We start from the raw sequence: 72,089 nt of genomic DNA, 5'->3' as shown, positions 1-72,089 counted from the left end.
TTGCAAATGAAAGAAAGCCTCTATCTTCTCTACTCTTAAATGTCCTAACCCTTTCATTTCTGTCATTCTTGAGGTTGATGTACTGAAATAGAAGCTGCGATGAATCAACACTATTTTCTCTAGGTTTACTTCCATTATTACTTTCTGCCCTGGTTCTAGAAATTTGAAAGCAGATGCTCCTTCCAGGCGAGCTGACCCTCATATGAGCAATAATTATAAATGTAAGGAAATAATTATGGCTGTTGTGGATAACTTTGCCTTGTCTAAAATCCAGTCTGTGCAGAATATCCTACCAACTCCTTTGAACTCCCCATATCACAAATTATCTATACTGCAACACTTCCAAAAAGAAATGGGGACATCCCTTAATTGTGGCCAGACATTCAAGAGTTCTTTGTATAATGATCTAATGCCTTGCATGGGCCTGTGACATATTACCACAAACCAGTGACGCAGAGTATGATCATTCACCTGCCTGTCTCACCACCAGGGGGTTTTGTGGATGCTGGGTTTCCTGTTTCCCTATGTCCCCGTAGGGGACTTCCCCTTGTTATCCTTTAGAACCAAGGTTGCTCCCAGGCCCCCTTGCAGGAGCATTGTACTTCCTGGTATCCTGGTTGTTAGTAGTGTTTAAAACAATAATTTAAGGCAGCAGGCTGTCTTCCTTTAGGACGAGTAATTTGTTTGCTGTGGTATAGAGAAAAAATGTGTTCACCGGTGAGTTTTGTGTCTGTTGAGGATGGGAGACTACTCAATTCAACAAGAAAATTTGAAACCGTAAGAGGTGGGTCCTTGTGCAGTTAAAAGAGCACGAGGAAGGGGTTGGTGGAATATTGTATCCTCCCCAGAGTTTCTCCATCAGTAGCAACAGAAGAAACTATTACTACCCAGGGCTGACATGCCTGTGCAGAAGCTGTGGAGGCTAAGGACACACTCAGACAATTTGCACAGTCAACCCCAGGCCCCTCTGCCGGAACTGTGGAGAAAGGGGCCACATCACTGCTAACTGTGAGAAGTTCAAGCTGTGCTAAGATTGTGGCAAGTCGGGAGAGCCCCAGCAGCGTCAACGGTCAAGGGCAGATATGGCTGCTGAGCGGCCCAGGAAGATCCAGAATTAAGCAAACCCTTCACAAGAGCTGACTGGAAAGAGCTGGAGATGATGATGCAGCCACTGGATGATCCTGCTGTGCTGGATACAGTGGGATCAGCATTTCTACTAAATGGAAAAAATATACATACTGTTTCCGGCCCAATTGATCCCTCCCCGGAGGTGGAATCCTCTTGTGAAGGAGAAATCTAAAGTAGAGTTTTTCAGGAGCCTTGGAGATGGCACAATAGAATTGTCTATGTGGAATTCACAGCAAGGAGACCTTCCAAAGTTGCTCAAAGCATACAGAACTATACAGGTGTTTCTAAAGTGGGATAATCCTTTTAACACCATGGATTATAACAGCATCTCAGAAGTTTATTTTTCTGAACTTCTGGATGAGGGATGATTACAAAAGATACTGGGCCCCTCAAGCTGGATCTCTCTGTTGTGAGGAATTTCAGGAGCCCAGTAAGAAGGGATTGCAAATTTGCTCATATTAAATGTAGACTGCTTTATGGACATTCAAAGAAGGACTGTACCGCAGGGTCCTCTTATGGGTGCGGCTCAAATGAGAATAAATCCGCTGGGGTTAAGAATGGGATAAGAATGAAAGGTAGATAGCTCCTCCCACCAGCTTAAAACATTTTATTGTATAATGAAATATTTATATTGCTCTGAAAGGGTCCATGGAGAGTCCTAAGAGCTTCTGATCCTTGATACATTGTATAATGGCCACGTCCGTTCTTGTATCGATTTTTTTATCTTGCGTGGGATACAGAAAAGAAAAAAATCTTGAACTATATAGTGAAAGACATTAACAGAAATAATAAAAAAAACACATAAACTACGAAAATAGATTCCGCAACAAGTGACAAGGCAAGTGTCTTGAGTAGATGCAAAGCATATTGTTTGAGACAGTAAAAATTGACCTTCCCATGCATGTAAAATTACTACCCAACAAAAAAGAAAGAAATTTAGTCTCTTTTATTTTTTCCTTCTCTTTACTCTTCCACTTACTCATTTGTTAAATCCCCCCCTTTTCCCCTTTCTTTTTTCCTCAACACCATAATTGGTATACCATAAACCATGTTTTTACGTTATGCGGCTGGTCATGTTTTTAAGAAATATATAGTTTACTCATTGTCTCTAAACTTTCCTGTAATTTTAAATAAAGTAGTATGTCATTTTAGAGAAAACAATTCAGCTATATCACCTCCAAGATTTTAGCCCGAAGCACTTTTAAAATAGATCTGCGGTCTTTAAACCACGCAGTTGTTTTAAATGGCTGTTTTGGTTGTCCCACAGTTGACTAGTCAGGTATTTTATGGCTATTGTTAAATTGTTATATTAAAGACGCAGTTTGGAAGACGAAAAATTAATATATAGACCTATCTAATTGTCTTAAATTGTCTTTAATCAATATCTATAAACACTTATCTAATTTTCTTTGCTCTGTGTATTTCACAGAAATCAATAAGTTTCTATCTTTAATGAATGATTTTTTTCCTTTCTTTTTTTGGGGCCAGAAGAGTAGTCCACACAGGGCGCCATAAGACTTAAGGCCGGCTCTGCTCTTACATACTAATTAAGTTTTGTTAGGTCATGGGAGAATAGGGAATGCCAGATGTAAATCCAACCCTGTAGGTCTAAGAATAATTGGGCATTAAGCATCTCTATCATTACTGTTTATATTTCTTAATCTTAATTATTCCACTGTGCACAAGCCCTGCATTCAACTACTTGGCTTTATTTGGCTCTGCATATTGTTCACTTGAGTTGACCCTTAATGATAAATATTGAAAATTAATCTTCAAACCAATTGCAAAATAGATTTTTGGACAAAAGTCTAATTATATTGTGTTTCTCCAATCAATAAATGTGTTGTTCCACCACAATAAATAATAACTGCACACTATGTCAACAAGTGCGCATTCCTTTTGAATGCCATTATTTCCTTTTATTTGAAGTGTTTTGAGCTCAGAAAAAATACATAATGAAATACATTTTCACGGAAAATATATCTATGTCTAGAAATACAATCAATAGAAAAACGTTATCAAATTGAAAAAGAGCAATGAAAAGCCAAAAACTCATTCATATCACAACTGTTACAAAGAAAAACATACCTATATATCACTTTAAAACTGTGCACAACATTTTGTTTTAGTTTCAAGATTTATATCATAACATTATTTTTATTCAGCCACATTAATAAGGAGCAAAAAAGAAATCAATATTTTCATTCATCATAAGATATATATCAGGTTTCTTTTAAATAGTAAGCAATCTGAAAGCTATGCCAACAATAATATACTTAAAATCTACTTAAAAACCTTAACTTGTCAAATATTAACAGTTCCAGACGCAGCTAAAAGAACATAAGAAAAGAAAACATAATTTTGCATGATTATATTATAAATTATGTTCAGCAAGGATGGTATATTTTTTGTGATCCATACTGCAGCAAGGACTAACAATAAAATTATCTAAAGAGTGATGATCATACCTGGGAACTTCTCGGCTCTGGCTGGAGCCTTCCCTTGCGGGACGTGACCAGGACTGCACACTGATGTCAGCGGGCAGTCCTGCTGACGTTGGTGGGCGGTCCTGCCAACGATGGTCGGCCCCGCTGACGTCGGGGGAGTTTCCGCTGACGGCAGCGGGAAAACCCCCATTTAATGAGAAAAATGGGCGGGGACCCTGGTCTTGTGACCTGGAAAATTCCCGGCTTGGTGCTTAATTAAAGGGGCGTGTGTTAATGCAGAATTTGGGATGTGCACATAATAACTGCACTAATCAAATGACTGTACAAGACGGCTCTGACTCCATTTTGTTTTTATGCTAAAATATACTACACTTGCTTTTCAGCCTAAAATATCAATTTCGCGAGTCATAGCATATAGCCCATTGTCATGGATGGCAACATCTTAACACAAAACTGCTAAACTTTCTTGTTCTTTGTAATGCAACTTTTATATTCACTATATAGGATTTACATGCAAGTACAGGTAAGTACATTTTACTTGAACCCTTTGATTTCATGGCATATTTTTCCCTGTGGAAAACCAAGACGATTTTTTTATTTTTGCTATAATGTTTAGGTGATAACATTACATGTTTTAACACACAATTAAACCTATACATATATTTTCAGGACAAGTTAAGCTGTTATAGATAACAGCATTACATAATATAAATACATAAAAATCACCCTTTAGATCTGTATAAATTTCAAACCAAATTGTAAAAGTAACTAAAACAAAAAAAAAAGCTTTCACCCCCATCCACAGTACAGGTAATTGGTTGTACATGCCATGTAGATTGCGCATACATCCCATGAAGGTCACAGGGTAGGCATTTCTAAGAAGGTTAAATCACAAATTAATGCTATATTTGTTTTTTTGGTTTAATGTTTGTTTTATTGGAGAGTGGGGCATTTTTTTGGTGGGATGCACTTGTCTCACATCTAAACCCCTGATCTCTGGATTCCAGCAAATCTTTGCTTTTCTGATATCATAAACTTGAAATTAACTTTTGCAGGAAGCTGTACATAACTATACATAGTCATAGATTGCCATCTAGGGGACTTAATGTAACACTGCAGTATCATGTAAATACATGTACTGCTATGCTGAGATTACACCAGTAAGTCAATGTATCTCTGCTACAATGTAAAGTAGTGAGTGTACAGCCTGTAAAAGATGAAAATAACTCAACAAAGCCATTAATGTCTAAACCTTGGCAACAAAAGTTTCCCCTGCCTGGGGTGCCATTTGACTCTTTAGTGTTACAAGGTCTCAAGTGTGAATGGGGAGCAGGTGTGTTAAATTTGGTGTTATCACTCTCACTCTCTCATACTGGTCACTGGAAGTTCAACATGGCACCTCATGGCAAATAACTCTCTGGGGATCTAAAAAAGTATTGTACATAAAGATGGCCTAGCAATCAAGATTGCCAAGACCCTGAAACTGAGCTGCAGCAGTGGGCAAGACCATACAGCGGTTTCACAGGACAGGTTCCACTCAGAACAGGTCAACCAAAGAAGTTGATTGCACATGCTCAGCGTCATATCCAGAGGTTGTCTTTAGGAAATAGACGTATGAGTGCTGCCAGCATTCCTTGCAGAGGTTAAAAGGGTGGTGGGTCAGCCTGTCAGTGCTCAGACCATACGCTGCACACTGTATCAAATTGGTCTGCATGGCTGTTATCCCAGAAGGAAGCCTTTTCCAATCATATTAGGGGGGCCTGGGGGGCAGGGACATAGGTAGATGGACAATTTTAAAACAGACACACCCACACACACACACACACACACACATGTTCGGCTGCCTCTCTCTGTGTCTGCGTGTTGCTACGCAGATACGGAGGAGTTTCGCCCCCCCGTGTGTGTCCTCCTGCGGCGCGAAGCCTGCTTTCTTGTTTTACATTGTTTTACACTGTTTTTTTTCATTTTTTTTTATTGTCTGGCTCCCACTTATGTTGGTTTTCCCCCTTTTTTTTCACTGGCCGTGTCGTCTAAACATGTTTTTTTCATTAAATAAATATATATATATATATATATATATATATATATACCGTATTTGCTCGATTATAAGACGAGGTTTTTTCCAGAGCAAATGCTCTGAAAAATACCCCTCGTCTTATAATCGGGGTCGTCTTCTAATCAGACCCCAAAAAAATGGCTGGGGCCATGCTGCTTACCGGTCGCGAGCAGCGTCTCTTCCGTTAGAAGCAGGAGGACAGGAAGCTTGTAGCTTCCTCACAGAACTCTATCTCCCCCTCCCTCCTCTGGGGGCGGGGCCAGAGAAGTTGCTGGTACAGCCGGTCCCCTGCAGAAGTCTTCGAGTGAGAGATCTGCAGTTCAGGTAAGGGGGTGGGGGAGGCTTTTTGGGTAAGTATGTGTGATTAATGTATGAAGTATGTGTGATTAATGGAATGAATGAGTATTTAAATGTTTGTGAATGTGTGTTTGTGTGTGATAGCATGGATGTGTAAGGGGGTGGGGGTTGTAGCATGGCATAGGGAGGCTGTAATCCCAATACTATCATCCCCAGGTTCCAGCATGTACTGGCTGCCTTGGCTTGATAGGAGTGTGATTGCTGTTAGCAGCAATCACACTCCTATCAAGCCAAGGCAGCCAGTACATGCTGGGTTAAAAGGCATATCATGGGGCTGAGTGGCATATAGGGGGTTAAAATGCATTTCTGGACCTCCAGAAATGCATTTTAACCCCCTATATGCCACTCAGCCCCATGATATGCATATATACCTCCAGAAATGCATTTTAACCCCCTATATGCCACTCAGCCCCATGATATGCCTTTTAACCCCCTATATGCCAGAGTGGCATATAGGGGTATAAGGCATATCATGGGGCAGAGTGGCAAATAGGGGGGGTATAAAGCATTTCTGGGGGCAGAGTGGCATAACTGGGGGGGCAGGTTGGCAAATAAAAGGAAATTTAAAAAATATATTTACATGAATTAATATTTACTGGTAAAACTTTTTTTCCTATAGGGTCGTCTTATATTCAGGCTTTTTGTTTTTTTCCTAAATTAATATTTTGATTTTGGGGGGTCGTCTTATAATCGGGGTCGTCTTATAATCGAGCAAATACGGTATATACTGCAGTACTGTACAAACCGATTAAGCCTTTGTGGCTGCTTACTTCTTGTGACTTCGTCACTTCTGTGATTGGCGAGAGTTCCTCTCTGCCTGGCGTCTGGATACAGCGCCCCTAGGGTGACCCCCTAGACAGTTGGGTTTGGCCTCTGGCCTATAAACCAGCCCTCTGGGTGACCCCCTCTGGTGCTTACGGGTGACCCCCGTTTTTTTACCGGATTCTGACTCTGTCCTTTTTTCTTCTGTACCCACAGATCGTTTCTCAATACGGAGTCTGCTATTTCAGCAATGTCTGAATCTGATCAGCCTTTACCCGCAGCCTTGCAGGCATGGCTCAAGACAGCCCTAATGGAGTCTCTCCCGGCTGCACTTGCCTCCATAGACCACCCGTCCACCGCCCGGGCGGCTCCACGCTCTGGCTCTCCAGGGCCTGACATCTCCGACTCCGATGAGTCACAACACTCTCCTCCTGAGGAACGTCCTCGTAAGCGCCAATGGGCCGAAGGAGAAGTGTCCCTTAAGGGCAAGGCTCCCCTGAAAAGAGCCAGGGCTCCCGCTTTACTAGTGGCCGAACCACCTTCTTCTCGCTTGGAGAGGGAAGATGGCGTTGAGGGATACGAGACGCTGGACGAGTACCCCTCAGCCGCTTCTAGACCTGCATCCCCTGTTACACAGCTGACCTTGGTGAGGGAAACGATTGTGGAGGATCCTTCCTCTTCCGCTGCGCCAGGGACATCTACACAGATTCTGGACTCAGCGGGCCTCCCTATGTTCGACCATCGGAACCTACGACATCCTAGGTCTTCGGAGTGGGCCTTCGTTTTTGGCTACGCCGGCCTCTTGAAAAAGATGCCCGTCAAAAGCTACGTGCCGAATGTCCTCGTCCTACGCTTCCAGATAAAGTGGGTAATACCCCTGAATTCGACCCGTCCTTCGTTACCTTCATGACACAGTCTGGCAAGGACCCTCGCAAAGGTCTGGAGCAGGGTTTACGCTCTGCCCAAGATAAGTTGCTGGATGTGGCGGGCCCTCTCACTCAGCTCCTGTCGGTGGCAGACGAGGCCTTGACGGATGGCACCCTAGCAGTTCCCTTCGTCATTCGGGAATGGGCGCAACGGGCAGTTTGCCTTCTGGGCAATGCCAACTCGGCAATCTCTACTGAACGCAGGAAGGCAGCCCTGTTTAAATTGGACAGCAAGTTAGCTGAACTGGTGTCCAAGGAGTTAGGGCCTGAAGCCCAAGGCCTGCTTTTCGGGGAGAAATTCCTCAAAGAGCTCAACGTCCATGTGAATGTGTTTACCTCCCTGAACAAGGCACAGACCTCGATGCGGAAGGTTTTCAGGTCCGGGGACCATTTTTTGGGGAGAGCTGGTCGGCAGAGGGGCCGTGCCACCAGCAGAGTGGCCTTCCAAGGCAACAGGCCCAGGTTTCAGGAGGGCTCGGCGGGACAACGCTCCCAATTCCGCTCTCCATTCTTCAGAGGCGCCACCAGGGGTAGAGGAGTCTCCTCCAGATCAAGAGGTTCTTCAGGTAAGACCCTCTTTAATGTTACCTCACATTCCCATTGCCGGTCGTTTGATGTATTTTTTCCGTGCTTGGTCGAATCTCACTGTGTGTCCAGAGTTTTTCGCCTAGAATTCCATTCTCGACCTCGTCAACACCACATGGAGGCATGGAACGGCCGGGCTATCTTTGGGCACGCCCCAGATTTTTATCTGGAATCCGACGCCAGCCTCCTGGGTTGGGGTGCGGTTTGCGAAGACTCCGCCACCGGCGGTTTGTGGACGGACGAGGAACGGGGCTTCCACATCAATTGCCTGGAATTGATAGCGGGAACCTTTGCCATCCGCAGTTTCACCAAGGACGTCTCTCACTGTTCCCTGGTGCTTCGGATGGACAACATGTCTGCCGTCCGTTATATCAATCGTCTGGGCGGTTCCAGGTCAAAGCTGCTGTCGGATCTCACCACGGAGCTCTACCAATATTGCCTGGATCGTCATCTCTCCATCAGGGCGGAGTACATCCCCGGTCAAGACAATCTGGTCGCGGATTGGTTTTCCAGACACTGGCGGGATGTGAGCGATTGGCGTCTTCGACACGACGTTTTCCGTGCTCTGGATCTGATTTGGGGTCCGTTGGTATTGGACCTGTTCGCTTCTCGCCTCAATTGCCAAGTGAAGGATTTCTCCAGTTGGTTACTGGATCCAGCGTCCCTAGCGGTCCTCAGGGACGTATGCGTTCCTCAGGGGCGTATGCGTTCCCTCCGTTTTCTATGATCCGCAACCATCGGATCTCTGTGCTCTTGATTGCCCACCTTTGGCGGACTCAGCCATGGTTTCCCCTATTGTTAGAGATGTCCTGTGCCGATCCGTTATTACTCCCTCAAGTCCCGGATCTCCTATTAGATCCAGAAGGCAATCCACACCAGTTGGTTCTCCTAGGTCAGCTGTCGCTGGTGGCCTGGACAGTTTCCAGGGATCCTGGGATACGTCGGATTTATCAGCGGAAGCTCGTGACCTCCTCTGGGACTCATGGGCCCCAGGTACTAGACGATCTTATCTCCAGGCGTGGAAATCCTGGTGTAGCTGGTGTCTGGAACGACATCTTGATCCCTCTGCTGCACCTCTGGTGATGGTCTTGAACTACCTGGCCCATCTTTTCTCCATGGGTAAGTCTTATCGGTCTATCAATGTGGTTCACTCGGCCATTTCGGCGGCTCATGTTCCTGTCGCCGGTGTGCCCATAGGTAAGGATCCCATGCTCTGCCGTCTTATGCGCGTCCTCCATCTACGAGGTATTCTGTTTTCTGGGACGTGTCTACGGTTATTCGTTTTGTCGAATCCTGGCCCGATTAATGATTCTCTGTCCCTTCGTCAGCTTTCGGCTAAGCTGGCTCTCTTACTTTGTCTGATCTCTTTTCGGAGAGTTTCAGATGTTACTGCTTTTAACACAGAGCCTTTCTCCTTTTCACCCGAGGGCATGGTGGCCTCTTTTTCTCGTAGAACCAAATCCAAATCTTCATCTGTGTCCTACCCCTTTTTTCCCGAACGTCCTCGCCTATGCGTCGTCCGTTGTTGCCGTGCTTATCTTGCCGCCACGGCTGGTTTACGTTCTTCGGTCCGGGGTCCTTTGTTCATATCTTATGTCAGTCCTTTCCGACCGGTTTCAGTTCCTACGGTGGCCCGTTGGATTCGGTGGGTTCTTCAGGCTGCTGGAGTGGTAATTTTGGTGCCCATTCGGTTTGGGGGCGCTGCAGCTTCTGCGGCTTTAGACTGTGGTGGTTCCCTTGCAGATATCCTTTCTGCGGCGGACTGGTCCAGGGAATCGACTTTTCGTACGTTTTATTATCGGCCTCAGTCTCACGTCGCTTCCGTTCTATTGCGTTAGCTTTAAAACTGCAAATATGAAGCCTCCTGTCTTGCCATAAAATTAGGGATTATTCTAGCTTTAGTGTAGAGATAATCTAAATTTTATTAAAGACAGGAGGCGAATATTTCCCTCCCTGTTTCTTTTTCCCGTCCCTTATGTTTGAGGGCATGGTCTTTTATAATGTGTTATTTTACATTGTATTTATTGACCTTTTTCTATTTGGTGTAATTTATGGCTCTGGATTATTATTCCATGTACAGTTTACTTTCACGATGTCTTTTCTTTCTTTTACTTTGATCCTACTGGAATGTCTTCGGGATCCAGAATGCCTTGGTCCTTTCCTGGGTTCTTTATTTTTCCGGTTCTTCTACACTGTTCATCGGTGTGCTACTGTTCGGTTCATCAAAGAAGAGGAAGTGGTCTACTTTGTGGGCTTTCTTATGACCTCTGACTGTTTTTGATTGGTGCTTTGTTTCAATATTATTAACCATTTCTTTGCTGCTGGAGGTTTTGAGTAAAGAAGTTGATGCAAATATTCGCTTCCTGTCTTTAATAAAATTTAGATTATCTCTACACTAAAGCTAAAATAATCCCTAATTGCTTGTTACCACAGATAGCTAGTCAGCCAATCACATGGCGGCAACTCAATGCATTTAGATGTGTAGACATCGTGGTCAAGGCAACTTGCTGAAGTTCAAACCGAGCATCAGAATGAGGAAGAAAGGCGATTTAAGTGACTTTGAACGTGGCATTGTATGCAGAATACCATCTCTGAACGCACAATATCCATGTATTGGCTGCATACATGTATTGGAGTGTGATTACTGCATTAAATATATATTATTGTTAACAGCATTCACACTCCTATCATGCTAGGGTGACCACATTTTGTTCTGCCATTCAGGGACACACTATGAAGCAGATAAGATCACACACAGGTGTATATATATATATATATATATATATATATATATATATACACTGATACATTGTCCCGGATTGAGGCGTCCTGGGCAATCCGGGACATGTGGTCACCTTAGTGACCCAATAGTTATGGTATATTGTAGTCCCCACTGACAAGTAAGCACATAAAGAAATGTATAATGTATAATGCCACAGCACAGACTCGCTAATCAGAGCCTCTCGTACTAAAGTCAGCTGAGTATTTAAATTATTTAATTTGGTTTCTGCCATTTCTCTTTTTAGGGCCAAACTTGGTTCTTGTTTAAAAAATATTGCCACATTTGTCATTTCAGAATATTCATAATAAGTTATTGTTTACAGGGGCAGCTGCATCCACAGTATCAATTATTGTTATTAGTAATTTATTACTTTATTGGTGCTGTTTGGTGTGGAGTACTATTGTTTTTTTAACCGTGTTTTTTATTTATATATATTTTTTTGCACATATTGATTTTTGCTGATTGTGTTCTGAGAATTTGTCATCTTTCACTTAAAATCATGGATTTAAAAAATACTTTATATTATAAATTGCTACTGTCACTTTACATTTTTCACTTTCAGGAATGTGAAATCGCGCCCTCAAACACCTCAGAAGTTGAAGTGCTGAGCCTTGGTCTGTTTCTTTGCTATTAAGGGTCATGGTGGAGCCCGGCTTGTGCACCTGTCGATTGTTTTGGTGCTGCTGAAAACTTTATTTGAACATTTAGGTTTTCCAAGTAAAAGAAGAGGAAGCTCTGCAAACGAGAGCAGAGGGTGACTTGTATCCAGCAGAAAGATGGTTTGTGTCTGGATAGATCTCAGATGTTGACTACTCTCGGATGAATCTGCAGCACAGGAAGAACCCTAGAAGCTTTTGGAAAAAGGTTCTCATCCTGCAGGCAAACCTCTGTTTCTTGACCCCGTCGTCTGCTGTTGCAGGTGTCGGACACACATGCGCAGTGGTTTTTACAGTGTGCATCTTTGTCTCTGGCTCTTTAATGCTCTCTGTGGATGGTGTAGAGAGAGATTCAGTTTCTATGTTCACTGGAGCCAGTTCTGAAGAGATATTTGCACTGCCGTCGTTATCCTTGCGCAAGCCACAATCACATTTTGTCTCTGGCTCTTTAATGCTCTCTGTGGATGGTGTAGAGAGAGATTCAGTTTCTATGTTCACTGGAGCCCGTTCCGGAGAGATATTTGCACTGCCGTCGATATCCTTGCGCATGCCACAATCACATTTTGATGGGGAGTAGGTCTTTGGGGGCCATCGGGTCTTCTTATATTTTTCCAGGAGGGCTTCTTCAAGCAACTTCTCCACATTTCCAGTATTGACACTGTTGTTGTTATCAATGAACTGGAGCCGCATCAATGAAGTTGTCAGAGCCTTTCTGTCAATTGAGCCGATCAATTTGAAATACGCACTGCCAACTGGACCAGTTCTGTCGCCAAAATGCCTGGCGCTCCCTGGTATCCCACACTGGCATGCACGTTTTTGCTGAGGCTCTGGTGATGGTGTTGTTATTGCTGCATCTCGCCCTACAGCACGTGATCTTCTATAACAGTAAATCACCATTAATACCAGAGCACATAGCAGCGTGATCGGCAGTGGCACTATGGCAATGGAGAGTGCTTCTTGCTGGTTAAAAGCACAGTCATCCATGATTGAATGATCCACCTAAAAGTTGAAGCAGATGAGGTGGTTAGTGTTTCGAAAAAGGTTAACATGTGTGTGTGTGTGTGTTGGGGGAACCTATCTAATGATTATCACTTATCTAAGAAATTATTTTAATGGGCCTACATAGAGCTCTTAGCATGATCCCCGTCAACTACATAGCATGTTCATGGTATGTAAAAAAAAATGCACTGTAAGGGTGATAATGTATTGATGTGTGTTGAGGAAATTTACATTTTGTTCTAAAGCGACTTGAATCTATCCCAACAGCTTAAAGTAACAAAGACAACGAGGGTTAAAAGGGGTGAAGAGTAACAATATTGCATGGCCAGCTTAAAGTGAAGAAGCCGCCAGTAACCCAGGCCATATTCTTCTTATCTCATAGTGCCACTCAGCTTCTGATAGGTCACATTCACAAATCGGAAGATTCTGAATCCAGTTTTTAATGGTCTGTAAGAGAAGGAGTGATTAGCATAGAATAACATATAACAATATGGAATAATACGGTAAGGCATGTGGCTTGCAGTGCTCCATAAGCAGGATAAACATACATAAACCTTACTCAGAACACTGAAATAAGACCCATTCTGTCAATCTAGTCTTCTCATTTTTCCTGATGTAAAGATCAGTCAGACCTTAATCAGTCCTTGGACTTGCCTTTGGGATTCAGGATAACCATTATGCCTGTCCTCTGCATGTTTATATTTCTGCATTGTATTCAAATCTACTACGTCTGCTCAGAGGCTGTGTCATTTATCTACCACCATCTCAGTAAAGTATAATTTCCTTACATAGCATCTAATCTGATGTTGCAAATGGAATGAAGCAAAACAGTATTGTCTATTTTTTTTTCTAAATACATTCAAAAATATCATGGATCGAAAGCATTCCCCTTTTACCCCTTATTTACTATTTCTATCCCATTTCTAGAATCTAATACAATGCAGAAATATCAACATACAAGAGACATGCAGATGGTTATCCTGAATCCTGAAGACAAGTCAGAGGTCCTTAATCAGTAGACACCATATTGTCTTTCATGTTTTCTTTTTTTAGATGCTTTTTAAATATACTCAAAAATATAATGGCTAGCAAACATTCCCTTTTTGCCCCTTATTTACTATATGTATCCCAGTTCTGCTCAATATTTTCTGTGTGTTACTGAGATATCAAACAGAAATATTACCCACCAACAGAAAACATCCACTAGAAAAAGACTGAAAGTTCAGGAGGAATATGAGCAATATGAGTCTCATCTTCATCTCTCTCATTAGAAAGTGAATGTTACTCACACCGGATGCTTCTTAGATGCCACACATCAGTGACATTACAAAGGGGTATGATGTCATTTAGAACATTTGATTGCATTGTGACTGCGTGTAGGTGTCCAAAACCTGAAACTCGTGGCAGGAAAATACAAAATCCTAGCCGTAGATATTCATGAAGCCTAAATGTTTGTTATTTCCTGCAATGTATAAACGATTTTATGCACTAGCATTTAAAGTGCAGTAAGAAAGACAAATCACACTGGATTTCCAGGAAAATCTCTTTCTGTTCATAAATAAAAGTATGTTAGTAGAGTATGGCGTGGCTTTTTGTTAACATTGTGAAAGCTCATGAGATGTTTATTACCAGTGGTGTCTCCATACTGGGAGGGAGGCTAACATTAGCCTTTTTTTTGTATTAAAAAAAATCTGCTGCTGTGGACTACTCATCCAGTGATGCTCAACCAGCATCATGGTGGAAACCTGTCTGGCTGAGAATCATGGGAATTGTAGTTCACAGCTAACATCTGCAGCTTTATCTAATGTTAAGTGCACTTCCCATGATGCTCAGCCAGCATCATGGAAGTAGTATATCTGGCTGAGCCTCATGGGAATTCAAATCAATGTATTAGTTATTTTTAATATGCATGACTGTGGAGTGAAGTGGAGATGCAAGCGCGACATTGAAAAGTGCACACTATCTACCCCCTCCCTACCCTCCCTTCTCACACTATCAATCACTAGCAATCACACTCCTATCATACCCAGGCAGCCAGTACATGCTGGTACAGGGTGGCTGTAAGTGATGTGCAGACCCCATATTGCTGGCAGCATCAATACACAAGGGGGGCAGCTAGCTAGGTTTCAGCATGTACTCGCTGACTTGGCATGATAGGAGTGTGATTGCTAACAGCAATCACAGTCCCATCATGCCTAGGTTCCAGCACTTACACTTCCATGCTATCACACACACACTCATTCATTCATATACTCATTCATTCAGATTCATTCCCTCAATCACGCATACTGATTCAAACACCCTCCCCCCCTTACCTGCACTGCAGCTCCTTGGTGCCGCTTACAGACTTCAGCAGGGGGCGCGGCCTCCCTCTGCATTCTCTGGTACTGCACAGAGGAAGCAGGATGTGATGTGATGTCACGTGAACTCTGCTGGGTTCCGCTTCCTCTGTGCAGTACAGAAGACCCTCCCACAGGTAAGTAGCAGGGCTCTTGTTGTAGCAGGGCTCGAGGTGCGGACCGCGTAAGATCGGTTGCCGTGGCTGCCGATCTTACGCAGGCCGCACCTCGAGGTCTCGCAGGCCGCATTTGCGGCGTTTATATTGGGGGGGTTCCTACAGCCCTGGGGGCGGATTTCTTCATTATCGGTCCCCCCCGCATTAGTTACTGGGGAGGATCTGTCCCCCTCATCCCCCCCGGTTCCTACGCCCATGCGCCTGAGACATGCAGTTCCGGGCGCAGGGTGTCGGACGGGTGGTTTTTTTTTTCTTTTTCATTTTCCCTGCTGGGGGTAAGTTGCTGGCACTTCCACCGGTGCTTCTCCATCAGAGAAGCCACGACAAAAGTGCCAGCAGCTGAGGTTGTCTGCACGCATCGCACAGATGTCCACCGGCCGACCCCGCTAGACACCTGGGAGTCTGGGGGTGCATTGGTAATTCGGGGGGGGGTGCTTCTAGGGGGCCCCCATATCAGGGGGGTAGAGTGGCACTTCTAGGGGGCATAAAGCATATCTGGGGGGGCAGATGGGCATTTTTAGGGGGGAGGTGGGCATTTCTAGGGGGCATAAAGCATATCTGGGGCAGAGTGGCATATCAGGGGGCAGAGGGGCATTAAGTGCATTATGAAGTAAGAGGGGGACCTTAAAATGGCTATTGGTTTTTGGCTGTTGGTTTCTGTATAAAACATATGTTAACAAACTGTATAATAGATACCAAAAATGTTAAAATACATGTATGCCTCTTCATTAGATAAAATACTGTTTTACCTATGTGTTTACTAATGTGTATTTTTTCTTTAAAAATAATTTTATCTTTAAAATAGCACCAAACTGTAAGGGTGCGGCATATGTTCAGGTGCGGCCTATAGTCAAGCCAATACGGTACAGATACAGTGGGGCAAAAAAGTATTTAGTCAGCCACCAATTTTGCAAGATCTCCCACTTAAAAAGATGAGAGAGGCCTGTAATTTTCACCATAGGTACACTTCAACTATGAGAGACAGAATGGGGGAAAGAATACATGAAATCACATTGTAGGATTTCTAATGAATTCATTGGTAAATTCCTCGGTAAAATAAGTATTTGGTTACCTACAAACAGGCAAGATATCTGGCTCTCACAGACCTGTAATATTTTCTTTAAGAGTCTCCTCTGTCCTCCACTCATTACCTGTATTAATGGCACCTTTTTGAACTTGTTATCAGTATAAAAGACACCTGTCCACAACCTCAAACAGTCACACTCCAAACCCCACTATGGCCAAGACCAAAGAGCTGTCGAAGGACACCAGAAACAAAATTGTAGACCTGCACCAGGCTGGGAAGACTGAATCTGCAATAGGCGAGCAGCTTGGTGTGAAGAAATCAACTGTGGGAGCAATTATTTGAAAATGGAAGACATACAGGACCACTGATAATCTCCCTCGATCTGGGGCTCCACGCAAGATCTCACCCGTGGTGTCAAAATGATCACAAGAACGGTGAGCAAAAATCCCAGAACCACACGGGGGGACCTAGTGAATGACCTGCAGAGAGCTGGGACCAAAGTAACAAAGGCTACCATCAGTAACACACTACGCTGCCAGGGACTCAAATCATGCAGTGCCAGACGTGTCCCCCTGCTTAAGCCAGTACATGTCCGGGCCCGTCTGAAGTTTGCTAGAGAGCATTTGGATGATCCAGAAGAGGATTGGGCGAATGTCATATGGTCAGATGAAACCAAGGTAGAACTTTTTGGTAGAAACTCAACTCGTTGTGTTTGGAGGAGATAGAATGCTGAGTTGCATCCAAAGAACACCATACCTACGGTGAAGCATGGAGTGGCTTCGTAAGAAGCATTTCAAGGTCCTGGAGTGGCCTAGCCAGTCTCCAGATCTCAACCCCATAGAAAACCTATGGAGGGAGGTTGAAAGTCCGTGTTGCCCAGCGACAGCCCCAAAACATCACTGCTTTAGAGGAGATCTGCATGGAGGAATGGTCCAAAATACCAGCAACAGTGTGTGAAAACCTTGTGAAGACTTACAGAAAACGTTTGACCTCTGTCATTGCCAACAAAGGGTATATAACAAAGTATTGATATGAACTTTTGTTATTGACCAAATACTTATTTTCCACCATAATGTGCAAATACATTCTTTAAAAATCAGACAATATGATTTATGGACTTTGTTGTCTCATTCTGTCTCTCATAGTTGTAGTGTACCTATGGTGAAAATATATATACACACACACTATACAGACAAAATTATAACTGAATTCAGTGGTTTCAGTCAGCCTCATCACCATACGTGGACAAAATCAAGCACCTAGCCATGCAGTCTGCTTTTACAAACATGTAAGTGATATTATTGGAAAGTCCTTCGATGGGATGGTCTGAGTTTACTTGAGGGAGACGGTGTCATCTTGGAAAAGGGCAACGCTTGTATTTGCAATGGAGGCCGTGTGGTAGTGTTGCCGATTCTCCCTGTCCCCAGGAGTGCTGCGAGGAGTGAGTATAATGTATGAGCCCATGAGTGCAATGGATGCACTGCTGCCAGGACATCATCCCCCTCTGCCGAGGGGGCCGGTAACAGGGATGGAGAGGGTGACCAAAAAGTCGCCAATGTTCTGCTGATCCCATAGCTTAATAGTTCCAAACTTCCACTGGCATTAATATCAGCACATACACTGTGAGGCAGGTGCTTCCTTGAAGGGGTTCCATCACCGAGCAGCTGCATGCAAGCCTCGCATCACCAAGTACAATACCAAGTGTTGGAACGAGCGATGTAAAGCACACCACCACTGGACTCTGGAGCAGCGGGAATGTGTTGTATGGAGTGAGGAATCACTCTGCTTGGTAGTCTGGCTGGGTTTGGCAGATAGGGAAAAGAAAAAATGTCGGTGCGCTAAGCTAGTCACAGGGTTTGGCAGATGACAGGAGAATGTTACCTTCCTGCATTGTGCCAACTGTAACTTTTAGTGTAGGAGGGATAATGGTATGGGGCTGTTTTTCAGGGGTTGGGCACCTTACTTTCAATGAAGGCAAATCTTAATTCTTCAGCATACCAAAACATTTTGGAGAATGCCACACTTACAACTTTGTTTGGGAAAGGCATGATTGGATGAGTTTGACTGGCCCGCACAGAGCCCTGACCTCAACCCCTTCGAACACCTTTGGGATGAACTGGAAAGGAGATTGCTAGCCAGGCCTCACAAATGCTATACTGGATGAATGGGCAAAAGTTCACACAGAAACATTTCAAAATCTTGTGGGAAGCCTTCCCAGAATAGTAGTAGCTGTGATAGCTGCAAAGCAGGGACCAGCTACATATTATGTCTATGTATTTAGAATGCAATGTCATAAAAGTCACTTTGGGTGTAATGATCAGGTGTCCCGATACCTTTGCCCATATAGTGTGTGTATATATATATATATATATAGCATAGTGGGTTTTAGTTAGGTGAGTAGAAGAAATTTGGGGGGTAGAAGGTTTAAGTAGTTTGGTGGGTAGTAGAAGTTTAGGGATTCGTCAGGGGGTTTAACATTAGGGACTAAGGAGACTTTTAAAACTTGTAGCTTTACAAACTTTTACTTTTTTTACATAACACCATACTTTTATACTGTGGAGGAGACTTGCGCCTCCATGGCATGTGAGTCTGGTAGATACAGCCAAACTTTCAACATGTGAAGGTAGCTAGCTACATACTAGCATCAGATGTTAACGAGTTATCTGAGACTTGAACTGTGGTGTCAGTTGTCCTGATTCTATTACCACAAACAAGAAAACTGCCTTTTTTAACCCCTTCACAACCAAAGCTGTAAGGAAAACACTAAACCTGGTCCCATAGGACCAAGAACATCATGTTATATATATATATATATATATATATATATATATATATATATATATATATATATATATACATATATGTTATATAGGACCAATCCTACATCATGGACTTTTTGCACCTGCAGGACTAAATCCCTGCCAGTGATCTGTCAAATCAGAGCCTGGTCTCCCTCTCACAGCTGGGGTCAAATTTGTCAGATAAAATGTAGTGGTACTCTAGCTGAGCGATGTTATATTCAGCGGAGATTTAAATGCCCAAACAGAAGGGGCAAGGACTCCTACTCAGGCATCCTACCTCAGTATCTCACTGACTGATCGCTCAAATGCTCTCCACAGGGCTGCTAACATCAATCAGAGAGGTCCCTGTAGGGTTCTTCCTTCCAAACAATCAAAATCAGGACTGCAGCACTCAGGCAGTTCCAGTCCCCTGAAATCTCCGAGGAGTCTCACTGAATTCAAACACACAGCACAAACAGGAGGAAGCTGGAGACCTCCTGGGGACCAATAAATAATCAAACGTTGCAGTATATGATAATTACTTATTTATTATCGAAAGTCCACCACATTTATATGCAGCAGCAAGGTTACACAGCCAACATGGGAGACAAGATGAGAGCCACCTTACATGTTTCGCATTGAACTCAGCCCTTACTCATAGGTAAATGCTGTTGGATCTTACATACATTATTAAAGACTACTAATTACCTTATGGTATGACAAAGCTCACCCATGACATCTACGGGTAATTTCATTTTCATTCATATCAATGCAAATAACCTGCCAACTTTAACCATGTGCCCTATAAATTTATTTTGCATATATTAATGTATGCATGGTGGAGCGTGTGTGAGCGGGTGTAAGGAGACCAGCATGGGAAACATAATGAAAACCGAAAGAGGTGCAAACCGCATTAAACACAAATCCGAAATAAAAACAAACAAAACAGAATACCCGAGCCAAGGTGCACAAGTCTCAGACCAGGGACACGCAGAAGCGTGGGCTCGAGCCCTCGAAAAGGTGGATCAGTCAAGTCCAGCAGGTGGGCGGCCAAAGCCAGACCAGAAGCCCTGGAAGCCACCTCGGGAGACGTAACATCTGGACATCGGCGAAGGTTGAATCAGCCAGTGGTCGTCGCAGTAGAAGGAGCGCGGCGTGACCTCTTCCTACGGTTGGTATGCGGGATCCAGGAACCGGCCGGGTCGGAGAGAGGTTGTAGAGTCGCCAGTGCAGCGTCCCAATTCTGGACATCAATGGGCGGCAAGTCCAAGTCCTCCAAGAAGGACTTCAATTCTCCAGGGTGCCATAGAGTGGAAGTGTCCCCGTTCCGTCTCGCGATGAGCACAAAAGGAAAACCCCACTGGTATGGGATCCCAGCTTCAGTACCCGCAGTACCCTACGCTTCTGGAGGGTAAGTGGAGACAGATCTTGGAAGACAGAGATCTTCTCCCCTTCAAATTCCACGGTCCCTGCCGCACGGCAAGCCTTGAGAATTGACTCCTTGACCGTGTATTCGTGCAGGCAGCAAACCACGTCTCGTGGTGGGGAAGACGGGGAGCCTCGTGAGCGGAGAGTACGGTGAGCACGGTCGAAGTGAATGGGAGAGTCGCCCGGTAGATTAAGCAGCGAGTTGAAAATGGTCTGCAATGTGGAACGAAGATTCTCTGGAGGAATCGACTCGGCCAAGCCTCGCACCCTGAGATTGTTTCTTCTGCCCCGATTATCGAGGTCTTCAAGTTGCCGTCTCAGCTGCTGTATTGAGTCTGTGTGTGTGTGCATGGTGGAGGAGAGTAGGCTGATTCTCTCATATGCAGTCGAGTGGGCCTCTTCCAGCGTCACCACGCGGTCTCCAATCTGTTTCAGGTCCTGCTTGATATCCACGAGGTCGGCCTTAACACCATGGAGAGCGTGTTCTAACGAGGAATCGATAACAGCCGCGAGGTCCGCCTTCGTCGGGAGCGACTTGAGGGTCTCCATCCACGAAGAATCAGAGAAGGGCATTGAAGGTAAGCCAGGTTCTGGATCCGAGAGGCCCGTCTCCGAACATTCACTGGCCTGGCTAGCAGGTGAGGGCGCCATCTTGGCGTCCGAGTCCCGCGACTCCTGATCGGACGTGCCATGAAAATAGGACCGCACAGAAGGATTCGGAGGCTTATCCCGGGTCCCCACTGATCTGGGGGTTCCCCCAACGTGGTTAGTCTTCCCCATCGTCGGGAAAAAGCGTAGTGAAGCGTTTAAAAAGGCGAACGGTGAGCAGAGCTCAGATCTTATGATGCCATCTTCATCGAGCGCTAGCTCCGCCCCTATTTTGCATATATTATCAAATAAATAAAATAAATATTTTTAAATATAATAAGTTTGATTTTATTATTCATAAAAGCATATAGGTGCAATTTCTTTTTAATAAAAATCCTGTTGTGGCAACTTTTTACCAGCTACCAAAAATTAAATTAGCTGATTGAGCCCTCCTGTTATTTCATGGATTCTCTGGGTGAGAGACCTTCAGAATTGGTTGATTTTCACCAACAACCATTAAAACTTCTAAATGGATTCATACGAGACACTAAACATTTATTAAGTCACCTTGACTCTGTCTCTTGACTCTGGAGCTCTGACTTTGGATGGGCTTCATTAGCATACCTGGGAATATGTGGGCTCTGGCTACCAGGAGCCTACCCTTGCTGGACACGGCCAAGACTGCCCACTGCCACTGGAATGTTTATTAGATGTATTTTCTTTGTATTCTTCCATACTGCAATAGAAGGCCCTCGAGACACTTAGATTTTTTTCTTTCTGAATCATTTTTACTTAATAGTGTGGAGTTTTTTTTTTTTTTTTATTTGATGGCTCTTACCATGTTTAAAAATGTGGCACTGCAATGTTTGCTTGTTTTGCACCTTTGTATGCTAATTTGTTGAAGGGGTTATGGAAATGGTGCCACATGGACAATACATCGATGATCTACTGCAGGTGTGGAGTGGTACAGAGTATGACTTCTACAGATTTGTAAAATTTACTGTATGAACATTAATGATTTTAATTTAAAGTTTACCAGTGATTTTCCACCTAGAAGAATTTCATTCCTTCATTAGTGACTATGATAATCATAAGGCCTGCACTAAGAAATATAGAACATCCACAGCCGGCAACCAGTTTTTTTTGGCACACATTTCGAGGAGTTCCTGTTCGTGAAATAAGAAGATTATGGAGGAACTGTTCGTCACTTAAATGTTATGAAGAATCTAAATTACTGAAAGATCAATTACGGGTCAGGAATTATTCCGATAAAGATATTCACAGAATATAGTGCAAAATATGAAATTTTGTCAAAAGACGCTCTTCTATTCTGCATTTGGACCCACTATATAACAAAATTTTGACATCTAACATATGAGACACTGCTAGAAAAACTTATGCTCTCTTTTGTTAGATGGAACAAAAAGAAAACCATCTTGCTTAGTTGTGCTGACACGTACAAATGTGGTTCAGGCAGGTGCAAATGATAGACAGTATCAGATCTCAGACTTGAATTGTAACACATATTATGCTATTTATTTCATAACTTGTCTTCAGTGCTGCTGCCAGTATGTGGAAGTACCACCAGGCCACTTAAGGAAAGATATAGGAACACTTAAATTATATAACCTTAGTGAGTCTTATACCACTACAGTATGTAAACATTTCCTGGAATGTAGTCTGCCCCAATTAAAACTCTGCTCTTACCAAGGTATTGAAAAGAAAAGATACAGATTTTCCTGCGAGGTGGTAAAAATTAAATGACCCTAAACAGAAGGGACATTTATTGGATTTTTGAATTACAAAGGGTATCAATAAATCATCTTTATACAATGATCTGTTTTACATAATGGCTGTTCAACATATTGGCTGCAACTATTATATTATGATAAAAAAACAAAGCAAGAATTCAGCGCACATCCAGCGATTGCCCCCCAGGCCGCCCTGAATCTATATTAAACGGCCGCGCGGCCGCCCATTTAAGCGGCCGATTCGGCCACACCAGGGCCGTCTTTAACGCCCGCAGCATCCGCGGTAGGCCGGCCGAACTGGCCGGCACACCGAAAAGCAGCCGATGTGGCTGTGACTCTTAAAGCGGCCAGCGTGTCTTACGGCCGCTTTAAGAGTCACAGCCACATCGGCTGCAATGGTTAATCATTAAGCGGCTATAAGACACGCTGGGCGCTTTAAAATCATTAAGCGGCCAGCGTGCCTGCACAGTGCCGCCCAGTGTCCTGTGTGACTCCGCCCCCGTGAGCGGCACGTCACATCGTCAATGTGATGGGCCGCTCAAGGGGGCGGAGTCACACGGAACAGCTCCTCGTGACAGCTAGAATTAAAATTCGGTATTAAAAAAAAATAAAAAAAAATTGTTGGGGTAATAGGCGGAAGGGGAGCCATATTCAAAGGGGGGGGCTGCATTGGGACAACAATTAAATGCAAAATGGGGGTGGCTATACACAAAGGTGGGGGGTGGGGGTCTGGGTTTAAATTACATGGATCAGTCATTAACAATTCAAAGGGGGGCATCAATACACAAGGGAGGGGGCTGGCTGGGGACATCACATAAATAAATACACAAGGGTGTTGGGCCTAATGTACAAAGGGGGCTGGCTGTGGGCACAAAGCCACATGGGGCAATACAGAAGGGGCATAATGTACAAAGGGGTCTGGCTGGGGGCACAAATCCACATGGGGCAATACACAAGGGTGTGGGGGGAAATACATTAAAACCAAAGGGGGGGACTGGCTGGGCATCAATACACAATGGGGAAAAACAAACAAACAACAAACCATTGTGGAAAGCATTTTGGATGTGGGTGTCAGTGTCGCAGAGCCTGTCCTGGTGTGTGTGTGTGTGTGTTTGGATATCGGTGTGGCAGAGCCTGTCCTGGTGTCTGTGTGTTTGGCTGTCTGTGTGGCAGAGCCTGTCCTTGTGGATGTGTGTGTGTGTGTGTTTGGGTGTCGGTGTGGCAGAGCCTGTCCTGGTGTCTGTGTGTTTGGCTGTCTGTGTGGCAGGGCCTGTCATGGTGTGTGTGTGTTTGGGTGTCAGTGTGGCAGAGCCTGTCCTGGTGTGTGTGTCTGGGTGTCGATGTGGCAGAGCCTGTCCTGGTGTGTGTTTGGATGTTGATGTGGCAGAGCCTGTCCTGGTGTCTGTGTGTTTGGCTGTCTGTGTGGCAGGGCCTGTCATGGTGTGTGTGTGTTTGGGTGTCAGTGTGGCAGAGCCTGTTCTGGTGTGTGTGTCTGGGTGTCGGTGTGGCAGAGCCTGTCCTGGTGTTTGTGTTTGGGTGTCGGTGTGGCAGAGCCTGTCCTGGTGTGTGTGTTTGGGTGTCGCTGTTGCAGAGCTTGTACTGGTGTGTGTGTTTGGGTGTCGGTGTTGCAGAGCTTGTACTGGTGTCAGGGCAGGCTGTTTGGGGACAAAATTGGCTCACCCTGGGCTGTTTGGGGACAAAGTTGGCTCACTCTGGACTGTAATTTGTTAATGTTATCTTGGTGCTGGTCGGGTTCTATGTGGGCAGTGTGGACACCAGGGCTGGCTTTGGGGGTGTGCATCCTGTGATATATGCCTGTAATTTAGGGGGTTTTATCTATACCTTTAATGCTTAGTTGTTATGTGATTTCCAGTTGATCTGTACCTGCAAAGCTGGGTTTGTGTGTTATTCTGCTATGCTATGTTTGCATACATTATTTATGTATACCTGCAAATACAGAGTTTGTATTTCTTATTCAGTTGATCTATACATGCACATGCTGTTTACATGTGTTGTTTATTTCATCTATACCTGAACTACCGGGAGTAAGTAAAACAGAGGTGTGGCTTAGTGAATGAGGGACAAAGGGACTCTGGGGATAATTACAGGCAGGGGCCCAAGGAAATGCCTAGGGTCCAATTTTTCCATATTTACATTTTATTTTGTTAAAAGATTAGCTGTTTTTTAATGTATTAAACATCATTTTTTTTACTCCCAGTCCCATCACATTACATCAATATGCGTTAGAAAATCAGGAAAAGATGGGCATGTATAGTGGGCTGATTCAGTGGCGCAACGGGCCACTTGACTAGACTTGCCCCCCAGGCCTTAGGCTGCCAGCCCTCCCCTGGTGGGCCTATTTATAAAATACATAAAATAGACAGAATCAACAGAATCTTAACTCCTCTGCATCAATGTTTACTGGATAAAGATAACATCAGTGCTACTCAGATAATATAGGATAGAATCTTATGTCATAGGATTGGGAGTACATCAGCACACTAAAAAAGTTACCATACACACAATTTAGTGATAATCAGTTACAATAAAATATTCAAAATAAATTGAGTAAATAACACAAAACCTTTACTTTTCCTCTTACTGATTTCTGGTCCTAGAAAGTTTTGTCCTCTGAAATGACTACAAATTCAGGAGGGTGTTTTTATCTCTGGATAAGTAAAAATTAAATAGTTCAATTTATTCCTACATCAAGTAAAGTGCCAGGAAACGGATGATCAAACGGACACACAGTACAGGCCACACTGACACCCAAACATACACAAGCCAGGACAGGCTCTACCACACCCACACCCAAAGATACACAAGCCAGGGCGGGGTCTGCCACACCGACACCTAAACACACACAAGCCAGGACGGGCTCTGCCACACCGACACCTAAACACACACACCAGGACAGACTCTGCCACACCGAAACATACACAAGCCAGGACAGGCTCTGCTACACCGACACCCAAACACACACAAGGCAGGGTCTGCCACCCCGACACCAATATACACACCATGACAGGCTCTGCCACACTGACACCCAAAAACACACACACCATGCCAGGCTCTGCCACACCGACGCCCAAACACACACACCACGACAGGCTCTGACACCCAAACACCCACAACAGGATAGGCTCTGACACCCACATCCAGACAAGCTAAGCTACAACAATAACAAAAATGTATTTTCACCACAGCCAGCACTATGTGTATTTATGCCCCGGCCTGCTCCTCTATTCAGTATTGATTTATGAGATGAGATGGCCCAGCTGTCCCTCTTGTGTTTTGATGCCACCAGCCCCTGCGTATATTAGTGTCCTGCAGCCAGCCCCCCTTACTCTGGGGGATCAATTCTTGTTCATTTTGCTAATATTGGCAGCTGCATGTGCCTATCTGCCAGTGTCTCACCAGAATCAGGAATCTGCACACACTCCCCACAGGAACTTAGGTGCTTAGCTGTGCCAGGAAGGGCCAGCTCCCCAGTAAATCAAAATAGAAAAAGGCTCCAGGCACTCAAGGTTTCCATCAGGCAGATTTATTGAAGGAAACGGACAACAACGTTTCAACCTCACGATGAGGTCTTTATCAAGTTTATCTGCCAGTGTCTGTCCATGCTACATGCTCTACTACTGCTGCTCCTCTATCGCCTTCCTTACTCTAGGGTGATCATTTATTTTATTTATTTTTAATGTTGGGGAAATTCAGTCCTGCACCAAGGGGTTGCCAGTGGCTGCCCAGGCCCTGTTCCTTACTACTCCTGGTGTTGTATTTCATGTTATTATTGTTCCACAACAAACAGGATGACCCTACTTTTGCATAATCTTGAGGACTCCCACCTGCGACCTTTTGTCTCCTTGTGCCACTTCAACATTGTTCAGTATGGCCCCATCTGACCTGGACCGCGGTTAGAGGGTATGTGTGTTTGTATGTGAGCATGAATGTGTATGTGTAAGTGAGCATGAATGTGTATGAAAAAATGTATGTGCGTATGGATGTCTATCTATATGTAAGCATGAATGTTTATATGTAAATGTGAATATGAATGTCTATGTATAAGTGTATGTGAGCATGAATGTCTGTGTAAAAATGTTTGTATGTACGAGGCTGGATGTGTGTTTGTATAGATGTTTATGTGTAAATGTGTGTGTGAATATGTACTGTATGTGTAAGTTGTGTAAGATGGAGTGTGTGTTAGCATAAGTGTATAGTGATTAAGTGTATGTTTAAGCTTGTGTATGCGTGTAAGCATCTGTACATTTCTGTAAGTTTGTTAACGTACAGTAGGTGTCCCAGAGTGTGTGTAGGAGGGGGGCAAAGACAAGCTGTTTGGGGAAATGATAGCACAGATAAGCTGTTTGGAGGGTACTGAGAAGCTGGCACAGGCAGGTTGTTTGGGAGTTAGGATGGTACTGATAAACTGCTTTTAGGGCAAAGGTGGCATTGTGAGACATGTTGCCTGCTGAAGTTGGTGGGCCCTGGGGCAATTTTCGCTGTGGTTTCTAGTTATGCTCCTCAGGACTGTGGACCGACGCCGGGGGGGAGGGGGTGGCATTTTAAACTTCGCCAACGCCATTATCTACCCTCCCCCTTTGTACTTACCGTTAAACAGTCCTGCGGCGAGTCTCCCTGCTCTGCCACAGGGCCGCCCCTTCAAAATTGCCCCACTCGGCTCCATTGTAGGGCCGGCCCTGCTCAGTATATAGTGATAGATGTTCTGCTGTACCACCGTCAATGTTTGCCTCAGTACATATTGATAGCAGTTATGCTGTACCACTGTCAATGTTTGCCTCACTATATAATGTTAGCAGTTATGCTGTACCACCGTCAATGTTTGCCTCAGTATATAATGATAGCAGTTATGCTGTACCACCGTCAATGTTTGCCTCAGTATATAATGATAGCAGTTATGCTGTAACACCATCAATGTCTGCCTCAGTATATAGTGATAGGTGTTATGTTGTACCGCCGTCAATGTCTGCCTTAGTAAATAATGATAACAGTTATGCTGTACCCCTGTCAATGTTTGCCTAATGATAGAAGCTATGCAGTTTTAAAGTGTGTGTGTGGGTCCCATGTACAGGATCTGCCCCAGGTGCCAAATACTCTAGGTACGCCCCTGCGGACAACAGTTTTTCCCATTTTTTTTTTTATACTTTATGCGGCCTGGAGCCTCTGCTCGTGATTCGCTCATAATTTACTTATGCAGTGAGAATTTCACCTTTAAAAAAACATTACAGTAAGTAATACTGTTGTGTAACTAATACTACATTATCATACTATAATGTAGTGTTATTAACCATGAGCGAGCTATACCAAAAATATAGAATAACAATTTAAATTTAACATTTGCAGAAGCATATTGTGCGCACAAAATTTTCGCTCTGGGAAAATTTTTGCACAAGAGAAATTTTCTGCGCACACCACCTAAGAAAAATTAGAGGGAACATTGGTCTTAAGTCTATCATAGGCATATAAATATCCAGGTTAAAGTCCATATAAAAGTTAGCAGGACATATACTCATTATATATTTTCATTGTTTCATTCTTATTTCTTGAATCAGACTGTTAGGCATATTCAAGTGCATGCACACACAGCTGCTGTTTTTTTTTTTTTTTTCAAATTATGAGTACAATTTCTTAAATGGACTTTCCAGCAATCATATGCACTTTACATGTTTTTGGTGGTATGTTCTGGTATAGGGTGGCAGGTCAAGGGGGCAGAACCCCCTCTGCCACATAACAGGGAGACTATCGTCCTCCTAAATCACTGATCTCCTCAACCAGCCTATTAACACTATGGAGAACAGTGGAGTTAATTTCTGCCTGGCGATAAAAATTTTTTTAAAACATGTTATGTACAGTGTCATATCTTGACACTCAAAAGTATGGACAGAGACGTGGAGGGAGTGTCAGGTGGTGCTTATCTGGCTTAAGTCTAGTACAGCATCAAAGAAAAATACTTCACTGCGTGGTGTCCCCTTGCCAAGAAAAAAAAATGAGAAACATACAATTGCTGCCATTCCTACTAATTGGCCAATCTACTCGAAAGCTTGAGTACTAACGTGAGATATTGGTAGGTCAGTTAAAATTTTTTAATCCTTTAGTAATTCATCTAGCCTATTGTATGGGTTTTAATGCTTTTTCTGTTATTATTATTTGTTACTAGACTTGTGCATTCGGATTCATACAAATTGCAGATGTTTGGTAAATTTGGTGATTCATACAAAGCCCTGTAAACGAGGCCAGACCCCACAAATCAGAGGAAAATTAAGGCAAAACACTCAGAATTTTCGTCCGACACTTGTGTGTCCACATTCACTCACACACTCTCGCAATCTCCTTCTCGTTCACTCTCTCTCAGTCTCTCTGCTTGGGGGCAAAGTCACTCACAAGCTGTTTGTGGCAAACGTGGCATATATTTTTTGGTGAAATTACACCACTGTCCTTAAGTCAATTAAAAGAAAGTTGTGAAATTTCTGCCCTGCTGGATCTGCCCTGGTCCACTGTAAGTGCTAAAAAAGTGGAAAAATCTAGGAGTAGCAACAGATCTGACATAAAGCGGCAGACCATGCACATTCACAGCGCATAGCCTCTCAATTCCAGTAAACACATGTTAATGCTACAGAGACTTTAGGCAATTGTATACTTCCAACTTTGCGGCACCAGTTGGCGAAAGGCTCTTTTCTGTTCCAGTATGTCTCACTGTGCACAAAGGTCCCTAAAGACATGGTTTGACAAGTTGGTTGTGCAGGAACTTAATTCCACATCTGAAGAGTTCCAAGCATCCACTGGCAAAAATATCAGCACAAAAACTGTGTACAATGCCAAGTGTCGGATCAAGTGGAGTAAAGTACAAAGCAAGGAAACTTGTTCTGTGGAGAGACAAGTCACGCTTCTCTGGCAGTCTGCTGGGTTCGGGTTTGTATGGTATGGTGGGGGAGGGCTTAATGGTATAGGGCTGTTTTTCAGGGGTTGGACTAGGCCCCTTACTTCCAGTGAAGGGAAATCTTAATGTTTCACCATAAAAAGACATGTTGGACAATGCTATGCTTCCAACTTTGTGGGAAAAGTTTGGGAGAGGTCCTTTACTATTCCAGGATGACTGTGCCCCAGGGCAGAAAGCAAAGTCCATAAAGACATGGTTGGATGAGTTTGGTGTGGAAGAACCTGACTGGTCCGCACAGAGCTCTGACCTCAACCCAATCAAACACATTTGTAATAAACTGGAACGGAGATGGTGAGCCAGATCTTCTCCAATATCAGTGCCTGACCTCACAAATGCTCTACTGGATCAATGGGCAAAGATTCCCACTAAAACACTCAAAATTCTTGTGGAAAGCCTTCTCAGAAGAGTGGTAGCTGTTATAGCTGCAAATGGGGAACCAACTACATATCAATGTCTTTGTATTTAGAATGCAATGACATAAAAGTCCCCGTTGGTGTCCCAATACTTTTGGACACGTGTCCCAATACTTTTGGAAACATAGTGTATACTTAAGTGTATTGTCTCAGATAATCACATTGCTATGTGCATACAAATCTTTATTCGTACATTCCATTGAGAAATATAATCAATTCATGATGTATAAGGAGACACATTTGCATTGCAGCTATTTGACTTGCTTGTTTGAAATTTTTCAATACAAATTGTGCATTAGCAATATATACTGTCATCCCCTATGCTAGCTCACTTTCCTAACACTGAGATGGATAAAGACATTGGCGTAACTACAACCGGCAACCCCTTCTTCCCATCTCCTCGTACCAGTTCAAAACTGGCACAGGAAGACAGGAGCAGATCGGGGGTCATGTGACCCCGTGATGAAACCGAGGCTGCTTGCATTGTGCAGCTGGAGAGGAAGCTGCAGGAGTGGTGAGAACTAAGCGGGGGTGGGATGTATGTATATGTGTTTGTGTGTATATATATATATGTATGTAAGCATGGACGTGTACTTGTGAGCATTGATGTGTACTTGTGTGTGTGTGAGCATAGATGTGGACTTGTGTGTGTCATCATGGATGAGGACTTGTGTGTGTGTGTGTGTGATCACTCATGTGGACTTGTGTGTGTGAGAGCATGGAATGTGTACTTTTGTGTGTGAACATGGATGCGTACTTGTGCGTGTGTGAGTATGGATGTGTAATAGTGTTAGTGTGTGAGCATGGATGTCTAATTGTGTGTGAGTGAGCATGGATGTCTAATTGTGTTAATGTATATGTGTGAGCATGGATGTGTACTTGTGTGTGTGTGTGAGCATGGATTTGTGTGTGACCATGGATGTGTAAGGGGCGAGATGGAGTGTGTGTGAGTATGAGCAAGTGTGTGTGTAATTTGTGTGTTTACATATGTTTTATGTTGGAAGGAGGGGGGAAGGGGCAATCATGGCGCAGACTAGCTGTTGAAGTTAGGGGGTTGGGGGAATTTCAGGTAGTTTCTAGTTAGGCCCCTGGTTAAAGGAAACACCCGATGAGAAGTATTAGTATTCTAATAGGTTTCTCTTATTGAGATATTGATAACAGACAGAATATGCCCATGCTATTAAATGCAAGTAAAATCTTACTGAAAGTTTTAATGTTTTTTCTGATTCATGAAGCTGTCAAATGGCATCTTCTGCTTCCCTCCCTCTTCTTTGGGTGGGGATTGACCTCTGCTGATGGGTTTCTCCCTGGCTCATCCTCTTTGTCAGCCATCGCCATGAGCCGGCCAGTCGGTGGCGCTGCTGCATCTCCTCTCGCTGCGGCTGAGCCTCGCCTGCATCCCGAGGGCAGCAAGAAACAACAGAGAACTTCGTCACCAGCCAGACCCAGGGATATTGCAGCTAGACAAGGGGCCACAGCCCGCTCGCTGGCAGGGGCTAGATCCAGTGGGAGGCAGGTGGTGAAGCCCGCTCGCCCATCTGCTCAGAAAAACGGCAACAAAGCCGAGGAGCAGCATCAGCATCATCCTTCACCGAGCGCACCGGGAGCTATCCAAGCCGGCGGTGGTGCTGAAAATACACCATCCACGGCGGAGACTGCAGCAGAGGGTAGATCATCACCAGGAGAACTGGAGGGCCACCGAGGAGACTCCCCTGACCGTTCAGCTGCGAGGACGGAGCCAAGCAGGGTGGCTACCCCTGAGCACACAGGGGATGGATCCCCAAAGATCGCGAAGGCCAAAGGCAAAAGCGCCCCCAAAGGAGGGGAGGGGTCGCCGCCACAAGGAGCCTCTTCCATTGCTGCTGCGATGGGGAAAAGCCCCAAAAAGCAGAGCAGCGGAGGGGGTTACTGGAAGGAAGGATGCCTGCAGTCCGAGCTTATGCAGTTCCATCTGAAGAAAGGCCTGGCCGCCGCCGGCTCTAATGTACCCGCCAAAGGCAACGAGGCTGAGGCCGGCCCCGCAGAAATACAACAGCGGGAAGAGAGAGAGAGAGAAGTTGGGGGGGATCCCGGGGGCACCACGGGGCGGAGAGAATTAGAAGACGAACTGGAGATGCTGAGAGAGGAGAACGAGAGCTTGAAGGTGAGGGGTGGGGGAGCTTCCATTGTCTGTACAAACAGTGATGTAATCTTTCTAATAGAGGGGCCTCTCTGAAACAATAGCAGCCTTCTTTCGTTACCGTAAATACATTTATTTTAGGATTATTTTAGGCACAATATAAGTAGATTTCTTATAAAACATATTATGTTGACATGAGGTCCTGAACCCTTAAATTGGGATGGCAATGCCCTATATAAAAATGCATTGCTTTTTGGTGCGGGTGAGGGGCGTTTGTGGTAATCTTTGGCACCAAGTTAATACAGAAGACCACCTGGTAAATATAGTCTATGCAAATGGGAGTCACTATTCTAGGGAGTGGCAGGAGATATGCCATTCCCCGGCTATAAAGGGGTTAAAACCCTGTCTTTCCCATGCGTTAATATAGACTAGTTCATTTTAATCCACCTTTCCTCATTAGTCTTCTTTCTCGCCCCCGTTTGCACGAGAAGACCGAGATAGAGGAGATGCGGACGGAGATGGACGAGATGAGAGACACTTTCTTTGAAGAAGATGCCTGTCAGCTGCAGGAAATGCGCCACGATCTGGAGAGAGCCAACAAGAACTGCAGGATCCTGCAGTACCGCCTCCGGAAGGCAGAGCGCAAGAGACTTCGCTATGCACAGACAGGGGAGATTGATGGCGAGCTTCTGCGAAGCCTGGAGCAGGATTTAAAGGTACAGTCACTTTGTATGTTTTGCCTGCAGCTGTTGGCAAAAGCAAGTGTGCTGTTGCTTTAAATGTATGCACACAAGCTGCACAGTCACATAGACAGAGTATTCCATATGCTATGGAATTTGATGGCACTATATAAAACAATAAATAATAATAATAATATGCTGTGTGACTCCTAGGACTTTGAATGACTCCATGTTTATCTTTGGGGGGCACATTTGATTTCTTCCATTCCATTGGTTACTATGGTAACTGATTGCACCACTCTGAACCAGAATTGCACTTTATATATAACCCTGTTTATGTGGAACGTTGTGTTGACCCTTTATTGTTTATATATCAGTTATGTTTAGTAGAATTTGTTTTTCTAAAATATTAAGTTTGGATTTATACTGATTTTTGTTGAAATGAAAACCACATGTATTTGAGGAATGTGATGATCTATGCAGTCTTAATGATAACAAAGTTTCTGATTTGTACATGATGTTAGATGTAGAACGCTGCTTGAATAAATGAAAATAAGGTGGGGCAGAACTGAAGTATGCTAGCTAGTGCCTTCTCATCATTGTCCACCAAGAGCCTCCCCTGCAAGGAGCTTTATCACTGCACCAAATGTGAAAAGGGTCTGTTGTAAGTTGGCAGCAGATATAAAGTGTATGTATATCTATCTATCTATCTATCTATCTATCTATCTATCTATCTATCTATCTATATATATAGGTATCAGACCACATAGGTCATATTGAGCGGTATAGATTAATTTTGTATAATCACTCCGCATTCTTCAAAAATATAATGTTTAGGCTTTAGCCTCTAAAAATGTACTGTTTTTATTCAATGGTATTACTATTTGTTGACTTAACTGCCTTCTCATAATAGCATCTGGGCTATAGTTATGTGTTGTCCCCTAGTCTCCCCAGTCAGTATCTTCTGCCCTCTTTATAGATTGCCTTGTCCCTGCGTGTCTCCCTTTATAATGGTATAGATTAGGGAGTTGAAGTGCAGACCTCCATGTTTCAACTATCTTCTATTGCGCATTGTTTGAGTCAGCAAAATGGTGACAGAGCCTTCCCTCCTTCTCCGTCCAACAGAAAAATATGCTCAAGCCACCAAAATGTATATAATTATGAAATCTGGAGCATTTTTCAGTTTTGTAACATTGGTAAGGTTACAGATATACCGAATATGATTTTACATGCCAGTTTCTTACCAGCATGGAAATAGTGATAATGTTTCATAACCACTTTGTTTAGGATTACAGAAACACTAATCGCTCTGCTTTTAAATAACGATTAGTACTTTAGATTACTTTTCTCCAGTGAGCCATTACTAAAATAGGTTCTACTGTGATAACTAGCATATTAACACTTGCGATAGTCCTAATTTTAAACTTGTAACACAGCCAATATCGGGTTTTTTTATAATTATTACCCTGCATAGATGTTAATGCCTCATATGTGGACAGATGGCTTAGGGTTAGGGTTAATAGCACTGGATTTATGCATGACAGTATCTGGAAACTAGGAACAATTTCTGGAAGGTAGTATTTCTGAATAGCACATGAAAGAGCTGAGTAAGGCATGCTGAATAATGTTGCGCATATTACATACAGCTCAGTACATTCCATTTATTGCTTTAGGTTGAGACTAAATATTGTCTCTTAGTTAAGCGTGTCGTTTCATTCAAGATTTATCAGAACAGTTAAATGGTCAGTGCAATTCTAGTTCTTGTAATAAACAGATAATAATACCGTATTGGCTCGAATATAGGCCGCACTTTTTTCCCCCACTTTAAGTCTTTAAAGTGGGGGTGCGGCCTATATTCGGGGTCTAGCGCCCGACGCCCGGGACATGCAGTTCCGAGCGCCGGGCAGGCAGCGGGGTTAGGATACAGATCCCCCGCAGCGGTGCAGGGGACCTGCATCCTACTCTCTGATACGCTCAGACAGCCTTCCCTGCCAGCACTTCTCACGGGGGGGGGCAGCACGGGAGGTTGTCTAAGCGCATCGTGCGAGAGGTCACCGGCTGCAGCGATGCGGGTAAACAGCCTCCGCTGCCGGCACGTCTGCCCGATGTGCTTTAACAATCTCCCTTGCCGGGAATTCCCACGGGGGGAGTCCCGGCAAGGGAGATTGTTAAAGCACATCGTGCAGATGTCCCGGCAGTGGAGGTTGTTTACCCGCATCGCCGCAGCCGGTGACCGTCCACACGATGCGTTTAACCTCTGCCCCCAAGACTTACCAGAGCAGACTCCTGGGTGTCTTGCGGGGCACATCTTTAAAAAAGCACCAAACTTTTAGGGTGCGGCCTATATACGGGGGCGGCCTATATCCGAGCCAATACGGTATTACATTTTCACTACAGTTTTATAATGCAAGCGAAATTTTAGTGAGCACCAATAAATATATACTTTGATTTATAGCTCTACAGCACCCTAACAGCACTAATGCTAGTCTTATATATGTTGTCTTTGCTTTAGGTGGCCAAAGATGTGTCTGTAAGACTTCATCACGAACTTGAAAACGTGGAAGAAAAACGAACCAAGACAGAGGAGGAGAACGAGAAGCTTCGTCAGCAGCTTATTGAAGTTGACATAACGAAACAAGCATTGCAGAATGAGTTGGATAAGCTTAAGGAGGTCAGTACAAGGCTATGTTCCATTTTCCAACAGTCCTTCACTTTGCTTAATGCAGTAGACAAGATGTTCCAGATTCCAGCACTTTCTCTGCCAAGTCATCAAGAAGAAGAATAGTTAATCATCAGTTAATCATTCTGAACATTAGTTTGTAAGTTCCTATTGCTCCGTGTTCTATCTCTTTTCATACAAAATATATATTCCAATCATCTTCTGTTATATTTGGAAAGATGAATACTTGACATTGATCAGTATAAGTATAAGAATACCTGTCTGATAGGACTTAAAACACTGTTTGGTAATATTTGATAGTTGATTTTCTATAAAGCAGCCTAAGTGCTATGTCTTCTAAATAGGTAGATTTTAGCTTCAGCTCTCAGTGGTTTAGACCCTAAACAAAGAAAATGCGGGAGAGCTGAACATTTCAACTCTACAATTTTAATATGTATTAGGAAGGACGAAGACTTGTTAGTAACTTTTGCAGCTGGTCCTGCATATATAATTATAATAAAACAAAGAAATATAGGCAGACCCATTTAAATAAAGCAAAAGTGCATCTAGGTGTATAGTAGATATGCAACAATCTAGACATTCCCTAAAGTTACAAAGTATCAACATAAATGTCCAAGATACACAGTGAAATTGGAGGTATCTCACCCGCATTAGCAGAAGTTTCTTCAAATAATAATAAATAAGTTAAGATCTTCAATCCTCAACATGTTTCCATGATTCCAGTCAGTGGCGACTCTAGAAACAATATATAGGGGGGCACAAAAGATACCACAGTCAAACTGGGGGGGGCATTCATAATTTCCAAAAGTAATGTGCTATGGAATTATACTTTTGTTATTGGGCTAAAATAATACTTGATCATTCACCATGGGAAGCCTGAAGCCACAATAAATAACTTTTTCACTAAATTATTTCAGGGCCTTGAACGTTTTGTCCCCTGAAGTCACTACAACTTCAGGAGGGCATTTTATCTCTGGATAAATATAAATTAAATAATTCCTACTGTAAGTTAAGTGCCAGGAAACAGATGACCAAACACACACACCAACACAGGCTCTGTCACACCGACGCCCAGACACACACACCAGGACAGGCTCTGCCACACCGACAATCAAACACACACACACCATGACAGGCTCTGCCACACAAACACCCACACACATCAGGACAGGCTCTGCCACACCCACATCCAAACACACACACACCAGGACAGGCTCTGACACACTGACACCCAAACACACACCCTAGGACAGGGTCTGCCACACTGACAACTGAACACACACACCAGGACAGGCTCTGCCCAACCAACACCCAAACAGGCTCTGCCACACCAACACCTATACACACACACCCGAGGACAGGCTCTGCTACACTGATAACCAAAAACACACAAACAGCAGGAAACAATCTACGTCACAGACGTCTACATCAGGATGGATTTTTCACACTGCATTGTCGTTTATACCCCCCTTAGTGTTTTTGCCCCTTGTGTATTGATGCCCCTGCTGCCCATATATATTAATATTAGCCCCAGTTGCCGATAGCAGGTATATATCAACACATTAACACACAAACCAAGCTTTGCATGTATAGATCAACTGAAATTCACTTGTGATCTCAGCACTGAAGGTATATATCAAATAAACAGAATCAGACATACAAATCCTGTATTTGCAGGTATACAATAATAATATATGAAACGTAACATTGCAGGTATAGATCAAATAAATACATGGAAACAGCATTGCAGGTATTAATCAACTGAATAAGACATACAAACACTGTATTTGCAGGTATACATAAATAATGTATGGAAATATATATATATATGGATCTACAAAATAATGCAAAAACCCAGCTTTGCAGGTATAGATCAATTGGAAAACCCCCTAAATTACAGGCATAGATCACAGGTTGCACATGCCTAGGTCCCAGTACTTACACATCCATGCTATCACATACACACTCATTCATTCATATACTCATTCATTCACAGATTCATTCCCTCAATCACGCATACTCATTCAAACAACCTCTTACCTGCACTGCAGCTCCTCAATACCGCTCACAGACTTCAGCAGAGGGCGCGGCCTCCCGCTGTGTTCTCTGGTACTGCACAGAGGAAGCAGGACTGGAGCAGAGTCATGTGATGTCACGTGAACTCTGCTAGGTTCCGCTTCCTCAATGCAGCACAGAAGACCCTCCCACAGGTAAGTAGCAGGGCTCGAGGTGCGGCCCGCGTAAGATCGGTTACATAGTTACATAGTTCATAAGGTTGAAAAAAGACCTAAGTCCATCAAGTTCAACCCTTCTACCTAACCTTTCTATTCTTGATCCAAAAAAAGGCAAAAAACCTCTAATTAAGCTACTTCGAATTCTGCCATCAGGGGACAAAATTCCTTCTTGACTCCAAGAGGCAATCGGATTTCTCCTTGGATCAAGAAGCTCTAAAATATTAATATTATTCTATTTATATCCCTGTATATCATGCCTTTCTAAGAAAATATCGAGGCCTCTTTTGAAGGTATCTAATGTATTGGATAACACTACCTCCCTTGGAAGTGAATTCCATACCTTAATTGTCCTCACTGTGAAGAATCCCTTCCTTTGTCGTCTATGAAACCTGCGCTGTTCCAGTCTCAGAGGGTGACCTCTTGTTCTTTGTATATTTCTGTTAATGAACAGGTCACCGAAGAGCTCTTTATATTGGCCCTGCATATATTTGTATAATGTTATCATATCCCCTCTGAGATGCCGTTTTTCCAGTGTATATAATTTTAACTTTTTTAGTCTCTCTTCATAACTAGTATCTCCCAATCCCCTTATTAATTTCGTAGCCCTCCTTTGCATTTTTTCTAATTCCATAATGTCCTTTTTATGGACCGGTGCCCAGAATTGTACCGCATATTCAAGGTGAGGTCTTACCAATGACCTGTAAAGAGGCAAGATGATATTCTCCTCCCTTGAATCAATACCTCTTTTTATGCATGCCAAAACCTTATTGGCCCTCGCAGCTGCTTGCTGGCATTGCGCACTGTTGTCAAGTCTGTTGTCAACCGTAATTCCTAAATCCTTCTCATTGGTAGTTTCCCCCAAGGATATTCCATTTAAAGAATTTTCTCTATATTGAACCTCATCTGCCACTTGCACGCCCAGTCCCCAACTCTGTCTAAATCTTCCTGCAATGAAGAAACATCAAGATTAGTCTGAATTACCCGGCAAAAACTGTGACATGGCTCTTAATGCAGCTTGGGAGATCATTTATAAATAAATTAAAAAGAAGAGGACCGAGGACAGACCCCTGAGGCACTCCACTTAATACCTGCGTACAGGCTGAGAAACATCCATTCACAACAACCCTCTGCATTCTATCTTTTAGCCAATTTCTGATCCACATACAGACATTTGCCCCTAAGCCTATTTCTGTTAATTTATAGCGTAGCCTTTTATGCGGAACCGTATCAAACGCCTTGGCAAAGTCCAGATAAATCACATCTACAGCCAACCCCAGGTCTATATTTTTACTAACTTCTTCATAGAATGCTAATAGGTTGGTTTGACAAGACCAGTCTTTCACAAATCCATGTTGACTTCTACTAATTGGATTATGGATCAAGATATGATCTTGAATGTATACCTTTAGCAACCCTTCAAATAATTTCTCCACTACCGATGTTAAGCTTACTGGCCTGTAATTGCCTGGTTGGGATTTTGATCCCTTTTTAAATATGGGCACAACATCTGCCTTGCGCCAATCTAATGGAACTATGCCCGAGCTGAAAGATTAGCAATAGTGGCTGGGCCAGAATTAGTCTTAGTTCCTTCAGTACCCTTGGGAGTATACCATCCGGTCCAGGGGCCTTGTCTACCTTAACAGTATTTAATTGCTTGAGCACTTTTTCTTGTGTCAGCCAATCCCATGTTTGCTGAATTAGGAAGAATCATTGGTTCTTCCTTGGTATAAACAGAAGAAAAAAAAGCATTTAAGATGTTGGCTTTCTCTCTGTCCTCACTAACCAAATTTCCAGTTTCAGATATTAACGTACCAACATTCTCTACCTTTAACTTTTTTCCATTCACATACTTGAAACATTTCTTGGGATTGGTTTTACTTTCCTTGGCAATAAGTTTCTCATTTTCTAGTTTAGCCATTTTAATCTCCTTTTTGCAGGCTTTGTTGGCATCTTTGTATGCCATAAATGATACTTTCGACCCCTCGCTTTTATAATGCTTAAATGCCAATTGTTTATTCCTTATTTCCTGTTTAACTTTCCAGGTAAGCCACATTGGTTTTGATTTGTTTCTTTTGTATTTGTTTCCCATAGGTATATATTGGGATGTGTAACTTTGCAATATGTGCTTAAAGGTATTCCATTTGTCCTCTGTGTTTAACCCAGAGAACAATCCATCCCAGTCTATACATTCCATGGTGGACCTTAGCCTGTCAAAGTTTGCCCTTCCGAAATTAAGTGTTTTGGTAGAGCAGTTACCCATTTGCTTTTTGGAATTAATCTCAAATGAAACCATGTTATGGTCACTATTTCCCAAGTGTTCTCTTACTTTAATGTTTGAGATAAGTTCCTCATTGTTAGTTATTACCAGATCTAGACAGGCATCCATTCTGGTTGGGGTCTCTACTAATTGCGACATAAATTGGTCATTAAGCAGGTCCAGAAACTTGCTGCCTTTAGTGGAACAAGTTCCACTATTCCAATCTATATCTGGGTAATTAAAATCTCCCATGATCAAAACTTCATTTCTATTTGCAGCCTTTTCAATTTGAAATAGCAGCTGATCCTCCCCCTCATTGCTAATGTTGGGTGGCTTGTAGCATACACCCACAAGTAGTGTGTGACTCTTCTTACTATCTAGGTTAATCTCTACCCACAGCGTCTCCACATTACTACTGTCATCATGCACATCTTCCTTAATACTGGGCTTAAGTTTAGGGTTTGCATATAAGCAAATCCCTCCCCCTTTTCTATTTACTCTGTCCCTTCTAAAAAGTGAATATCCTTGTAAGTTTACTGACCAGTCATATGTATCATCCCACCACGTTTCCGTGATACCGATCAAGTCATATTGTTCATTACTTACCAATATTTCCAGCTCACCCATTTTGCCCTGGCTGCCTCGTTGCTAGGCGCCCCTCTCTCTCCTCCGCATTTAAAAAAAAAAAAAAAAAAGACGGGATTTAAAGTCGCATTGCGACATTATTCCAAATTCGGCAGGGGGCAACGGGGGGGCAAGGATTAACCTAGGGGGGGCAATTGCCCCCTGTATCGACACCACTGATTCCAGTTAAGCAGCTGCTCAACATTGTTATTGGAAGACACCTCTACAACTGCTGGTGAGATCTTTCCAATTTCAATTTATAAGTGACAGGTAGCTCGGTAGAACCCATACCATGAGACTTTAAGAACATCACCAAGGGCCATCTCAGCCCTTATTGCAGGAAACTTGCTGTGAATGAACCTTTATAATCCATTGGATATTTGCTTCTTAAAAATTACAAAAATATACCAAGCTATCCATTTTTTGTGAATGTTGCATATGTTTTAGTCCGCTAAGTGCTCGTAAATGAATCCATTTGAAATACATCCTTTGATTTACATTTCTGATAGAACAAGCTTTTGTAATTATTTAGATAGAAAATACAATTAAGCTCACATAGCACCACAATATATGTGCTGATAATGTGTTTCAAATTATTTTTATTATTTATATAGCTGTCACTAAAAAGAAGAGGGAGCAAGGATGTGCAAAAGTCTGAAAAAAAATCCCAACAAACTCCACCAGAGGTATGTAAAATATTTGGTCCACGGAAGTAGAAATTAAATTAATAATACTGTATGTCCAAAGCTTCTGTTTAATTACACAATTAATTCAACAATGTACCTCCCTGCAGTCGTTAAGGCTGTCCCATTAACAATGTTAGAGAATACTGTGTGTACTAAGAAATGAAAAACGTATATATATATATATATATATATATATATATATATATATATATATAAATATATGATAAATGTATGCTTAACTGATTGATCCATTTGTACTTTTGTGGGTTGTTTAATATAAATTAATCTTTCTCTTCTTCCGTAATACATACTAGGAATTATATCTTTAGTTTTTTTCATAATTTTAAAATACGTGGATTTTTATGACCATTTCTTACTAAATCTAAATCGCCCATAATCACACTACCTTGTGTATAGAACACTACTATAAAAGAAAGAAAATGGTTTTCAGGAATACCAACTGTCCAAATGAGAGCCAGCAAGAGCTACCTCTTCTTCTGTGCCTTATTGATTAAACACAAGAAAGGGTGGTTGCTTGCTGCTACTTGTCTAACATTGTGTGTCTTGTGGGACATTTATTAATGATTTAAGTAAGAGGATGGATGCCTTGTGGCCCACTAGAGTTAAATCTGGCAGCAAAAATTTAATAAAACCAAATAGTAAGAAAAAAATAAATGCCAATATAATATAGATCAATATAATATAGATCAATACATGGTTACCTAAAATTCAAGCAGTGATAGTAGATGCACCTCTGCTTACCCCTGCAATATATTTGGGGGGGGGGTGTTTATATATAAATGTTCAAAGCACACACATTTTCATTTTATCAAATGAAACAATGAGTGGTATATGTTCTGCTAACTTGTCTATGGACTTTGTTACCTGGGTAATTCATGAGAGTTTTTCATGGCTTACATTTCTGGAAAGTTTGTCACATACATATTAATTTCTTTGTATGTATTTTAAACATTTTTCACTTAGGCTTTAACTAGCAGTATATATGATTAATAATACAGGCATCTTTACTTGTTCAATTCAATGGTCCATAGAGGGCCTGTAAATCTTCCATAGTTGTGGTGTTCTGGCCTCTTGGAGTATTTTCACAGAAAGGTGGAGCAAGGGTGCACCTGCAGGGAAAGAGGGTGCGCGTGAAGGTTCTGCCCTTTTGCAGAAGTGCCCTGGGAGGGCTGGACAACACAGCAGATAGCAGGGAGAAGGGGACCCAAAAAAACGAAAACAAAAAATTGGAATTGTTTTTGGAGCAAGTACACAAGTGTAATAATAACTTTTTTTCTTCAAAGTCCTTAAAGACTGCAACTAAACAAATGTATTTATTTTATTTTTTTGTTCTTTTAATGAGGAGGACAGTGAAGACCTGAAGTGCCAACTACAGTTTGTCAAAGAAGAAGCATTGTTGATGAGAAAGAAATTGGCAAAAATTGATAAGGATAAAGACAGGATCGAGCATGAGCTGCAGAAATACAAGTCATTTTATGGGGATCTTGACAGTCCTTTGCCAAAAGGGGAGGCAAGTGGACCTCCTACAACGAGAGAAGCAGAACTTAAATTACGACTTCGTTTAGTAGAAGAGGAAGCTAACATACTTGGCAGAAAGATTGTAGAGCTTGAGGTTGAAAACAGAGGCCTCAAAGCAGAACTGGATGATCTAAGAGGAGATGATGACTCCAGTGCAACAAATCCTCTTACAAGGGAGCAAAGTGAATCTGTGTCTGAGTTGAGGCAACACTTGCAGCTTGTTGAAGATGAAGCTGAATTATTAAGGAGGAACCTTTCTGACCAAGAAGAACAAAACAAGCGCATCACTGCAGAGCTGAACAAGTACAAATTTAAATCTGGTACCCATGAAAGCTCTCGACATAATGATAATGTCAAGACTGAAGCACTGCTGGAAGAGCTGAAGACAGCACGATTGCAGATTAATGAGTTGAGCGGTAAAGTCATGCAACTCCAATATGAGAATAGAGTCCTCATGTCCAACATGCAACGTTATGATCTTGCCTCTCACCTAGGTATAAGAGGAAGTCCAAGAGATAGTGACGCAGAGAGTGATGCAGGAAAAAAAGAAAGTGATGATGACTCCCGTCCTCCCCATAGAAAGCGAGAGGGGCCTATTGGTGGTGAAAGTGATTCAGAAGAGGTACGAAATATACGCTGCCTCACCCCTACCAGATCTTTTTATCCTCCCACAAATGTTTGGCAGAAGACCTTTGCTGAGAGACAGCAGATGAAAGACATTCGTTCTGAAGCAGAGCGTTTAGGGAAGACCATTGACCGTCTTATTTCAGATACAAGCACCATCATCAGTGAAGCCAGAATATATGTTGCAAATGGGGATCTCTTTGGATTGATGGATGAGGAAGATGAGGGAAGCAGAATTAGAGAACATGAGCTTTTATATCGGATCAACGCACAGATGAAGGCATTCAGGAAAGAACTTCAAACTTTTATTGATCGATTAGAAATCCCAAAGTCCTCTGATGATCGGGGTGCTGAAGATCCTCTTTCTGTTAGCCAGGTGTGTATATCACTTATTTAATATTTCAAAGTCCATGGTTGTGTGTGTGGTTAATGTTTGCACGTTAGGGGTTATGTGTAAGGAGCAATTCTGGCACTGATTGGTATAAAGCAGGACCAATAAGCAGCATTATGTTGGTTAACATGGTAGATGTTCTATTTTTACTCACTAATGCTAGAATTGCTGTTTATACATGTCACCAACTGTTTCTTTGCCTGGATTAAAATTATTATAATTAAGACAAGGAAGGGTACATATTTTAGTGATCTTTAGATTTTACACTCTTACAGCTTAGTTAATTAATAAACATGGTTGTGTTGCCCCTTCATATTTAACATAATAATTTTAACAACCAGGTTTTCCACATGTATGAGCTACTAGAATCTATACAGGACTGTGTTTGCTCTTTCTAACCCTCCCTTGCTCTGGTGGATTAATGGGTGGTCCTACCTTGGCACCCTGCCCATGACCACAGGAATCTTAATATGGCTGCGCTTCAAGACCTTTTCCTTCTAAGAAAAAAAGCCAGTTTCCATGCGAAAAAACAAAATACAAATAAAAAACTTTTTTTTTGCTAATAACAAAGCACATGGTATATCATATATTAAGACAAAGTCCAGTAGATTTCTTATATGTATGGGACATATAAACTTTACCCTTATGAAAGCTTCCAGACAAATAAAATTCTTAACCTCACTAACATGCAGCTTTAGTAATCAGAGCATTGCTGTGTGTATACAAGAAAAACAGAAGAGATATGCAGTTGAGTGCACATACTGAATCAGAAAACCATCTATTATTTTTAGGTTTAATAGCATCATTGCCTTACTTTACATTCTGTTTAAGCAAATGTATGTCCAAATATTAAAGGAGCAGTTGTGCCTGATCTTTTTCCTGATTTCAGCTAAGCAAACTGTGTTTCCACCCTACTTTTTCACTTAGACACTGCTCAATTACTTTGGCCCTTGTCCATGCCTAGCACCAACACAATCCTACAGGCGTTTGTACCAGTGGGGTGGAAATATTGTAGCTGGGTTCATGGAGAATGCACTTTCTATGCCTGTTAATACATATGCAGTGTTGTGCGCTACTGGCTAAAGACCCAGCAATCCTGTTTGTCAGGAAGCAGCTGCCCTTAAGTAGTCGAACAGCATTAGTAAGTGAAGTACCACTCTTTCTGCTGGAAGAAAATAATTAACAAACCAAGAGTACCTGTTAACATTTAGAAATATTTTGATGTCTGAACAAAACCGTGCTTTTCACATGATTGTAGGAGACAATTCTCCTACTCTCTTGTTCTAACTGTCTTGTGGCACCGACTCAGGGGCAGGAAGTTAATATTGACCAGTAGGTTAGAGCTCTGTACCTTCTATATCTTCCTTTTCCCATAGCAGAGCTGTGTATAGAGTAGGCATAATCCATTTCTTAAATATTAATGTTCCCGAGTTCCTCTAAAAGGTCTGTTTTATGTTGCAGACTATGAATAAAACAAAGACTTAAGACAAATGTCTGATGTGTTATTCTTTATGAATGTGGTATCTGTTTACATAAAACATGTACTTCTGATCTCTGCTTCAGCATCTGGGCTAAGTATTTGGAATGCATTGCTGCTTTATTACTTTTTTGTACAGCAAATTTCTGACAGCACAGTGAGTGAATAAATGCCTCTCTCTCTCTCTCTCTCTCTCTCTCTCTGTATTTACCTCCCCAGATGTTCCAGCCTATCATTTTACTTATTCTCATCCTAGTATTATTTTCCTCTCTTTCGTACACCACTATATTTAAGCTTGTCTTCCTTTTCACCCTATTTTTTGTCCTGTGAAACCTTTTTTTTCTACCATTTTATGTTGATCGTAGTTATTATTTGCATTTTTTTTTATTTTGTCCACTCATCAAGATAAAACGTAAAAGGAAATATAGTTTCTGCTTTGGCCACTTTTACTACTGCTATAGAAAACACTGAAGATTGATTTGCATGAGCCAATGCTAGATCGACCCTGCAGTTTTTTCAGGTAAGTTATTTACTATTCTGTTCATTGTCTGTAGTCAAAAGGGTCATAAAATCCAGCGGCGAACCTAGTATTTGGCACCTGGGATGAATCCTGTATGTGGCACCCCCTCAAAAACAAAATGTTGGCAAGAATATTTATTCTTCAAATTTGTAAACTGTATGTAAGCTGGGAAAAATAGAAATCTTAAAAAAAAATTATTAATTTATATTTAAATTAAATATATTTTAATAAATAATATTTACTGAACAGATGTTACAGCATAATTCCTATCACTAGAAACTGAGCCAGACATTGATGGTGGTACAGCGTAACTCCATCACTATGCACTGAGCCAGATATTGATGGTAGTGCAGCATAACCCCTATCAATATACACTAAGCCAGATATTGACGTGGTAGGCCTCTGCCCCTAAAACAGCCTACCTGTGCCACCGCTGCCCCTAAAACAACCTGCCTGTGCCACCGCTGCCCCTAAAACAACCTTCCTGTGCCACCGCTGCCCCTAAAACAGCCTGCCTGTGCATCCTCTGCCCCTGAAACAGCTTGCCTGTCCTACCGCTGCAATTGAAACTGCCTAAATATGCCACCTCTACCCCTTTAGCAGCATGTCTGTCCTATTTCTGCCCCTAAACACTCTCCCCCTTACCTCTCTTTCATTGGTCTGGGGACGGTCGAGCATCACTGGGCCCGCACAGATATCTGTGTCCCGACAGCTGCCTAATGTGGGCCCACGGTTTACCGCTGTGTGTGCCAGCACTATTTTGCGACCCAGGGAAAAGAGTGTTTCCTCGCACAATGTGTGGACCCCCCTTAGGTACTCTACTGATAAACTCACGTACAATATAAGGCTAAGCAGCAACATTCTTTGTAAAAGACATTTGATTAAATGCTTCCACAAGCCTTGTTACAGATACTGGTGTCCCAAGTCAGACTTTGCTGACTCCTACATGGGGATAAACAGGAAAAAAAACAATGTTCCACGTGAAATAATAATACAATCACAATGAATACTTCCCCACACTGAAAGCAGCTTCCACGAACACTCTTCCTTAAAGTGTAAACGAAGTTCAACAGCAAATAGTGGAGCGCATATATACAGACCAATAAAATTCAATATTTTATAGCTGTCTACCGGAGTATCCCATTGATTTGGCATTTGCACATCACTCTTTGAGTTGTGCCACTTCATTTATGTAAGTGCAATTTTGATTTATTCCATTGCGGCTTAAAGATACTGCACCATTGTGGTTCTCCTTGGTCTTACAGCTCCCAAGATTTTATTTTACATTCAAGTGTATCCAGAGTCCGTTTTGATGAGCTTCATGCATCCAGCCCATTTGTGAGTGGATCTTACACCTCATTTAATTACTATTTGATTTACATATTACACTATTGGTATTTATTTTTGTTCCCCCATGTATATGCGCTCCACTATTTGCTGTTGTCCTACATGGGGATATGAAGCAGCCTTGATTGATCTAGTTCCAGGTTCTAGTATTTTCTTTATTTATAAAATCCTCCCCTGATGTCACAGTTTAAGATCTCAGAACGTTTGCTGCACACAAGTCTATCATAGTGTTCTACACCCCTAAAAGTCACAAAAATGTTTGTAGAAATACTATGCTCAAGCACATAAATGTGAGCCAAGATGTTGCCTGGATGTATCCCCAGCATTGAATGTATAAATACTCTTCCAGTTACCATTGCATAAGGCAGTGGTTTCCAGCTCTAGGCCTCAATGGCCACAGACAAGCCGCGAGTTTTGGAACAAAGGCATATTAATAAAAAATTCATTAGCTCACTTGTTTTCAGGAAATGATACACAGCCTGTTTGAGCCCACAAGGCCTAGATTTAAAAACCACTGGCATAAAGTATTAATTAGCTTTGTTAAGTATGTAGTCCCAGCATCTTGCAGTTGAGTTGCTTGGAAATAAGTGCTTAACTCAAAATGCCTATAAAATCAGTGTATGTTTTTAGAATTAAATATTGCTTCCTATAACTAAACTTACAGAAAAATAGGTGCGGTGACCATAAAACATAACCTTTATTAAATATATTTAATGAAAAAGGCAAATATGCCAATCAACGTATAAAGTGAAAAAAATAATTGATTAGTTAAATAATTTACTCAAGAAGAAAATAATAAATTCTGGTGTACCACATTAAATTAGTGACTTGACATAAAAACCAAATATGTAGGATTTCTATACTAATTAGACCCATAAGGAGGTACCCTGTTAATGTAATAATGTTAATGTAATACTCAACAAATGCAGACCGGTGAAAATAAAAAGCAAAACAGTGTACCTAGACTATTTGGCACCAGGGGGCAGATCCTATATTTGGCACCCTGCCTCCCCAATTTTAAATTTAAAAACACTGTCTCTGTCTCCGCTTCTTCTCTTGCCTCTTCTTTTTCTGTCTTCTTTCTTCATCCTACCCCCCCCCCCGGTATCAGCTCCATTACAGAGAAAAATAACGAGTAATCCTCATATATGCAATGAAAAATGAGATAAAAATTGTGATACATCGGCCCTAATTTATTTATAGAGATAAAATGTATCGGTGATTTTATCTCTTTTTACCATTGCTAATTGCTGTTTAGTTAAATCTGGCATTAAACTTAGCCCATTACGCCTAACAAAAAAAAGGTAATATGTAATTTTTGGACTGTACCAAAATATAACTTTTGTGCAGGCCAAAACTGAAAAACTGCACTGCAGAAATCAGCTTTCCTGCCTGGTCCTCAGAGAGGGTAGGGTGTGGACATGAGTGATTTATGCATGATTTCATCACTATGGCATGAAAGAATCATGGTTAATGTAATCTCAAGGGTATTGTTTTTTGTTATATAACTACATCACTGGTGCTTCCAATATTCCGGTAAATTGTTGACCGTGAACCAACAAATTCGATACCATATGGTTACATATGGCCTGCAGGCCACATCTGACACGTTGGGATACAATGTTCAGTACACTCTGAAAAGGTTACTCTGTACATTGTGCAACACATCTGGCATATGGAAGTATTACGAACTGCTGCACATGAGTTTAGGTGACTGCCTTGGTTTACCTATTTCGGTACAAACAGATTCAGTGTGACTTCAGTTGGTGCAGATTAAAACTCAGCTGCAAGAGGAAAATGCATTGGGCTACTGCCTGACAAGTGTCAATGGGCATCCACCAGGTTAATGTAAATACAGAATTTGTCATTGGAACATGATTTAATTTAAATAGGGACCAGCCGACAACATTTACTTTATTTAGATCCCTGGCTTAACTGCCCTTTAAAAGTGATGGGTTCTTATGAAACGCAAGCAACGTATTTTCCACTGTCAGGGTCATATTCTATATTAGACGGACTACAGAGCTGGATCTCTGCAAGAGGCAGAGTCTTAATCTTAATGGTAGTTCCACCAAATCCATTAATACCTTCAAGGATAATATACATTCATATCAAAGCCATTTTCTACCTATGTCCTGCCTGTTACACCTTTTACATACCCTATTTTTAAGGATCTTGGCCGTTCTAAGTGATCATTATGCCTAGGAGCCACCATAATGTAAATCTATGCCTGCTATATATGAACATATAAACACACACACATATATATATATATACCGTATATATAGATATAGATATATTTAGATATAGATATAGTGTAGATATATATACACGTTAGAGGTATTTTTTGTATTAAGATATAGATTGTAATCTTAACACCTGGGCTAAACATCTTAATATATATATTTATAGACTAAGAAGAAGACAAAGAATGCATTATTTAACTTCATAATATGAACACTTACATCAAATGTGCCAGCACTGCGTCTGCCAAATATCTTCATTAGGAAAATAACAATGCATTGAGTTAGGAATTTACAAGTTGTGACCTGAGTACAATTAGTGTATACCTATTATATTGCCGTCAGTGTCTACCTTGCACAGGGTTTTATATAATTGGATTTAGTAACACCTCCTTTGAAGCTTCAGAGTAACAAGACTAAGCTTCTCTGTTTCAGATAGCTTAGTGTAATTGGTTTAACAAAGAAGCATTACTTTTAAGAAATCTCACATTTTTCGTTCTTATTTTATTTGAATTGTTCTATTCTGACACAGGGAGAAAAAAAATCCCTGAAGCTGGTGTTATGTAACCTAGAACTAAAACTGGCAGCTGACACTGATTTTATATGAATTCAAAGTGGGCCGCTTTTAGTTTCGTGAAACCTTGTGCTAAACTATAAAGGCTAAAACTGTCTTGGACTTGGAGTTGTTTACGCAGAATACCAACAGATCTAAAGTTACAGCAACGGGGGCTGGATGCAGAGAGTTTGAAAAAGTCCACTCCCAAACTTACGTCACTGTACTCATCTGCCTGGGTCATGCTAAACTGGATTAGCTTATAGCATTTGAAAAGTTGCACTTTTTTTCCCCAACAGCTTTTTCCCGAGCATCTCTGCTGAAGAAGCTGTCTCTGTTTCTCCTCTTTTAGTTGGAAGAACTTAACACGCATTCCTAAAGATATCCACACTGCAAGATTTCTTCTCTACCAACAAACTTTCCATCAAGCTGCCTTTGATGACCAATTAAAAAATTCATAGATTTTCATTGTTGCAAGTGTCAGCAATCCCCAAAAAGGTATGTTTGTACATTTGCTTTTACATATACGAGTTAAAATTCAAGCATCACAGCAGAGAATTTTGAATGTGTGTAAATATGTATGCTTTGGAATGATTGCCCAGATGAAATGTAATTCACCCATGATTGACTCATGTTAGGAACTTTGCAGACACTTCAGCTGTCCTAGAGGTGTTTGAAGAAGTGATTTATTAACAAGGCATTACTGACAAGTGCTCCTGTAACTAATATGACACCGACAGGTTATTAGAGAATTCCTGCTTTGTTATTTACTTTAAAGATTCCTTGAAATCCGAGTAAAATTGATTTAGATATTTTAACTAAAGCAGACAAAGTACAAGGGAGTTGTCATAGTTAAAGGTATTATTTGTCGGATGATTGGGTATTTATATATTCTTCCAGAAAGACATGCCGGAACGTCTACTTTGTTAAAAATAACAGCCTTTCCTGACGTCAGGGGTATATCAAATTCAGTAACTGTTCATTCCTCGTACAGCTTTATTTTCTTTGCCTCACTCGTAGAAATTAGTAGGTTGTAGTACTCAGCTTTCAGTATACTAATAGACTGGGCTGTATATATTGGAACTTGGGTTGTCGACAATCTAGAGTATATCTGGAAACAGATGAAGTGGTGACCTTGTAAAGGACATGTAAAATATCAGATGCACCAACAAAGTACTGATGCCAGAGACCTGTGATGGATGATGAATGAAGCTGATGATGGGTATTTGCACCTAGAAGAAAGGAAGATGGCAGATAGGGGGATGGAGTAGGTAGATTTTCTATTCTGCTCTATCTGGCCAAACTATGTGGAATGGGGACAATCGAGGGCTCTGCAATTGCCATGAATACAGAAGCAGGTATGAGGGCTGGAAGTTCAGCAATGTGTCAAGACACAAAGCTAGGAGCCGGAGCCCTTGTAATAATTCAACACATGGCAAACAGACTGTGAAATGTAAAAAGTGGGAAGACAGCAACTGTGGACTTAGAGAACAGCACTTGCGTTTAAAGAGAGCATTTCAAGAACTTAAAAGAGACCATGAAAACCAAAGAGAAATATGGGAAGAGGAGAAAAAGGCACTTGTGAAAGAAATCGCTGAGATAAACGTAAATAGGCTATATTTACACAATGGTGATAAAACATACAGTAGTTCTGAAAAAAATGCATGGTTTGATGAATGTGGCATGTTTTAGTTATGTTCCCTTTATTTATGTAACCCTTTGTTTCCCAGAGATTTACTGTAAATTAAAATGTCAATCATAAAAAAAACATTTATTCACATAAGTGAAATTTACAACCCGCCCCATCCCAAAGGTGACTAGCAGATCTGACTGTTTAGTTTTGCTATTTTAAAAGTATTAACCACTTGTATGCTGGTATCAGTGCTATGATAGCTGGTAGCAATTACTATCACCATCTATCGGTTAAAAGTAATGTTTTCCTTAGATATATGCATTTGCTTGCCTGAAAACAAATCTGGGGGACCAAACGGTGTTTAGTGTTCTAAACATTGGCATCACATTTGTGATACGGTAAATTGTCTAAAGCTCTTTTACTAGCAAAAAAGCAGTTGGGGCTCTGGAGCACCCAGCGGACCCTGAACGACTGAATCCTTTGTTCTACAGAGGGGATGGGTCAGATTGTTTTCCTAATATACTCATCTATGAATATATACACATTGGAGAAATACATGTTTTTTTGCATGTTTTTGCTTTTTTGATAATTGTGATTTCTGCATATAATTGATCCAAAAGTCTGTATGGTTCAGGATCACACATTGCCTGTTTCTTATTTGCTGATCTATAACGTGAAATGGTCCTGGTTTGCGCTGTACTCGGTGTACTAGACGTTGCCTGAGAATAATTATTTTCCAAATTTCTCTCAAAGGGCAGTACCAATAATGCTTTGGAACAATATAAGTGAAAATGCCATTATTCATTTATTTTGGTATTCATTATAGCAAAATGATTCTGTGGGCAAAACAGAATCCATTTAATTGGCACAGGAAATAAATTTAGCCTTCCAGAGTCAACTGATGAATCATTGGCAGATGTGCGTTCTCATTCCTGACTAAGTCTTCTGCATCTGTGTGCGTTTCTCAAACTGCATTGAACTATGGTTCTTATTACCAAAGACAGAAAGCCAGTATTTGACTTTTCTAAGGCTGTCTAAATTAACAACACTCCCCACGAACAACAAGGGAGATCATGCGAAAAAGATGTTAAGATGGCTGCCCCCAAAGGGTGGGTTTCTGATACATGTAGTACATAGCTTATTTTTATTTCTAAGTATTATTATATAGGTTTCTGTATAGTACTGGACTGTGAAATTTAGATTTTAAGTGACAGGTCCCTTTTAAGGATTAGCTTTAGCTGCCACTGGGTTTTATTTACAGCAGTTCTCGTGGAGAATGGTAAAAGTGTTATAATCACCATAACAACTGATGGAATGACAGCAATATGCCGTTTCTGATTGTTTCTGCTTAAATATCTGTAGTTAACATATAACAGATAATCAAGTCAGCAATCCATCTTGCTTACTCAATGGCTTAACAGTATCCAGGCACAAGGTCACCACTGTGAATAGGAATTCCTAGTAAAAGGATTAAGAGCATTAAACTCATACATGTCTGTGATTCTCCATTGACATTTAGTGTGTAGGTAACCTCACTACCTATTTGACTTCCTGGTCCAAGAATGCAAAACAGATTGAACAGGGAGCATGATAATATTTTAATTTGCGAGGCACTTGCATTGGGAAAAAAAACGCAAGGTTGAAGATATAATAAAAAGAACAGAGACGAAATGCGTCTTTAAATAGCCTGCAGTAGCATTATATGTTTTAAAAGGCACGGTTCACCATCATGTGATTACACATTAACCCTCCTGTACAGTTTTGTTCAAAAAGCATCATTCTAGCTGCACATAGTGGAAGCACGATCTAAAAATGTTGACCTGCCTCATGCTGGATTATTTCCATCTGAGGGCCAGGAACTTGGCTCTTCCAAAAGTACTAAGATATTAATTTCATCTTCGGAATGCTGTGTTATTTGTATGTGTGGTGATGTTCCATTACAGAAGAGTCTTGCATGTTACAGGCAGGTGAAAACAGAGGGATCTTGCTGGAGCTGAAGGCGGTTTTGGAAGTGATTCAAAAGGAACAGAGAAAAGAAGAAAAAAAGTGGTCGGATTTTCTGCTGCAATTTCTAAATGATCAATGTGGGCGGGAACTAGAAGGAACGGAACTTAGGCATCGCATCTCACAGGTATTTTATATTAACACACTTCTTCAGAAATGGGAAACATGTGAAAATAAATCATTTATTGATTTATGCCATAATATTTAGATCTTTAGATCTTACCAAGTACTTGAGGTATTTATTATCATTCCCTATATAATATGGGTAATATGACATTTACAACAGTACTTAAAGGGAAATTGTGCTCCCAAATAACTTTTAAAAATGTTCATGTAAAATATATTTGGTGTGAATAACTCTAGTTTGTCAAAAAATGCCTCTATTAAGGTGTGCCTAAAATTTTGCGGAATGTAATGCATGAAATTGTAGGCTAAATTGTGGTCTACACACAGGGTGTGGCACCAAGCTTTGTGAGTTATTCTATTTTTTATGACCCCTTAATGTCTAGAAACCCTTAATAAAAAAGGCAGTATACTAGAGAATAGTAGGGCGTGATGATTTTCTAATTGGAGTTAAAAATCTGTTGCTTTTCGGGCCTAAGTATATTTTTCTGTTGTTGATGTAACTGATAAATTAAAATTGTTTGAGAGTATTTGAGTTTACATTTATTTACCCTGTGTCTTTGCCTATAATACTTTTATGCCGCTTTAATCAGTGTTCCTTATTTGCCCATTTTACAGGTAACGTCTAATTATTCCCAGTCATGTACACATAAATCAGCTTCTGTTGTCCATAAAGATACTAGGAAGAATTCAGAGGCACAGAAGCGTTTGCTAGAGGAAACACACACAGCGGCCATGGAATTGAGGAGACAGGTAGAGAATAGTGAAAGAAATTGGAAGGTGGAAAAGATGGAATTGATGGAACGATTTGACAATGAAAGAAGAGAGTGGGAATGCCAGTGGAAGATAATGCAGAAGAAGATAGAGGAGGTACCGTACTAGACATTTAGAATAGCTTATAATAAATGTTTGGTTTTTTTTTTTAGATTTTAAGGTCACAGGTAATAAATAGATTTCTTAAGCAAAGCAACTGATATGCTGTACCAGATATCTTCCCTCCATCTAAGAAGGTGGGCTGTTTGTTGCAAAGTTAACAGTAGGCGGAAGAAAAAAGTGACATATGAGGAGAGAGTGGGTAGAAACACAGATTGTAGATCAAAAGCCTGTCCGGAAGATTGGGTGTATCACCCAAAACACCCTTTTTTCCTGGTCTGAAGGAAGTTGTTTACTGATCACTTCCTGCAAAGCATATCCAACTGGGTGAATGTTTATGTACTTCTTTGGCCTATCTACCCAGACACTTTTTAGGTGGTAGTAGGTGTCTTGTAGAACTAAACAGTGTAAAGTTGGACAAACTGTCAAAACACATCTGTGTGCCAGATGTATGTTGAGCCATTACATTTCTGTTCTGACAGCAGAACAGACTGAAACTTGGCTACACCTGGCTGTAGTTGTCCCCTGTGCCGATATAGAACCGCTTTCAGAGAAATATCGTGGAACTAGGAAAAATCCTTTGGAAGTGGCATACATGACCATTGCACATGCATAGCAGATGTTGTATTTTGGGTGATATTTCAAGTCTGTATGCCAGAGAACACTCAAAAAAACATTCTAGTTTTATTGCCTGGGAATTGTGTTTAGGCATAACAAAAACCACCCTTCATTTTTGGCACGTGGGTAACAATTCTATTTCCCAACTGGCAAGGGGTCAAGAAGAATTGCAAGAAAACTCACGCAGTCAGGAAGGTGCCACACTCACTGCAAAGAAAGTCACAGAAGTATGTGATGACCCCTGTGTGTGGCCATTGACGTCATCTTAATATAAGTCTAGACCTGATTACTGTATATAGATTTATAGTAACTGGAGACGTGTCACTTGCAGTTTAGTAGGACTTACAACATCAACCAATGCATGCATTTCAATAACTCAATGTTTTGTTGACAGCTTTACCAGGAGGTGAAGCTAAGAAGGGAGAATAATCTGAATGAAGAAGACAAGGGGATCCAGGGGAAAGTAGTCCCATCATTTTCAGTGCCGTTTTCAAATCTTGAATCCATTGCACCAGGTATAACAGCAAGACAGGTTAAGCATTGTACCGTTATTAACAACAGCACTGACACAAGTAACAGAACAAGCCCTAATATCTGCCATAATCTAAAAATGGAGAAAACACCAGAGATGGAGTCTGTCAAATGCCTTGATCAAAAAATGTCCAAAACAGACAATGACACTCTTAATGATGTGAGTATCTTCTGAACAGTGCAATGCCAGATAGATCTATAGCTGAATGAGCTCAGTAATTCCAACACAACTATTTATGTTGTTTTAGGCACTTAGAGAAATAGCCAGAGTCAGCGAAGAACTGTGTAAATACCAAGAAGAAATCCGCAAGAAATCTCTTTGTAAAAGGTAAGCTGTTATTCTCTGTGCACTAGGAGAGCTCTGTAAGTAAGCAGTCTGGGTACTTGTGTGTGGCACAAGCAGTTTAGGTTTAACCCATTTTGTGGGTAGTGAGATGCAAAGTTCCATATCCTGAAAACATTTTAGATGGAGCGCCTTTTACATGGAGCTCAGGGCGTCTTCCATAGATTTGTCTCAGTGCTGCAGTTAAAAATTCTGCGCATGGTGAATTCCGGGTTGATGATTGTCAACCAATTACATACACTATTACATTTATGGGTAACTCGGGAGGGCAAATCCAAAAGATTGCATTCAAGTAGGGCAAAGCTTGCCCTTTATAATGCATAGTTACATCAGTGAGATGGTGCTAGTTTAGCCGTTTGTGAAGGATAAGCTTAATGTAAATTAAAATTGCAACTTCCACTTAAGTGAATAAACCTCCATAAACAAGGGCTGAATTTGATGTAATGACCTTTGAAGGATATGCTTATTATCAAAAATTATCTTCGAAAAACCTAGTATAGTTATTTGATTATATAAAATAAATATAAAAGCCATGAACATGCCAGATTTAAAATTATAATACTCCAATAGTTATGTCTTGCTGATTTGTATAAATGCCATCTACCTCACTATGCATCATGACTGGGTCACTTTTAGAGCATACAATAAGTAACTGGTATTGTCACAGTGGTTTTCAAGAAAAGCATGTTAACCAAAGAGAACTTTATCACCTGCCTTTCCATTTAACACATGCCAATTCTTCGGGGGCAGGCCCGGACTGGGACAAAAAATAGGCCCGGGCATTTAAAACTGAGCAGCCCATTTTTATTTATTTATTTTTTGTTAAACCAAATTCTGACAAATTTAATATACCATTTCTTGTTGTCTATTAGTTATATTTCAGCATGCTTTTGTCACTGTAATCAATTAGCATTACATAAATATATAATAAATGAATCATAACGTCATGTAATTTATAAAGTGCTATATCTTTAATGAAAGATTCAAAGTAACTAATCTTTGACCATTTAGTTGGTACTTAGAAAAAAACTAGTGGCAGTGTGGCACTCCTTGGGCCTTGGCTGGTCAGATCACCCTCACTATGAGCGAGTCTGTCAGTCACAGACTCACAGCACAGCAGGGAAGAAACTCAGACCTCAGACCACCCCAACTGAATCGCGGTGCTCAGCCAATCCTCTAGGCAGAGCAATGTGACTAAAAAAAGTCATCATACACGGGACCCCTGAAGCCACAATTTAGTGCCACTAATCCTTTTAATAATATACGCAAGTTAAAAAAAAAACATTACTACTGCTTAAATGTCTGTGTGATTCCAATATGTTCAAAAGATGTAGATACAGAACCATATGTAGATATGGTTTTAGACACAAAATGATTATCGCAGTTTCCCAAGATACATAACTTGTTGCCAAAATTTTTTTGACCTTATGAACATATTGGCCTAGTTTAAACAGTCACCAATAAAAGGTTCTTTGTGTGTAGAAAAATGGTTTTAGTCATGCAAAAATGTTTTAACATAACTAGCAACAAGCCTGATTAACCATTTCAGTTTCTCATCTATCCAGTGCTAGAAAATGTAAAACCAGTTTTAATTAATAATTCTTCTAAATTTGATTTAGTAAAAATGTAAGATTATGTATTCTGATCATACAAACAGCTTGTCTCTTAACACTATTTTTTTTTTACTAGAGATGTCTGATTCTGGCAAGAGTTACATAGTTCAACAATTCAAGCGTTATCTCCAAAATACATAATATTTATACATTATTCTAAAAATAATTATAAACAAGCCAAATCAATTAAATTAATGTTCTATGTGTTCTGGATTTTTGGAGATAAAGGCAAATACTGAGGACTGATAATGATTACATAGATAAATGTATACTTGTTTTTTGCTTGAGGACACATTCTGACACCTTTTGACCATTTACTGTTAGTAGCTTTCTAAATATTATTTTAGATAAGAATAAAATTACCATAGAATACATTTTATATTTTTTTATTTTCACACACAGATTAGGATCTGTATCATCTAAAGGAGATAGGAGAGAGGCAGAAAATAAACATCTAAAACCTGACAGCATCACTGCATCTAGAAGTAAACACGTTCTGAACAAAAATAATTTAAAGAACACCAAAAATATGGAAGACACTGTGTGTAAGTCCTTTAGTGAACGTTCTGACATTGTTGACGTGTCCCTGGAAATAGAAAACTCATTACTTCCACCCTGGTGTTTGCCATGGCAATTAACAAGCTCATTGTTTCCTGAAATAAATAACACATCATTGCCTGGTGGGAACAAGATATGCCATCACCCATTCTCTACATCAGAAAAGAAGGATATGGTATTTAACAGCGCTGATGTTACAGGTGATAAGAATTTTGATGGACTGTGTCATTTCGAAGTTCTATGTGATACACTGGAAAAGAGAAATATGGCGGATACTATCTTGAACAACTTTATGGACAACAACTTAAATCTAGAAACGGACAGGCAATATGGATCCACCTATATAAGTGGCTTGCATTCTTGTTTGGGCCCTGTTTCTAACTGTGATAACACAATAAAGAATGGTACACTTGCAGCGAAGATTGATGAATTTAACAGGATTGTATTTAAAACAGATAAAGGAAAGGCAGTTTTTAATGAACCATCTCTGGACTTGCCTAAAACTGGAAATGAAGAGCAGTGTAAGCACTCTTTGTGTGACTGTCCAAGCACTGTTAACTTTAGTCCAAAACCATATACTGTTATTGAGGATAAAAAGATGTCCTTGGAAGACAGCACCCTTCAAAAAACGTGCATGAATGTAAGAGCTACAATTCAGCAAAGTCAGGCAACTGGAATTCATAGTACAAGCAGCTACCAGAATATGTTACAAGGGCATAACTGGAAACCAAGCAATTTGTCAGGACGACCACGTTCAGCAGACTCCAGGTCCAATTATAGAGTTGTTGAAAACCTTCTAAAAAGCTATGAGAACAAATTTGCTTCGCCATCTTGTAATTCTACGTATTCAGCCAGCAAATCGACGGAGTCACATTTCTTACTGACAGACACAGGCACAGAGGCGCTGACTCAGTGTTTAGAAATGCTGCAAGTAAAAAAAACAAAGGATTTGCAGCAGGACATCTCTATTAATTGGCAGCCTGGCCAAGATGCATTAAGTCTCAAGTTACCAGAGGTAAAATTTAATCTGTGATGATCACATGTAATATTTTTTAAATGCATTTGTCATAGAGGGAGCTGTGACTGAATCCCAAGGGGATGTATAGTGGGGGAGACCTGAGATATGTGAATCTGACAGCGCACCTCTCTTGATCACTATATAGTCACACTCAGGGCTCTGCGTTACAATGTCAGACAACATCTGATTACCCCACTGCTTTTCTATGACACAGGAAATCTATGTAGACAGCCAAGCATAACCCTTCATGACCTGTGATATGGCAGGGAAGTTACAAAAGCTGGCACTAGATGACCAGTGATGTACCAGGTCCACTGTGGGTTAAAATGAGGTTAAAATAAGTCCTACGACTACTTGGGGTTCGTGAGGAGAAGACTGTATGATGTCAGAAAGGACAGCATTGCTGCCTTCTAGCTGAGAGATTCAGTATAACGTACCATCAGACAGCATAATAGAGACACTTTGTGGGTAATCACACATGCTGTAACCATGAATGCACCTACAAAGTCCCCAAGGGATCTCTGATCATGACAGAGCAGTAAAAAATAAATGATAGAAAAAAGCTCAGAACATTTTAACGGAAACATGGCTCCCAGTAGAATAAAAAAAATGCGTTGTCCACCCAAGTATTGAAAATTAATAAAACTAATGTTGTGCATAAATGACTCATTTGAGGTTTATAAACATATATACAGGGGCTATATTACATAATATGGCAGGGGCATCCAAGTTTTTGTAGTGGGTAATTTAATGTGAAATGTATGCATGCGTGGGCCACATTCATTTTTCATTGAGAGAAAATATGGCCCTGCCCAAAATTCACAACAATAAGCAGTATTATTAGTGCTTTTAATTTTTAAAAAAATATATGTAATCACTTGTATGTTTAGGCCACTGACATTGATCGGTGAGACCGATCAATAATCAGTGTCCCAAAATTTTATTAATAATTTATCAGGTTGCAATAATTATGTATTAAAAATGTTTTTTTTTGTTTGTTTTTTTACTTGGATGTCCCCTCTCTCTGTGACAGCTGTCATTTGTGGGTTGAGGACATCAAGTCATAATGATCAGAACACTCCTATTGGTCAGGAGTAATCTAATCATCATCAGCCCTTTCCTAACTGGCTCTACAGCAGTTTTAACTGCTGCAGAGTATAACTGACAGAAAGCACCTTTGACTTCCAGATCCAGAACACAAGCAATAACCTCTAAAATGACTCTATTGCAAAGCCGCTGCAACTGAGCCCTGGCAAGTAGTGTTGCGCTCAGGAGCACCCGCTACATTTGAACACAGGGCATATATATACATCTGCATGTTGGACGCCCCTTTTATGGGGATGTTGCTTTCTAGCTGTGCCACAGTGAGTAAAATGCTAAGCAAAATAACATTTAAAAAAAAATAATAATAAATGAATACATTTTGTAATAAATATTGTACAGTTACATTAAATGAGAAAGAGGGAAAATATGGTTGATGAAAAACATACAAAAAGATGAAAATCCCTTTGGTCCTCTAGGTGTAGAATAGTTTAATGGAGAGGTTTAGTTATTTTAGGCTGATGCTAAAATCTTATAAACCTGGTGCATGCTTGTATTCTAACTATACAGAAAACTTTCTCATTTTAACACTTAAAGCATGAAACATAAATCAAAAAGTATGAATTGGTACAGATCGTAGTGCCATTGATAAAATAGGTTGGCACTCAGCAAAAGTAAGGCCAAGCATGCAACCCAAATCCAAATAGGTTGACAAGGGTGTCTGTGCATGATGGATACCAAGAGGACCATCTGCGATAAGAGGTGGACACCATATTACCAATTCATGTTTGATGCTGGTTTGCCTCCCTTTAATCCTTGACCTTGCCCCAGCTTGCATGCGCCTACACTGGGATAGTGGAGCCAAGACTTGTTCGTCTTCCAAATGGAAATAAAACATATGGTAGTATGAGCGGTTACAAAGACAGGGCCGGCCCTACTATATAAGTGACCATATAGTATAGATGCCCATGGTGAAGGTACGAGGCATCACCAACCAGTTCCTTCCTATTTTATCAAGTCAATACAATAGTTTTTTATTAGAATTATGTTTAGTTTTAGGATAAGCTTTCAAGAGAAGTAATCAAGTCAGACTTGATAAAGGAAGGTTAAAACCAGTTCACAACAGTGATTATTTTCATGTATAAAAATGGACTATAACCATATAACCAAAACCTCTCACTTATATTATGTTTATATATTTGTTGCCAACTTTATTAGGGTAAGAAGTGCAGACAGTTTTTGTTTTTTGTATAAAAATGGACTAAAACAGCTTTGTCAATGTAATTATTGTGTATACTGATGCAACCATATTATAACTAGTGTTATACCCTGAACTAAATAGTATTTTTCTGTTTTAGATGTCTTTGTTGGGAACCTCTTCAAATGGAAAAGGATTTTCTCGTCCAGCAAGACCAGCAAATCGACGCCCACCTTCTCGATGGGCACCTTCTCAAAGATCCCCATCTATGCCTTCAGCTATTAAGAGAACAGCCAACTGATTACCACAGACATGCACAGATTATAGCTCGCAGTGTATGATGCAGTTCACAGTTCAAAGGATACATGAGACTGTCCATTCAAAGGAAAATATCTTCCGTCAAAAAATATTGATTCCACACATTTGGGTATTACATGCACGTGTAATTTAAACCCAACACTTTATTGTGTTTTAGTGCTAGACAAAGGCTTAAGGAAAGACGTGGTTTGAAACAAAACAAAAAAAACAGATCAATGTTTAGTCTTAAAAGGCAGCTAGTGGAATGTTGTGGAATGTCTTTTGTTCTAAAATACTAGCAAACACTATTATATATCTTAGAAAGCTGTACTTCTGGCAAGCATGTAATGCCATACACATACCTGGGAAGTCTAAAGATTTGACCCAGAATCTCAGATAATGCTTGTTCAAGTTTCCCAGGTCAGTTTCTTCTTTCTCCAGTGCTGGGAAGCAGTGTTTGTGGTCTTGCCCCTCCTATTCATCTTCTGCCTACACCCCACATACTTCCCTTGATCCCTGACCATATTCTTTACCCCTAAGTTGTCTCTGGGGCCAACCTTGTCCCAATATGTAGCTATCCCTGCCCCCACGTAAAGCTGCTTCCCCAGAAGTGGGAGAGCACAGGCAGCTTGCTCTGGGTAGTTCTCAGGTATGGCCATGCATTCTTTTCACAACTTCATACCGATCAAGTTAATCTTCAGTGTTTTTTGACCAGCAGAAACATATTTCTGTAACTTTTATATTGTGTAGTTTATTTAACAATATTTGGTTTCTTTTTATTAATAGAAAAGTGGACTTTGTACAGTTATCTGTTGTTTGCAATTGTAAATGTTGCATGCATGTAACATGATCATACTGCATGTTTTACGATACTAAGTATATTGTATTTAGAAAAGATATTTCTGTATAAATTACAACACTTGCCTATGCCTATGATTTACTTAGCAATTGTTATTTGTCAAAAATAGAGAAAAACAAATATTCATTTTGTGAATCGCCTACAAATATGCTTTTTATTGTACAGTGGTGATCGTTTCTGTTACAACCAAAGTAGTAATAAAAGGGCATGTGTCTTAACTGATATGTTTTATATGGACTTTTCAGACTTGCCTATCCTGCTAAAATGCTCTGTTTAATATGGCTTTTGATGCAAAGAGCCATTCCAAGAGAAAATAATCCTCTTAATTATCTAGTATTATAGGACCATTACATGTCATTTACCACTTAAACTAGTCTAGGTAGTAGGAGTCCATTAGTATGGTTCTCTGATTTCTTGTGAAATTGAAGGCTTGAGATTCAATTGAAAGTAGAATATTTGGTTTTGAGTATAGATCAGTTGCTATGGAAAGAGAGAGTGGTGCAGGGGCTACTACAAAGCATGTTTAATGTACTCTTTCCGTCAACAGGTCCCCTGTGTTTACTTAAATATTATGATTACAGTTATAAACTTAGCCTGTATTTTGCCATCAGCTTGTGTACACAAGTATTGCATCACTAGCTCAATGATACCCAATAGCTTCAGTGCCAGAAATCCTACACTATGCACCTTAAAATATGTCTTTTTAAATCATCTCTTCTGTTAGAATGTAAGTTGCTTATTTTTATTAACTGTTTAGTAAATTGCAACATCCTGTTGACACTCTCAAGGAGCCTTATGTCAAGCAGGTTTCAAAAGGATGAGGCATTGACAATTTTTGTACAGTGTCAGGCACCAGAGAGTTTATAACTGTCTTTTGTGTTTTAATTCTGTGGTTATAAAAATTATCTTGTATCCCTCTATTAAAAATGAAAAATAACCCATGTTAATTGGAACCACTGTTTTTTTTCATCTATATAAACCAAATCATCTAACATTTCTGTTCATGAACCATGAACAGCTTTTAACAGAACACAGCTAAGGTGCTTAACATGTACACAGTCATAATCATATTTAAAAGTTATCTGAATCTCAGTGTTTGAATATCATATTCTAGAGGAGATAAAAATAAAGCATTATCACTTTAAGAGAAAAGGAAGCCATGTTTGTTCTTCTACACTTTTCCAAGAAAAAGTCCACGGAGGAGAAATTATTAATGCAATGTATAGAAGGGAGTTGGCCAGGTGCTTTCCCTAACATGGCCAATAAACCCAGTGATCAGGTAACTTTCTACAGTTGTCCTGCGTATCTTTCCAGTTGATTTTTTCAAAATTTTCTTGGGGATTCCTAAATTTTTTCATCATGCGTACTTGTGGCTAGATAAGAGGAGTTTATTCAGTTTAATGGAAGGAAATGTATCAAATTAATTATACCCATATTGTTTAATTTGAGTATTTGATGTCACAATTACTTCATCATATGTAATCCGTGTTCTATATTTATTATGGAAAACAGGGGTGGCAGAACTATGAAAGCCCCAAGCTTTGGTGCCTTTAATTCTCTCTGATCTGCGTTTGTTTTTATATGGTTGTATGAATAAAGTGTTATCTTGAAAAATAGAAAAAAGTGTCATTGTGTGCTGTAGTATTTACGTTTTTATTGACCCTTGAATCGAAATATCAATCTGTCACAGTCACTAATGAACAGTTTCTGTGAAAGTGCAGTAGAAAATTTTGTCAGTCGTTAAATCATATATTTTCATTTAGTACAGCAGTAAAAGTAATTTTTGGGAAACTTTTTTCTGCTCGTGTCACATGTCTCAGTTGACATTATTTAGGTATGTGCTCTACATCAGTATGAGATCAAGGTAAAGTATCTGTTGATCGAAGTGAAGTGTCATAGTCCGGTGTATCTCTGTCAAAGTGCCACAAAAGAATGGTTAATTTTAGCTGTTCTTAGTTTACACTTTTTATTGAAATCATTGCACACTTCAAACCACCTCTAGAAGCAACACAAGCACTGTGTTCCAGAAGCTTTATGAAAATGGTTTCCATGTCTGAGCAGTTGCACGGACAAGCCGAAGATCACTACGCACAATGGCACACATCTGCTGGAATCGTGAATCACACCTCAGTATCTGGAATTCTTGCGGACGAATCTGAGTTTGGCTAGGGCCAAGAGAATGCTACCTACCAAAAATGCACAGTGTCTACTGTAAAGTTTGATGGAGGAGAGAGAAGGTCTAAACCCCTTAATTTCAATTTAGGGTAATGATAATGCTACTGAATATAAACACATTTTAGATCATTGTATGTATGAAATTTGTGGCACCAGTTTGAGAAGGCCCTTTCCAGCACGATTGTGCCCCTGTGCTCAAAGCAAGGTCCATAAAGACGTGGTTTGACAAGTTTGTGTATGGAGGAATTAGCATAGTGGATAGTTATCCACAGGTTTCTCTGAAGTTGAGACAATTTAGGCCAGCTTTCTGAATCTAGGAGATTCTAAGAGGACACAAGTACTCAAAACGAGTAGTACCTGTGAGTAACCTTGAGCTTCCTTTAATGTTTGGGTTTGCTAAAATAAGGTTTTCTATTTTTGTGTATTATGTTAATAAAAAGTTTGATGTTTACAATACCATGCTGTTTGAACCAGAAACAAGAGATATTTCAGAAATCGCTAAAATATACCGTATTTGCTACCAACCTAAAATGCAAATCTCCAAAGTTGTTGTAGTAACAAAGTAATGTATTAATATTAATAATATTAATTATTCCAAGAATAAAGTTACTGTTGAACATGCATTATCTCTATTTTGTGTCTAATTGCATGCAAATATTAAATAGATATGCAGAGGGGAGTCAAGGGTTTAGGTTATGGCACTAGTTTTAACCTTTGTTTCACTTAATGAGTGGTTTATTGCTGAACGCAATCCCTGCATACAATCTGCATGGTTAGAGTATTATTACATGACCCAAATAGTAATGAATATATCGATAAAATATTAGGAAAACAAACTCATGAAATAAAACAAAGCATTTATTTACATCATGTTTTTTTTTCCTCCACCCAAATGCTTTTGTACATCGTGTTTAATGTTTTTATTAATATTTTTACATTATAAAGTCCACTGCAAATTCCTATTTATGTAAAATATTAAGCAGTTTTCCAATACTGATTTAAGCTTCATGTCAGGCATGTATAGATGATGATAGTATACATTATAACAGACAAACCTCAGTGAGCTTCGCCAGGAAGAAGATCTGACTTGGCATTGCAATGTATAATGCGTAGGTAAAGGGGGAGATTACTAAAAAAATATACCTATGCATTACATAGGACCAGCTCAGCTCTTTTTAGTAGGGGAAGCGTACAAGGGTTAGCATATCATAACAGTGTATAGTGATATCGGAGTTGAAAAGTCACACATGCATAGTGTCACGTGTCATCAGCAGAACTATATTTGGGTATTGGATGTATGTTCTTAAATTTTTATTTAATATTCTTGATCTAAATAAATTTGAATGGGCAAATAATGTCTATGTATTTTCTTCTGTTGGATTATTGGCTGTAAGGTACTTTTTCACTGCTAGCACACTTTTTTCTTGCTACCTATATTCATTACAGCTGTCTGTTAGATCTTTTATCTACCCTTTCACTTACTGTGAAAGGTAATATAAGTAAAGCTTTATGTTGCTGCCCTGAAATCCATAACATACCACAATATTATATTTTATAGCCAAGCATTTAACTCAACTATTAACAATGCGGTTCCAGTGCAACTGGGACCCAAATAGGGCACATTGTTGCAGATGCAGTAATGCACTAAAAGTGCTTAGTTTTACTAGAATAAAATTTAGGATCTTGATGGTATCACCTAACCCATTCCCAGGCCATTAGGAAATTGTGCTTCTTGGTAAATTGAAGCAAGCCTTTTGTCTAGACTAACAAATAAATAAAGGAGACACACTCCAAGAGAATGTGTCAAATGTAACTCTACACTCAACGGAAAGATGTTCTTGGCTCTATAACATGGAAAGCATCGTCTGGGAACTTAACACAGGGGTTCTTGCTATATTTTGCTTTTCCATTTTAAGTGTCCCTTATCTTGTGGCTGCTGCTTGTTTTACATCTTGTAAACACAAAATATGTCAGTGAAGTAAGAACGGAGAGGTATAAGCATTTATTATGCATTCTCTAAGTATGTTATTGCATTTTTTCATGTTGACTGGAAAGCGGTAGTAAACATATGGATGTTTATGACTTTCAGAATGTAATATCTAGACTCTGAGACAGTAATATGCCAAAAACAATGGCAAAATGGAGCAGAATCATCCATTCTTCTATACACAATTCCTAACTGAGCATACCGGGACTATAGTTCAACAGCTGCAAAGCCCAGTGATGCATTGACCACTTTTTTACACATAAACCAAGAAATGGTAAGTATACATGCTTCCTTAGTGGATTCTGGTGTCTTTATTGCTCTCAGATATGAAGCATTACTGATTTAAAAAAAACCTTTTTTAAAGTATTGGATTCTTTCACTTTATCTTTATGAAATAGTTTGTACAATGTGAAAATGATAGTCACAGCCAATGTATGAACCCAAGGAATACTGGATAATGATTCCATGAAGGGGTCAATTCAGGAGCAAACAAACATAAATATAAAGTTCATACTAAAATAGAAACGGAACAACATGTCAGTTGTGTCAAATCAAATGGCGGCAGAAGAGACAGAACATTTGGCTTGAATGCTGATCATGGCTGTGGGCCAGGAGATCCAGTCTTGCTGGGGGCAGATGTGAATAGGAAAGCATAGCCTTTATTGAATGCATAGAAACCAGTTGGTTAAATATGTTAATGGTGGATTGAAATTTAGGGATTTGAAACACAGATTGTGTCAGATACATCCAAAATAACTTCAATTTATAGTGGAAGTTTAGTTGTCTGTACCATTTGTCCGTAACAATATATAGACAATATTACACATTACACATAGGGCCTGGGGAGGAATGGGAATAAGAAGGAGAAAGGAAAGAACGTTAAGAGACAGTTTATGTGATGAAAAGTTGGGTAAGTGTGTTTGTGTAAGTGCAAGTAAGCATGTGTAGGGCACGTGTATGCTAGGATGTTTGTGTCTAAGCATTTTTTTTCTTTAAATTTCTTTCTTAAAAAATAATATCTTACACATATAAATATGGTTTTTAAAAAGCGCTATTTGTTCCATTTCATAAGAAATAGAGAATTAATGGAAAAAAAAAAATGAAAATTGTAATGAAAAATATTGCTCTAGTCCTATAGTATACAAAAGCACTGTCCTTAATCTATCTTTGTGTTATATATAAAAAAAAAGAGCTAGAAAGCAACAATCGCAGTGATCATCATAAAATGTGTGATTTAAAATTGGAGTAAAAGGATTTGTTTTAATGTTAAAAAATACAGCTGTACAGAAAGGATACAAGAGATAGTGTTAATAAGGTTTATAACTTTATATGGTAGAAATGCTTAAGCCACAGATAAACAGAGCCTGGGAAATAAAATAAAAACATCAGTATATAAATAAAAAAATAAATACATTTACCAAATTAGATTACAAAATAATTGATTAGGATATTTCTTTGGAAAACTACATGTCATTTAGTTTTTCTAGATTATAATATATATCCAGTCTAGTCTTTGAAACTAGAAAAGGGGATTCTTAAATGTTACATACTGTGTGGGGTGAATATCATTTTACAATACCACGCACAGAACGCAATTCAAATAATGTAGCTGGAATGGCAATGTAAGAGGATGACAACACTTCTAAAACCATTATACATGTTAGATCTGGATAAGACCAGTGATACCTTGTAAAGTTGGTATTATATAACCAATGATGGGGTTTAGGGGAATTCTAAATAAAAATTCTCCAGTCTCTATTATTGGTTAGTCACATCACTCTCTCCCTATGACCTCATTCAATGCTCAGTGACACCCTGAAACTATTTGAACTATGCTCCTACACTGACATACAATACTTTACAAGCACCATTTGTATATATAATTATGGGAACTTCACAGACTGTCTATGTTTATGTTCGGTTAATGTCAGAATACGTTTTTGCCATGAAGTCCATAAACAGTTATACACACAATGTTTGGGTCATCTGTTCTGCTGGTATGTACTAAATATGGAGGTACAAAGACAAGAGGATGGTTTCAGAAAAGGTGAAATCGAGACACAGACGCAATTAATATTATAAAGTGACATCAACATACTATTGAATATGTAATTAAAAACATTGTAGGGGTATTTACTGAGATTTGAATAAACTGACAGATTCATTTTCCATGTGAAAAGTTGGTAGAGGATGCCTTAAGTTGAGGAGTGATATTTTAGTAGTTTTTTTTTTTACAAGCCACTTAATTTATAACTGCATTTCATGTGCCTGTGTTGAACTGAATTTTTAGATCGGTTTCCTAGACAATGACAGAACAAGTTGAACACTGGGCGCTTTAGCATTTGAACATGAAACAACTAAAACTGTGTAACAACTTAAACATCAGTCTACAATTATTAATACGTTCAAGAGGAAAGATGGCTTCCAGATGCCTGTTGAATAACCAAAACCATTAATTGTTAGCCGTGTTGTTTTTATGACTAATGTGGCTTGTTGTAATATGAAACAAATAGAAGACAAGCATTGTTTAGAGCAAATAGACTGAACACTTTAAACCCCATGAGAGCTATGAAAATTAAGCAAATTCACTACATACATGGCCTTCCTTGAACAAAAGTAAGATTTAAATAAAAGACATAAAAAATTATTTTACCAAAGAGGAGTCAGCTTGCCATGGTTCTAACATCATATGGCATATATATATTTTTTTTTAAAGAAAAAGAAAGTAAACCCTTTGGAATTACCATTTATGTATAAATTTGTCTTAAGATATGACATATGATATATGCCAGCCAGCTTCCAGGGTTCCTAAAGGCAGGGGCTAAATTGCCTATACATAAGATCAACAAATATCACCCAGGAGTTGAGCCCCAAGGATTGAATAGCCAATAGTATACAGCAACCAGGCATCATGATACAAAGAGTTAATCCAATACTCAAAGTCAGGGTGCAAGCCAGGAAGTTTGGGGTTACAGTAAGTAAAAAAAGGGATAGCCGAAAGTCAGGTACACCAGGTAATCAAAATGGGGCAGGTAGAGAAAACCTGAACCGAGGGCTTTTATGTTTCAATTTGGCGCCTGACAAAGTCATTCCGTACAACCACACCTTTCGGAAGAAGCTGTCATGCTCTGTGAAGGAGAGCGGATGTGCCTCGCCATGGCAACCGCAGAGCCAACGCTTCTCCCCCTGTCTGCTAAGGAGGGGGCCCTAAGGGATCCTCGTCGTAGAGGCGATTGCTATGACAGCTATTCTCAAGAAGCATCTGCCGATGTGAACCATGCCTCAAAAAAAATCTCTGAAGACAATCAAGAATTGTTGATTTGCACAAAGTAGAAAAGGTTACAAAGTAATCAAATTGTTTCTAAATGGAGATGATTTATGGATACTCTCCCTAGAAGTGGACACACAGCCAAGGGCGCAATGCAGAATGTTCAATGAGGTAAAAAAAACATAGGGTAACAGCTAAAGGCTGGAAGGAATCATTGGAACTGGTTTACATGTCTGTTTATGAATCTCCCATACTCAAAATACTGAACAGGCATGGAGTCCATTGCACCACAGAGGAAGCTGCTGCTGCTCTCCAATTTAACATCACTGTTCGCCTGAAGTTTGCCAAAGAGCATCTTGACACTCCACAATGCTACTAGGAAAATGTTTTGTGGACTGATGAGACTAAGGTTGAATTGTTTGGGAAGAACACGCAGCACTATATATCTCATAAAAAGGTCAATGCATTCCCACATGAAAACATTGTCCCCATCAGAGCCGGCCTTAAGTGTTCTGGCGCCCTGTGCAGACTACTCCTCTGGTGCCCCCTTCTCGCTACCCCCCCCGCCCCTTCTCACTACCTCCTCCCCAGTGGCGTCTCCAGCTTTCATATTTAGGGAGGGCACATGGGGGGCCAGGGACCCAATTATAGGGGGGGGGCAATTATAAAACGGTACATATACTATATATATATATATATATATATATATAGATATAGATATAGATATAGATATATATATATGCGTTAGACGTGCATTTTTAACTACATTATATGTACTTATCTCTTTGAAGTGATTGAAATATGATTTCAAAATAACAGCTGAACTGGCAGTTATTTTTCATTCTTTAATATTAGCTCCTGCTGCCAATATATATATATATATATATATATAAATATTAGAACCTGCTGCCGATATATAGAAATATTACACCCTGCTTCCGATATATACCGTATTTGCTCGATTATAAGACGACCCCGATTATAAGACGACCCCCCAAAATCAGAATATTAATTTAGGAAAAAAAGAAAAAGCCTGATTGTAAGACGACCCTATAGGAAAAAAGTTTTACTAGTAAATAAATAATAATTCATGTAAACTATTTGTTTGTTCCTTTTATTTACCAACCTGCCCTCCAGTTATGCACATCTGCCCCCAGGCATGCCTTATACCCTCCTATATGCCACTCTGTCCCATGATATGCCTTTTAACCCCCTATATGCCACTCTGGCATATAGGGGGTTAAAAGGCATATCATGGGACAGAGTGGCATATAGGGGGACACTTACATACTCAGACACTAATATACCCACCCAGACACTTACCTACCCACTGAGACACTTACACTTCCCTACCCACCCAGACACTTACCTACCCACCCAGACACTTACCTACCCACTGAGACACTTACACTTACCTACCCACCCAGACACTTACCTACCCACCCAGACACTTACACTTACCTACCCACCCAGACACTTACCTACCCACCCAGACACTTACACTTACCTACTGTTACGGTCAGGTAGAGGGATCCAACAATGCAGGTAAGCACAGCTAAAGAAAGTCCAGAACACAGTTCGAGGTCGAGGGCAACAGCAGGCAGCAAGGTCAAAAACAATCCGAGGTCAGGGCAGGTAGATCAGGTGCAAAACGGTAAACAGGTCCGGGTTCGTAGGCAGGCAGAGAAGAATCGTGGTCGTTTAAACAGGCAAGAGGTCGGTACACAAAGCAGAGATCAAACTAGAAGAAGAACAATAGCACACCCAACGCTAGAGAACGTTTAGAACGGGCAAAGACAAGGCAAACGAATGGGGTTTAAA

General features: G+C 40.7%; 2 protein-coding genes across 3 annotated transcripts; both read left to right on the top strand.

Moving 5' to 3' along the window:
* Positions 1-31,452: 31,452 nt before the first annotated feature.
* SOGA3 (SOGA family member 3) lies at positions 31,453-46,099 on the top strand. Its single transcript, XM_053461184.1, has 6 exons — positions 31,453-32,298; positions 32,766-32,990; positions 35,467-35,625; positions 41,364-41,435; positions 42,799-43,974; positions 45,686-46,099. The coding sequence occupies exons 1-6, from the start codon at positions 31,492-31,494 to the stop codon at positions 45,794-45,796; spliced, it is 2,550 nt and encodes an 849-aa protein (XP_053317159.1). The 5' UTR covers positions 31,453-31,491; the 3' UTR covers positions 45,797-46,099.
* Positions 46,100-51,058: 4,959 nt separating this feature from the next.
* Positions 51,059-63,056, top strand: KIAA0408 (KIAA0408 ortholog). Of its 2 annotated transcripts, XM_053461185.1 has the most exons (7): positions 51,083-51,734; positions 53,726-53,893; positions 54,508-54,759; positions 55,775-56,071; positions 56,160-56,239; positions 58,270-59,440; positions 61,843-63,056. In XM_053461185.1, exons 1-7 carry the CDS (start codon positions 51,435-51,437, stop codon positions 61,981-61,983), a joined length of 2,409 nt encoding a protein of 802 aa, XP_053317160.1. In that variant the 5' UTR covers positions 51,083-51,434; the 3' UTR covers positions 61,984-63,056. The 2 variants fall into 2 exon arrangements, with proteins under 2 accessions (XP_053317161.1, XP_053317160.1); XM_053461186.1 differs by lacking the exon at positions 54,508-54,759 and having other exon boundaries at positions 51,059-51,734.
* Positions 63,057-72,089: the final 9,033 nt, after the last annotated feature.

The sequence above is a fragment of the Spea bombifrons genome, chromosome 3, assembly GCF_027358695.1.
Source record: "Spea bombifrons isolate aSpeBom1 chromosome 3, aSpeBom1.2.pri, whole genome shotgun sequence".
NCBI lineage: Eukaryota > Metazoa > Chordata > Amphibia > Anura > Pelobatidae > Spea > Spea bombifrons.
Note: the sequence above shows the minus strand (reverse complement) of the source record. Positions and strands in the feature narration are given on the sequence as shown.

Bases quoted from the DNA above. Each gene is read 5' to 3' on its own strand.
- SOGA3 (XM_053461184.1), top strand. From the start codon at position 31,492: ATGAGCCGGCCAGTCGGTGGCGCTGCTGCATCTCCTCTCGCTGCGGCT. The intron at 32,991-35,466 runs GTACAGTCACTT...TCTTTGCTTTAG, and splicing joins GCCTGGAGCAGGATTTAAAG to GTGGCCAAAGATGTGTCTGT. The intron at 43,975-45,685 runs GTGTGTATATCA...TTACCTCCCCAG, and splicing joins ATCCTCTTTCTGTTAGCCAG to ATGTTCCAGCCTATCATTTT.
- KIAA0408 (XM_053461185.1), top strand. From the start codon at position 51,435: ATGTGGAATGGGGACAATCGAGGGCTCTGCAATTGCCATGAATACAGA. The intron at 51,735-53,725 runs GTAAATAGGCTA...TGCATGTTACAG, and splicing joins AAGAAATCGCTGAGATAAAC to GCAGGTGAAAACAGAGGGAT. The intron at 54,760-55,774 runs GTACCGTACTAG...TTTTGTTGACAG, and splicing joins TGCAGAAGAAGATAGAGGAG to CTTTACCAGGAGGTGAAGCT.